The sequence below is a fragment of the Perca flavescens genome, chromosome 9 (assembly GCF_004354835.1).
Source record: "Perca flavescens isolate YP-PL-M2 chromosome 9, PFLA_1.0, whole genome shotgun sequence".
Classification (NCBI taxonomy): Eukaryota; Metazoa; Chordata; class Actinopteri; order Perciformes; family Percidae; genus Perca; species Perca flavescens.
The window spans coordinates 1,951,884-2,023,972 of record NC_041339.1 but is presented as its reverse complement, the minus strand read 5'-3'; the positions used below and the strand labels follow the sequence as shown (position 1 = coordinate 2,023,972).

The 72,089-nt window shown below is 40.4% G+C and overlaps 3 protein-coding genes across 10 annotated transcripts; 2 read left to right on the top strand and 1 right to left on the bottom strand.

Moving 5' to 3' along the window:
* Positions 1-2,031: 2,031 nt before the first annotated feature.
* rai2 (retinoic acid induced 2) lies at positions 2,032-11,726 on the top strand. 2 transcript variants are annotated; one of them, XM_028587795.1, is made up of 3 exons: positions 2,032-2,192; positions 5,338-5,412; positions 9,129-11,726. In XM_028587795.1, exon 3 carries the CDS (start codon positions 9,195-9,197, stop codon positions 10,836-10,838), a length of 1,644 nt encoding a protein of 547 aa, XP_028443596.1. In that variant the 5' UTR covers positions 2,032-2,192; positions 5,338-5,412; positions 9,129-9,194; the 3' UTR covers positions 10,839-11,726. The 2 variants fall into 2 exon arrangements, with proteins under 2 accessions (XP_028443596.1, XP_028443597.1); XM_028587796.1 differs by lacking the exon at positions 5,338-5,412.
* A 1,771-nt stretch (positions 11,727-13,497) lies between these two features.
* LOC114561303 (sex comb on midleg-like protein 2) lies at positions 13,498-25,464 on the bottom strand. 4 transcript variants are annotated; one of them, XM_028587242.1, is made up of 16 exons: positions 25,356-25,464; positions 24,350-24,396; positions 23,689-23,758; positions 22,992-23,066; positions 22,382-22,452; positions 21,862-22,096; positions 21,161-21,249; positions 20,032-20,275; positions 17,179-17,444; positions 16,986-17,079; positions 16,680-16,883; positions 16,319-16,480; positions 16,052-16,180; positions 15,504-15,719; positions 15,250-15,413; positions 13,498-15,162 (listed from the first exon to the last, which is right to left on the bottom strand). In XM_028587242.1, exons 3-16 carry the CDS (start codon positions 23,708-23,710, stop codon positions 15,037-15,039), a joined length of 2,097 nt encoding a protein of 698 aa, XP_028443043.1. In that variant the 5' UTR covers positions 23,711-23,758; positions 24,350-24,396; positions 25,356-25,464; the 3' UTR covers positions 13,498-15,036. The 4 variants fall into 4 exon arrangements, with proteins under 4 accessions (XP_028443043.1, XP_028443042.1, XP_028443044.1 ...); XM_028587241.1 differs by lacking the exon at positions 24,350-24,396; XM_028587243.1 differs by lacking the exon at positions 24,350-24,396 and having other exon boundaries at positions 15,250-15,410.
* A 5,199-nt stretch (positions 25,465-30,663) lies between these two features.
* Positions 30,664-71,358, top strand: LOC114561314 (cyclin-dependent kinase-like 5). Of its 4 annotated transcripts, none has more exons than XM_028587261.1 (19): positions 30,664-30,766; positions 33,966-34,180; positions 36,944-36,978; positions 55,413-55,458; positions 55,614-55,750; positions 55,856-55,976; positions 57,743-57,802; positions 59,836-59,926; positions 60,046-60,235; positions 61,870-61,950; positions 63,002-63,168; positions 65,511-66,555; positions 66,993-67,094; positions 67,512-67,617; positions 68,028-68,151; positions 68,380-68,485; positions 68,703-68,825; positions 70,614-70,775; positions 70,865-71,358. In XM_028587261.1, the coding sequence occupies exons 2-19, from the start codon at positions 34,117-34,119 to the stop codon at positions 71,222-71,224; spliced, it is 3,120 nt and encodes a 1,039-aa protein (XP_028443062.1). In that variant the 5' UTR covers positions 30,664-30,766; positions 33,966-34,116; the 3' UTR covers positions 71,225-71,358. The 4 variants fall into 4 exon arrangements, with proteins under 4 accessions (XP_028443062.1, XP_028443065.1, XP_028443063.1 ...); XM_028587262.1 differs by lacking the exon at positions 30,664-30,766 and adding an exon at positions 30,780-30,872; XM_028587263.1 differs by lacking the exon at positions 30,664-30,766 and adding an exon at positions 32,183-32,269.
* Positions 71,359-72,089: the final 731 nt, after the last annotated feature.

Here is a 72,089-nt window from a genome sequence, read left to right as displayed (position 1 = left end):
TTTATCATCGTCTGATTATGATGAACATGAACAAATGCGAGTAAAGATCTTTAAAAGAGCACACAACTTATCAGCGCTTACTCACTGCAGATGTTAGGGACTGTATGAAAATTGTTAGATGGGTGGGAGAGTGGGAGTCAGAAAAAAGTAGGGAGGGAGGGTCTAATGTTTTGGAGAAGAGCAGGAGAGAGTTGCTGTTTTTTTAACTCACATAATACCCCCATGTCATAAATGTGTTTTACCATTTGCAAATGAAGCAAATCTTCAAATTGTGTCTTTCCATTGACTTTGTATGTAGTCGCTCCACCTCTAGAATTTGCCTCTCATTTTGTGTGAACACACATTACCACAGCCAAACAAGTATCTAATGTCCGTATCGAGAAACACATCACACGTGGAGCTAATTAGTGATAACTGATCAAACCCTATCTCAAAAAGTAATTTCTCACTTGCCTAAAAGTCATTCCTTTATGCAGCATCATAACAGGAAGCATAACTGCTCTGAAGCTAAATGTTTTCACATAAACTTAGTTTAGGATATAATCCATGTTCAGTATCAAATTCATGTTTGTATTATTTGGAATATGGGGTGTGGTGACTTTTTTATAAGTCAAGGGGAGGGTCCAAAAAATAGTGATAATGCTGGGGAGGGTTTTCTTTTTTTATAAAATAAAATAGGAGATTCAGCCCCCGTCTCCCACCCCAGTAATTGTCATGCTTTCCCTAAATGCAAAAGACCTGCAGAGGAATCCATTATGGATGTAGGTGCCTGCTGTGCCCAATCCATGTGAAGGAACTAGCGGGTATCATTTAGGATCATTCAGCCTCCGTTTTTGGATTTGTTATGTCTAGTGACACATTGGAACAGCACGTGTAGCATAAATGTGCCAGAAACAGTCTGGAGCTGTAAACAACATCCCAGCATACCAATATATTATGTAGCTGAGAGCAACTGGAGGTGGAAAACTGTCTGATTTTCATGGTTCTACCTCTGGTTAAGAAGTGGTGGTACAGCACAGTCAGCCCTGATCTGCTGTATTTCTACATGTGAGTAATACTGACTGTAGACAGGGTGGGGGGAGGAACACTGAGGAGGTAACCACACCAAAGTCCCCACCAGGCCACCAGGGTATATTGTGAGGCTCATTATAGTGCATTAAACAGCTTCCCCGCGGAACAATGAGAGGCCCCGGGGCCCCGAGGCAGAGCCCGAGGCTGGCAGGGACCGATATGGAGACCCAGGGGATTCTGCTCACCCGGGCCTGTCACTACCACACTTTCATCCACAGCTGCCAAACTCCATTCTCCTTTCCCTGTGTCATCAGCCACTCACCAGGCTAACACTGCCTAAAGTACTGTTTAAAATGAAAGAATGAAACACTGTGTGAAAGCCTCTCTGGCCCTCAGATAAATATATACCATTCCTGTATTGCTTCTAAATTGTACCTTCAGGAGATTTTTCATGACCCTACATTTTTTTTTTTTTTTTATCTCTGTAGATTTATAGAACCTTGCCTTTAGACAAATCAATTTTCACTTTCCTAAGTTTGAAATGCCCCAAATAATCCAATCATGTACAAGGAAAAATAGAAAGATTGAAGAAAGTCTGAAAAAAAATGCTTTATTTCCTGCTTTCCTTTCCTGTTAATAATCTCACAATTTACACTAGACTTAACTGGCGACCCCTTGTGGATTTAATTACCGGGAAGTGTACCAATTAAATATTGTCTCTGTCACCTATAAGTACCATACTTTCTTTCAGGGAAATGCCTGGAATTGTCTGTGGAAAAAGCAGACCTGTAAAATAAAGCGACAGCTGATTTATTTTTAGACTGACGTGACATGAGCACTATTTCTTCTCGGCAACTTAATGGATATGCATTTTCTACGTTCGAGTTTGTTTATATATTTTAACCCTTTGTAACCTACATAGCCTACTGTCCATATTGTTAATATTCTGTATCTACTTTTTTCTTTTTTTGTGTCCCTGTCATCTGTGTGGAGAGGAGGAGGAGGAGGGAGGACCCGCTGACTGTGCTGCGTGCGCAGCTTCAGTCTGGAGTCGAGACCGCAATGAAGAGATAAATAGAAGCCTTATCGTTTGATTTGGGAGTATTAGGGCTTCCATTCATTGCTAATTGAGAGAGGGCAGCTGACTTGGAAAGCTGCTAATGCGTCCGTCTGCTCGGGAGGTGAGTGAACGTTGGTGTTCGGTAGCGAAACTGGAATATTGTGGAAGAATGACATTAAAGGACGGGAGATGAGACAGGGTGAGCCGAGGCTTTTCTCGGTCCTGCGTCGCGTACACACGCTGAAACATGAACTGGTTTTAACATTAGCATGTGGGGAGCGATGGGAACGGTTCAGCTAGCGGCACGGTGTCGTAGCCTTTTAAAACCTTTTTTTTATTATTATTATTATTTCAAATTTAGAGGTAATTTGCGCAGCTAGTTTGTCAACATGAACTCGTTTTTAAATACACGCCAGTTGAACGGGAACTTTAGAAATAACGTTATTATATATATATATATGTATATATGTGTGTGTGTGTGTGTGTGTGTGTGTGTGTGTGTGTGTGTGTGTGTGTGTGTGTGTGTGTGTGTGTGTGTGTGTGTGTGTGTGTGTGTGTGTGTGTGTTCTAATGGCAGCGGAGCGTCACGCGCCCCCAGCCCTTCACGTTCTAGCCGTGTGATGTGCGGAGACGTGCGCATACATGGCGCACAGCCTCCCTGCTTTTCATGGCGAACCGTCGGCTTGCTGGGGGACCACACACATCAGTAACCGGGCTCCTAGTCCGGAGATGTGTCCGGGAGCACGGTACCGCGGCCCGTAGGGATAGAACAGATATAAGGACCATCTCCTCAGATGAACCCGGCGGTGTTCCACCAGCCTCGGCTTCTGTAGCCTGTGTGTCTGCTTATATTGGTGTCCCAATGTGCAATGACTGAACTAATGTAGAAATTACGAATTTAAGCAATGGTATGAATACCCCTAAGCTTCTGCAGAAGCTATCAGATGTAACTCAACGATGGGCTTATTTACATAGCAGGAAGACATAACACGCATTTTAATTTCTAATGTTTCTAATCTAATTTATAATTTATAATGTTCAGCAGAGGGAAATTGTGGACTTTTCTCTGAACATTTACTCTCAGTGTGTCTTGTCCAGCCACCTATTTGCTAATGAGTGCATTCTAGTTCATATACATAACAATACTAAACACCCAGTGGTGTAAGCCCTTACTATGAATGTATTTTAATATGGTTTTATGGTTGAATATTCTCACCTTTACCCCATTTGAACAGGATTTCATGATGACTATTCCAATTGTATTCATTAGAAGTGTTGAATTATTCATCAGATGTGAGTATTACTGTGGCGTTTAGGAGATCAGCTGGAGGACAACTGGCTGAATAAAAGGGTATGTGCCTGCGTGTGGTAGCAGCCTGCATCAGTCTGAGGATGTGAAGCTCACCACGAGGCTCCATGTGTCTCTCTAATGAGATGTAATTGGCTAGCGGAGCGGAGGGGTGTTGAGGGCGATGACCTTTAGATCAGCCATGCTCCATCCATCCCATGGTGCTTTGTTCCCTCTGCTCTGAACTCCAAATCCAACCCAGAACGAGGACTCTTGCACGAGCAGAGAAACCGAGTAGTTCTTGTAATGTATCGTGGACTGCAGTGCAGTTTAATGCAATTGAAGAGTTAAGGCGTTGCTGTTTTCTCCCTGCTATTGACTTACTATGGCGTACATTCCATCAATGAGGCAAGGAAGGAGAAAAAAAGCAAATGTGGAAATCATTATGGGACAGGGGAGGGGTTTCATTTGGCTCTCTGTTAGGTCTCTTCTTGCCTATTTACTCAATTAGCTGTTAGTGGCTATAGTGAACACAAAGCTCTCACAGATGACGTGGGAGTTGTAAACAGCATCAGATGTGTTGCTGGTCCCATCAGTCTTTAAAAAACAACATTGCAGGTTTGTCTGTGTTGCAGGTTTCATACAGTGGCTCATATTGAATGAAAACTGCATTACACTGGTGCTTTTTTTCACAAGCTGATCTACAAACTGCATCGTATGGAAATGGAAAACTGACTCTGTTAAGATGGATTTAGGAAGATTAATACATCTAACCTTTAGGCTATGTATGGAAACAAGGTTGTGTTTAATTCTCTGACAAATCTCCGACTCTATATTCTGAATTTGTGCCTGAGTGCAGCTTAACACTGGCCTCACAGGCCCATTTAAAAGGTGTTTGATTTAGCTTGAGGCGATGGCAGCAGTTTATATTTGACCACAAGGATGTGGGTGATTGAAGTGGACTTTAACTGAGGAGGTACAGTGCAGAGGGACAGAAGTACACATGTCGATTTAGCTGACTTGTGGCACATGAGCAAGAACCAAAGAGTTGTTTGCGTATGCAACATCTTCCTCTGACCTCCCCTGTCTGTGATAACACCGAGACAAAGCAAAGTCACAGAGTCAGATAATGTAACCGAGTGGGTGGGGGGGGGGGGGTAGCAAAGATGAACGTGGTCTCTGTGTACTTTGGCTCGCTGTAGACTTTGCTGGTTAAACTTCCTTCTTGTGCTGCTGCTCGTCTGCAGAGTTTGACATTGTGCTCACATGACTCCAGAGAGGAGAGCTTGGAGCAGTGAGCTGTGTGAACTGCTGCGGGATGGGGTGGGGGGGCCTACAACATGTCACCCTGGTGGTGATTACTGATTAGCATCAGGTCACCTGATCTGCAGGCTCAAAGTGACACTCACCAACACTATTTTTATTTCTTCTCATAAAACAGAAAGCTGCATTATTATTATTATTATATTTCACCCTGACTGCTACGTTCAGAGTGATAATTAGATTCAGTATTATTATTCACACTTTGTGCACAATCTGTCTATGTGACAGTAGCGGCGTTTTAAATAAGAAAGACTTCTTTCGGGCGCCTGGGTAGCTCACCTGGTAGAGCGCGCCCATATACAGAGGCTCAGTCCTTGATGCAGTTCTGACCTGCGGCCCTTCGCTGCATGTCATTCCCCCTCTCTCTCTCTCTCTCTCCTTTCATGTCTAAGCTGTCCTATCCAATAAAGGCCTAAAATGCCACAACATTTTTTTTAAAAGAAAGACTTCTTTCATATTGGTCAGCGCGGCTTCATCGTGACCACATGATTCATGTTATCAAGCAGGAAATGTCTCAAACTTCCTGGAAGGCAAGCATAAAAACTGCTGGGAAAATAGAAACAATCCTAATTTCCTATTCACGTTCTTAACTAAGAGCATCAGATGTAACCTAATATTCCATATGTGTTCTTCTTGTTTTCTGTACATCTTGTAGAAAGAGGAAGGAGTGAGATACTGAGGAAACTGAGAGGAGAATCTACTGGAAACGTCTTGCTCATGCATGCAGGCAGTAAGTCTGTTTGGCGCGGGGTTTAAGGTTTCTCCCTCAAGAAAATGTTAGGCTTTTCAATAAATGTATACAAATGAATTCAATTTCACATCATTTTGGACCATTATTATTGCCATATAAAACGATGAGAAATTAGAGAAGATAATCAATTATTATTACTCAAAAAGCTTAAAGACAAAACTTGCTAAAGAAGTCCACTGGAGACCAACTACAGCCATTAGATCTGAGAAAGGCATGTAGTTAGTTTTGATGCTCACACTGATTTTACGTTCATTTTGGGCTGCAACTAACGATTTCTTTCGTTGTCGATTAATCTGTTGATTATTTTCTCGATTAATTGATTAGTTGTTTGGTCTTTAAAATCTAAAAAGCCCAAGATGACGTCCTCAAATGTCTCAAAGATATTCAGTTTACACAGAGGAGAGAAGAAACTAGATCAAAATCAATCAATCAATCAATCAACATGTATTTATATAGCACTTTACAGCAAACAGCAGCTATCCAAAGTAACAACAGCAAACATAAAATAACATACAGTGAAATCAGAAAAAGAATACATGAAAGCAGAAAAACGTTACAACGCTACTATGTATTAAAAGCCATACTAAATAAATAAGTTTTAAGATTAGATTTCAAACGAGCTACGTGTGTTGTAGTGCGGATGTCAGGAGGGAACTTGTTCCAAAGTCTCGGTGCTGCAACTGCAAAAGCGCAAACCCCTTAAATTCACATTTAAGAAGCTGGAATCTGAGAATTTTTACTTTTTATAAAAAATGACTCAAATCGATTAATCGACTATCAAAATAGTTGGCAATTAATTTAATAGTTGACAACTAATCGATTAATCTCTGCAGCTCTACATTCATTCAGCTTAGGTGGTGCCCAAAACAGCTCAGGTGCTGTACCTAAGCCTTCTAATGGTAGAGGAAAGCCTGCGTGTCTGTGAGATGAATGTTTGCTTGGATCCTTGTGTCAACAATTTGTCCAAATCCTTTTTGTCTGGCCTGTGATCCCATGACTTGCAGAATGTGTCTTCCCTATGAGGACAAAGCAGCATGTGTGCTACACAAGTCTATCTATACATGCATATAGACAACCATGCCCCACTGACCCTTAAAGAGACCCTGATGCCTTCCTCTTTGAACCCTTACGTGCTCACCATCACCAACTCTGGACTGTGTTGGGAACAAACACAGGAGCCTGAAGCTATACATGCACAAAAGCTTTTATTGGGTTCTTAAAGGGGGTGTTTAAGCGTGTGTCTGTATTCCCGAGGTGCACACACTTCCCAGACTTATCCCATGTGTGAAACAGCAACAAGGTTATCGGCCGACCGTCTGGCTGCAGAATCCTCCGTGTAATCCATCAGAGCCATATTACAAAGTCTCATCTATGCTTCAGAACAATATACAGTACAACCAGCCCGGGGGGGAAGAGCGCTCCTCCCCCTAGCTGCTCAGTGAAGGCAACCCAACACCACATGAAGGCCGTTGAGGAGGAAAAAAGTGTCACGCTTTTGCTAGAAAATTGGAAGTGCATGTGTGCATTTAATTGAGTTTTTCATTTAAAAGGCACGGGATACTTTGTTGTTGCATTTTTTAGGTTGTTTAAAGCGTTCCCCTCCCCAAGACCTGAACATGTTGGTGCTCCCATCACCATCAGTATGAATAATTGACCTGGCTGACATCGGATGCATCGTATCTCCAGGCACCCAGGGGAGGTTTGATTGCTACAGATGGATGAGGGTTGACAGCCAGTGCAGGCGGGACATGTGTTGTGTGTGGAAGTGTCATGTAGTAGAGGAAAGGCAACACACAGTGGGCTTACATAAGCATGAGAACAACTGGGACGCTGTCCAGCGGTGATAGATAGATACATAGATACAATGATGGATGGATCAATTATTAACTGGGTAATTTTCCCCCAGTAAAACCTTTTCTGTGTAGATATAGTATCTTGGGGATGGTGGGGGGCTGCATATGGCTGATTACCCGAGGCTTCACCTCTTCAACTGGAGACCTAAACTAAGAGAGACGAGTGGAGGAGGTGGAGGGGAAGAATGGAAAGATGGGCAAATGAAAAAATGTGAAGCCCTTTACAGTATGTCTGTAATCAGGTAAACACAAGCAGCATAATGGAGTAAGGAATGTGTGTGCAAGGTCCACATATTATATAGTTCAAAATGTCCGTCACGTATTCCCAGAGCCTAAGGTGACGTCTTGAAATGACTCGGAGAGAGAAAGCTACTCAGTGGGACAAAGAAAAGCAGCGAGTGTCTCGTCTGAGAAGCTTGAAACAGAAAATGTGTGGCATTTTTGCCTGACAACTTGCTTAGATAAATGCTAAGGGGAAATTCAAGGTCCCGGTAGCTTAAAGACCTCACACACAACATACATCATAAACAGGATGATAAAATAACAAATCCACATGAATAATATGGACAATAAAAAAAAAAAAACTAAATAAAAAATCCACATGAATGTACCAAGAGATGTATAAGCATGAGAGGCTTGCAGTGACAGGGCAGGTAAGGTGCTCTATGAGAGGGGGGGTGTCATGGTGGTAGTGCAAATAAGTCAACGATAAAATCAACAATATTAGGCGTACGCAGTTCTGAGGCAATGCAAGTTTATTTCTGTAGCACCTGAACGAGACAATTCAAAGTGCTTCACATAAGACAAGCAAACTGTCATTATCTCCTGTTAGACTAGTCTCTGTTTACATTTGAACGTGTGATTACAGTTACGGGGATCGGGCTCTGACTGGAACATACAACAGACAGCCTCAGTCATGTTCCCAATCTTAATTTCCTGTGTTCTACTCCAATGGCTCCTACTCGCTTCCTTGGGATGATTCATGATGATAATTGTTTGTGGGATGGGTTGCCCAATTATCTTCTCAGCCTGTACACACTGGTGTATAATCTCTGATGTCGCTCTGGTGGAGCTTTTTCAAGCCTGAGAAGATGACCTCGATGATGTCATAGTCATGTCATCAGGGTTGTCTCAGATTAGGTTTGGAGATTACACATTTTATTTAGCAGAAAGTCTGTTACAAACAGGAGGTGTGGAATTTGTGCAGGTGTTTTTGAGGCAGAGAGGGTTGCATTATGGGAAATGTAGGAAGCAGTGTTTTATTTTTTTTTATTTTTATTTTTTTATTGGAATCTCACAGCACTTCCATCCATCATTTTCCAATTTTGGATGGAATAAAATAAAATAAACCAATAGATAAGTAATTGAAAAAACAGGAATAAAATATGAAAATAAAAAATAAATTTAGCGAATGAATAAGTAAACAGCAACTACTACTAAGAAAATAAAAACTAGATGAATTAATAAATGAAGGAGTGTTTTTTGGAGCTAAACAAAAAGACTAAAATTCAGGATATCTCAGTCTTTGCTGCTTCAAAGTGCAATAATGAACCACCAGAGAGCCCTTTTTGTATTTTATCTCAATCTAAATGTTATGGAATATGTTGCTGTGATAATTAAAACTCATAAAAGCCATTTATAATGCTAAAAATAAAAGAACATACCTAACAGTAGTCCTTTGTGAGCTCTAATAGACACAACATAGAGCTAGTGTCCTTCAAATAGCATTGCTCGGAGGACAAATTCCAGAGAATTCTACGGCACTGTGTACACTTCTGGGTTATTATTACAAATGTCTGAAACTACTGCGCATCATTAAACATTGTGTTTCATGTGTTTCAGGGCATAATGGATGAGACCTGTCACTAGCACTTGATGAAGATTCCGATTGACTCCTGAAACTGAACCATGGAGGGTAGCGATGATGTGTCTGTAACCGGGACACAGTCCCAGACGGACGTGTGCAGCGCTGACGTGGGAGGAGGAGAAATCCCCAGTAAAGTGGAGGATGGAGGAAACCCGCTCAGTCCTGCTGAGTCCTGCGGCGGCGGCGGCGGCAGTGCGACAGGACTGAGCAAAGGCGGGCTCTCTAACCGGATGGAGCCTCCTGCGCCACCAGTTGTGAGCCCCACTGCTGAATCTCCGGGAGGCGTGGCGCTTAAAGTCGCCACGACCGTGCTGCACCCGGTGTGCCTGGGAGACAGCCCGCTGATGCTGCCCATTCACCTCCAGATGGCCGGAGCAGCCGGAGCGCAGCTCGGCCAAATGGGGGCAGCACCGTACTTGATAACAAGCCAGAGCCCTGTTTCACTTCCCCTGGTCCTGGATCAGCAGGTCCTCCAGCACATGGGCCCCTCTGTGATTCCTCAGAGCACTAACTGCCCTCAGCTGCCGCTCCAGAACAACGTCCTGTGTCCCAATCTGTTTGGTTTGCCTCCAGCGGTGGACCAGAAGTCAGCAGGACAGACGCAGGATGCTAACCTTCTCTCTCTCCTGCAGAATCCAGCTTTTGCTGCCATCCTGCAGGATCTCTTCCCGTCCCAGGCCGGTTCATCAACCTGTCAGTCACCGGGCTCCACCTTCCTCCCGCTTCCTCCCCTCACAGCTCCCTACAGCTCCCCTCTGGCCCCGTTAGTCCCTCCTGCCACACTTCTGGTCCCCTACCCTGTCATCATCCCCCTGCCGGTTCCTCTGCCCGTCCCTCTTCCCATCCCCATCCCTGTCCCTCAGGCTGAGGACTCAAAGGGGAACATGCCAAAACCGGTTTGCACTGTGAGTAAAAGCACTCAAACGTCTCCAAAAGATACTACCTCTCCTTCGTTGTCTTCACGCAGATGCATGCCATCGTTCCAGCCGCAAAATGTGTCTCCGTCCTCGCTCCCTGTAGATGAGGGACAGGCTCTGGACCTTTCTGTCAGAGCGTGTCCAGTTGAACTAAAACAGGAGTACCCCAGCCCTCAGCAGGACAGCGTGCTCGACTTGTCAGTGCCCGCTGTGAGGAAAAAGTGCGTTCAGTCCGACAGGGAAGCAGCGTTGCGTTCTGGCCAAGACGCTAGTGGCACGTCTTTGTCTCTGGGTGTTGAATGCACTCCGAGTTTAGATTCCAAACTCCTGGGCAGTCTGGCCTCGCTGGAGTTCAGCCGGCAGCACAAGTGGGTGGTTGACAGCAGCGCCGGTGGGTCGAGTTCTCTGAGTCAGCAGGCGTCTCTGAGCGCAGCCGGCAACCTGGAGATAGTCAGCACCTCGCAGACGGCCAAAGTCATCGTCTCGGTGAAGGACGCCATCCCCGCCATCCTCTGCGGAAAGATCAAAGGCCTGTCGGGAGTCTCCACCAAGAACTTCTCCATCAAACGGGACGGCAGCCAGGGGCCGTCTCTGCAGCAGCTCTACGGCGTGCCGTCTGCGTCCCACGGCGAGCAGCACGACCCCAACAACCCGCATAAGAAGCTCCCTAAGAACAGAGCCATCAAACTGAAGAAGGTCAGCTCGCAGGAGATCCATTTCCTGCCCATGAAGAAGCAGCGACTTGCAGCGCTGCTCCCCAGGAAGTGAGAGCGCTCGGCCCAGGAGGATTAATACTTGGAGGGCTCTCTGGTAACCCCTCCACAGCGTGTAACATAACACACTTGTGGGGACATTTCTGTGATCAAACTCATACACTCCAAATGTTGCATAAGCTGAGGCTCATGAGTGTCTGACAGCGTGACACCGTAGTTACAGAAATGTGTTCCGTTGGGAGTTTTCAGACTTCTCTACAGTGTTATACTCCAGCAGGAACGTTTTTGCGTATGGCATCGTAATGGGCTCTCCGTGTGGCTTTGGAGATGGTCTTTATAAATCAGAGATATTGAGGGAACATTTTTTGACTTTATAATTACAGCAAAGACACATGGGTTCCAGTTTTCCATTTGGCATCATGGTTTGTTTCCATATGTAACTTTTATTGAAGTGCACTGAAGACCTAAAACCAATCCTGATAGTTGAGGTTCTCACTGATCAGAGCAGAGCAGTATGTACTGGCAGGACGTGGCCGAGACTGTTTAAACGTGTCCCATGGTCGGAAATTCCCATAGTCATCAGTCGCTCACTGAAGCGATGCATTCTCCGATAGGGGTTTAGCATGACAGGCTAATAATGACTTGGCAAGGCCAGAGCCACGATTTCATAAAAAAAAATAGCCTACATGTTGGCAACAGCCATCAGTCATGACTAAATACATTCTTATTTTGTTTAAGGGCAGGGGAGAAAAAGGGACGTCTTAATTGTCTTCACATTTAAATAGAACTTTGTACAGGCCTGTCCAAATATAAGGAAAGTATTTCTGGAAAAGAGCTATTTTAGTTGCTGGCTGAATTAGCCGTTTTTGATTAGCTGGCAGTGCTTCAAAATACAAGCCAACGCGGAGAAAACCCCTCACAGCAAGTGCATGAAACACTAGAGCCCCCCACACACACACTGTTTCCATTAACAGACTAATGAAGAGAATCTACGTGGAAGTTTTAATATTATTCTCACCAGTTAAATCAACTTAGAATGTGGAGAGGAGATGAAGTTGAAGTGAACAGCCAGATTAAAGAAGAAATAATGAGATTTTTGGGATCAGTGAGAGAAAATACTGTATAATTATGAAGTGTGATATTAGTCTGTTGTTAGAATCAGTACTAGTGAGACCCCCCCCTCCGTCCCATTGTTATGATCAGAGTTGTGAATGTGAGAGTATTCTTGTGTGTCAGTTTATTTATCCTCACGTTACAGGGTTTCCCACGTATTCTACTGTGCTGCCCTTTTGTGATTATAGCATTTATGGAATCTGTGAATTATAGCAGCCATATGCAGACTGTCTGGATGAACAAAGGAGGGATGGAAAATACCTAGAAGCTCTACTTTTGACCTGTTCTTTATTTATATTGATGTACTTTAGTAATCCCTGATCATCTTACTTTAACTCATGTCTGCAGTCCTTTCAACAGAGTGCTCTTTGGTTTAGTAGTTTGAACTGATCACTCTGGTTGTACAGGATTTCACGCTAATTTATTCTTTGTACAACTTTTATTTATAGTCTGTATATATGCTGGATGGTCAGTTAGGACACAGTGTGACTGGATATAAAAAATAAACCTGCTTCCTTTGTACCTGTCAGTCTCTTGACAGGTACAGTTGCTTCTTATTTGCATTCAGATCAGTGAAGAAACCCAGTTAAATGTTTGCTTACTGTACAGTATGTGTGCTTTTTATATGGAAGTGAACTAAAATCTCTGAGGTCTGACTTTGTGTCTCTGCCTTTTTTTTCTTGACGACAGTCCATTTTATTTATCTCAATATGTTTTTTTATGAAAATCCTCCACAGGCTGCTGAAAGGTAAACGGCTTCGCTCCCTCGTGTAAGCAAATGCTCTGCAGTTTAGGAGACTAAAATAGTCTTGAGTGCCATGTTAAAGTGATTTATAATAAATTCAGTGTGCACGCGCACACACACACACAAACTGCATGGACTGTGAATGACGTAACCATGGTAACAAGACAGGTTTTAGCATAAAGTGTACTGATGTGGAAATGACTTGCATGCAGTTGAGAGTTTAAGATTTAAAAGCCTTTACTGTAGATACAGTCTGAGAACAAAAGTCCTCCTTGGTACAATGTACTGTATGTTTTGTGCAGTTGTCCCAACAGTTGTTGGATTTTAGATGTACTTCCTTGTTCCAGAATCATTTTTTAGTCCCCAACATGTTTTCACATTGATTTTTCATATATATATATATATATATATATATATATATATATATATATATATATATATATATATATATATATATATATATATATATATATATATATATATATATATATATATATATATATATATATATATATATATATATATATATATATACATATATATATATATATATATATATATATATATATATATATATATATATATATATATGTGTGTGTATATATATATATATATATATATATATATATATATATATATATATATATATATATATATATATATATATATATGTGTGTGTGTATATATATATATATCTCTCTCTATCTATATATCTATCTATCTATCTATCTATCTATCTATCCCATGTCCACACAAGCAGGCCTTGCTTATTTCTGACGCTTGAGAGGTAACATTTCAAAACAAATGTCACAGAAACTGTGAAAATGCATCCCGTCATTAACAAGACACACACCTGTTGTTTTTGGTAGATTTATAAAAAGGAAATACACAACATCATAAACACATATTGTTTATCTGGTGTGACATAATGGACAAGTGACTTTTTTGCAACACATTTTTCAAGTAGTTTGAAGAAGATAAGAGAAGGAACTCAACAGCACTTCGATCCTGTGTTGAGTATCATATGGCACAAGTCTTTTCAAATCGAGGAAGGAAATAACAGCAGAATTCTGTTAAGTATATTATAAACAGTATGCTACAAAAGCTTGTACTAACAAAGACCACATAAACCTGAGAAATGTCATAGGTAAAGCAAGGCAGAGTCTATTACAGGGAGTATTTGAACTAAAAGCGTTAAGTATTAAAAAGCAGAATGGAATCCACTGTGAAATATTCACCACGTCCCCATCCCCTTCATCTTCACATTTCTAACCTATGTATATGATTTTCTTAAAATATTACGTTTCTACAAAATGTACATTCTGTCGCTGATATTCATGGTTAAACCCATAAAACTGTACACATCTGTTTTCATTGCTAACAGTGATTGTAACGGTCAAAAGTGACAACACTGAGGCCGTAGGCGGACCGACAGGCTTACATGATTTATGACTGATAAAAAATATTACATCAAAACTAAACCAAAAAAAAAGCCCTTCGAAATGTCTTAACAATCTGTCAATTGACGTTAATAAACCCATAACCCTAAGCCCTAAGTTGGCTCAGAGCTTGGGACACAAACGGTTGGACTTTGATAAGAACTGCATTGAGACCAGTGAGAGGCGACGTAGGGCTCGCTAAGACACAATAATACATCATGCCACAGAGCAGGAGATCCTGCACGACACTAGTGGAAAAGGTGAGGTTCGATCAAAACTGTCAGAATATGACACGATCCCTACATGATACCGACAATGCTCAAGCAAATGAAAACGGCCGTCTAGCATTGTGTGAATGAAATGGAATGCATTGATATTAGCATCCTTTGAGCAGGCGGATGTGAAGAGTGAGAACGGCTATACAACAGCACAGAGTGCTTTCAAATTCTCTTCAAGAGCATGGGGAAGAACATCTGATGGATTTATTTTTTGTATTTTTTCCGTATACCAACCCTTCCTTATTAAGTGGAAATTCATCAAGAATAAAAACATTATATAAGAAGAAACATTCTCCATCTTTGGGGATCCAAAACCAGGATCAAAAGATTTCATCTCCGTAAAAAAAATGTGTCCTCGTGTGCTCATGTGCTATGCAAATGTAAACACTACAGGGATTATTTTCCTTTGGGATTTCATTAAAAGTCAAATAGCCGTCTGTTAGACTTGAACAGCTTTTCGTTCACTGATGAGGGGATGAGGTAACGTGTCAGCAATGCACGGCACACTTTCTCCACTCTGGAAGTTGGGATGAAGTGTAACATCTATTCAGTCCCCTGAGGTGGAGTCGAGAGTGACATGTCGCCCCCTGCGTGCCCCATGAGTCAGTGTCCAAACGCCGGCTCCTTCAGGGCTTATTGCTCATGGGCCTGGCCGGGACAGGGCTGCCCCGGCTCCTCTTACAGTTTGCCTTGTTTCAGCCTTTCTATGTGATGGCATAACTTCAGCGCAGGCCCCAGTTTCAGACCCATGTACTTCATGATCATGTCGCTCCGTAGCAGCATCAGAGCTTTTCCATCAATCTCCTGAGGAAACAAAGGAATGGGACTCAATTTATTGTATATCCTTTTTAGCTTAAGACGAAGAGCAGCATCATGGAACTGTTAACTTACATGTTTTCTGAATAGTTCAGCATGTGGGGCTAACGCTGTGGGGTCAGCACCCCTCACAAACTGCATCACCTCTTCAATGGACCAGGAGGAGGGGTTTTTGCTGGGCAGCGGCACACTCTCCTGCTCAGACACCAGCGCCTCAGGGCCTGTGGTGGAGCTGGCTGCTACCAAAGCAGAACACACACACTGAGCGAGGGAGGCAGAAGAAAGCACGTGTACACATGCACTGTTACTTCCACAGATTCTTACGGTACCTTCGACCCGTCTGAGAGGCTGTGCGGAGCTGAGCTCTGCGGGGTTGGAGGAGTGGCGGCGCATGGCTGTGCCCAGGTGGTACAGGCTGCTGGCCTGAGCGTGGTACTCTGAGGAGCTGCGCACTGTTTGGGGCCGAGGGGTCATGGAGTTGGAGGCTGAGTCCATATAGCGCTGCTCCTTTATTAGGTTGTTCTCTTCATGGGGCAGGGTCTCTGCTGGAGAGAGAAAAACACAACGGACATTCAAATGTCATTCTGTCAAAGCTTCTAGAATACACTTTCATCCGCCTTTGAGACAACGGTCAAATATATACACAGTACATGTGATGTGACAGTGCTCATGAACAGAACTTTGATTTATAAACAGCATTCAAGTCAAGCAATACAAATACAATGTTATGATGGGATTTAGTGGTGTTTTGTGCTGCTTTGCTTTCATGTGTAGGAAACATACATATGGTGTAATCGATATGGTCATGAAGGTCTACTAGGTAACAATTTCAGTTAGTATAAAGAGTATTGCAAGTATTAAACATCTGCAGCTGTACCTTCTGAAGGGTGAGCTTCGGTACGTAAATGTTTAGGTGACAGAGGGGCTGCATACGTTGGGGAGACTCCAGAGAGACTCCGTTTAGTCCCCCGAGCCAGAGATGGAGCGTCCAACGCCTCTTCTTTCACTGAAACACAGCAACGATGGACTGTATAACCAATGACAATGTTACCTCCTAGTTTTTGTCTCAGGGTTAGTTTACTAGAACATGCGACAGAGGCTTTTCCCTGATGGAGCACTGGTGTTTCCTGAACGCAGGGTTTACCTGACTTGGTCCTGTCATAAGCAGCGTAGTGGCTGAACGGCTGGCTGCTGAACAGGTTGTCACATTGCAGGTGACGACACATAGTCTCCAAGAACCGCAGCACAAAGGAAGCACTGGAGGCTGATGGGAGTTTGACCATGCTAACTCCACCATCTGTTCTCACTGTGAAGGACAACATGTTTATTGGTCTATCTGTCGCACAAAAAAAGGCTTGGCTACTTGTCCAGCCATCTAATAAACTCATTATTCTTCTTCTTCTTCTTCCAATAACACAACTTATATGATAACTGGTATCATCTGTGTGTGCGCGTGTGCGTATGTGTGTGCGTGTGTGCGTGTGTGTGTGTGTGTGTGTGTCTACCTCGGACAATCTCTCCTACTCCTGAATGAGTTTGCAGAGCACTGAGCAGGACTTTAGGCTGGTATGCGCAGTCTATACACGACTGGACCACCTGCTGGAGCACAGCGTTCACTGGCCCCGGGCCAAAGTGGTCTGGCAGATGCTGCATCTGCTTCCTGTCCAGGTGGGGACCACAGTTTCCGTGCTTATTCACATACACACACACTGGAACCACACAAGAAACACAGGGAGCAAATAAGATATTCTAATGATAGCTTTAATTGAGTAATAGCTAATTATAGGAAGCAGACGATCATTAATCCTTACCTGTCGAAACCACAGAGTTGAGGCTGGGGGGGCTTTCTTGTGGAACCTGGATGCTGGGCATCTGTGCTGGGCTTTGGAGAAGCTTGGGCTTCCGCTGAAAAAGACACATTCATTTGCAGATGCAATTTAACATGAGAAATGTTCTTAAATGTTTAAATATCTCAGAGTTTGGCTTTGTTCAGCAGGGGCTGACCTTGCTTCCAGGCTTGGGGCCTCTCTTCTTATGGGGCCTGGGTACGAGCTGTGTGTTCTCAGGTACAGTTCCGTTTTGGGCAGCGGCTGCTTCAGCCACGGCTTTGAGTAGAGCGATGGTCTCACTCTTGGGCCGACGGCCTCTTACCCCCTTCCGGACAGGCAAAGGGGGCAGAGGGTTGGGGAGTCTGTAGGGGGACTGCATGGAACGCCTGCTGGGCTTGGAGGGTGACGCCGGGAGGATCTGCAGGTTCTTTGGCAGGGTAACTGCAATAACAGCATCAAACAACACAATTGGTATGGAGGGAGTTGATGTAAAAAATACTGAGCTACCACACTAGAAGCTCCTAAAAATCTAAGAAACTAAATCTCTTCATGGAACCAATGGATTCTGCTGTAGCTATAGACGGCAAATTGAGAGGCCACATGAGTAGAAACTCGTTCTACATTGCTCACGGAAACTTGGTAGAGAGAAATACAAGTAAATGAACATGATTCCTTAAATATGCAAAACCTGAATATGACAGGTTTGAGTATACTTCCAAGGATCTTTAATGGCCCCTATACAAAAACATACACACATACACATACATGGATATAAAAAGAGAAAGAAACGTAGTCTTTGCACATCATTAACGATGGCCGGTTGGCTCCGTTTAGACTATGAAGGCATGTCCAAAAGAAGAACGGTTTGCAACTTGCCCCATCACTGTCTCCCCTGGCTAATTAGAGAGACAAACTGCGTGTCATTAACTCTATAAATAACTTCATCAGTAGTATCAAAGCCATATTACAACACTATCTTATTAACAGCAAGGCCTATTGCACAGGCTATTACACAGACAAGTTGGAAGCCTCTAAATAATAATGTCCCTAATTTGAAGAAAATGACGACAACAACAGCAGCAACACAATGCATTTTTCTGGTAGCTAATTAACGTATTCTGGAAACCTATTCTGAACATTGTAGAAACTCACAGGTGGGCCAGTGAAAAATGAATGAGCATTATAATGTTACCCATTCATGCATATAATATAATACATACATATAATTCCAAAGATAAAGGTCATAGACATCTGCAGCAAAGAAATAGTAAAACTAAATATAATCATACACAATAACACCTAACTCTTGGATGCAGAGAATCCAGGCACATAGTCTATGACGTCTCTAACCATCAAAAGGAGGTATCACCATCTTTATTATTGTAAATGTGTGTATTGTGAATGCTGGTTCTCTCTACAAATAACAAAAATGCCTAACGCCAAGACCAGAGACAGAGTAAATGTGTAACTCACATCGTGCTGAAAGGGAAAACCGATTGGTAAACATTTGCATCAACACCTACCCACATAAAGCAACCCCTATTTACTCAGCAAGTAAACATTTTTTTGCTTTCTGTATGTACTGAAGATTCCACGCACAGAAAGCCAAATAATTCATCTTCCTCCAAAATGTAAAACAAAGCCCACGCGGCCAGTAGAGTCGGAGACGACAGACTGATCAGTATTATATGGCGGGGGAGTAGAGATACAGGGGTGGTAGGGAAAGAGAGTGGGTGTGCTTTTCATAATCCCTCCCAACCATACATGATCAGGTTAAAGTACATTTAAACAGCAACAGCTGGGGCGCCTGGTTAGCTCACCTGGTAGAGTGGGCGAACATAGATAGAGATTTACTCCTTGACGCAGCAGCCACAGGTTCAACTCTGACCTGCGGCCCTTTGCTCCATGTCATTCCACACCTCGCTTTCCCTGTCTGTGTCTTATATAATTGAATGCCTAAAATACCAAAAAATCTTAAAAAATAAAAATAAAAAAAGCAACAGATATTTTTCATGTGTTTTGTAGTTGATAATCTAATCTTCTCCATTCAGAGACTTTTACACAAACGCAGTTGAGCAAAAGTCAGAGACTGGACTGAGCCGCTTTTATGCAAACATATTTTTTCTATGTAAACAGGTACGATGTGAAGAACATAAATCCTCCTCCTTCATCCTTCCCCTCCAACTTGTTACTCTCTGTAGTGTAGCGTCTGCAGAGTTTCACATGCAATACACACTATGTCTCTCAGGACTGTTGGCTCAGTGCTAATGGCTCTCCTGTTTTGATGTAGACCCAGTTTATCAAGAGGACCTTGTTTAAACCACCACGTTAAACTTGTTACTAAGCAACCAAACTTTCTTTAAAATTCAGCCACTGTCGGGACTCCGGAGCATTGTAGAGAAGTTTTACTTAACCAGGAAAATAAAAATGTTTAAAGATTAAAGACAGAACGTCTTTAATCTTAGAGCTCTACTGACTTTTCCTCATTTGAAGACAATTGTTTATTTTCCATTCAGTATATTTTATAAAGTTTACTGAGAGTTTAGTGAAAACGTGAAGATGCCTTCACTTGAACAACCACTGACCAACAACACCAACCCAGCTGCAGAACCATAACAAACCCTTTTACAAACTCTGAAACCACAACTATAACAGCATTCATTCATTCAAACTGCATTCAGACCTCCTCTGGGATATGTGTTAATATGGTGTAATTAGATCATACATACTGTAGATCAAGAGGCACAATTCATGCTTTCTTTTACTGCGCGTCCAGCACCTGCTAAAGATTAGACTGTGTACATTTTACTCTGCCAGACTAAGCATTAAAACCAGATGATTAACGATAACGGTGTTTATATTATTCTAGCTGTGGGCGCAGTTTCCCAACTGTGTATGTGTGTGTGTGTACGTGTGTGTGTTAACCGCTACTAAATGCATATGAAGGAAACATTGATTACAAACAACATCTGCCTCATTTCTCATTGTATGCGCAGACTTGTGCTGCCACCTGGAGGGAGACACTTACCACTGTTGCCTGGCGGCTGGAGGCTGTGCTTTGTGAGGGAGCACCAGCCCATAGGGAAGATGTCCCGGGAGTCATACTTGCACCAGTAATCAAAGGCACCCCGCCACCCATCGAACATGATAAAGACCTCATCGCCCTTCACTTCCCCAATGGTGGCAGGGCAGATGAGGTATGGGTTCTTCTTGTCCACGGCCTCCAGCTTCATGCCAGACTTGAAGTTGTTCTGGGAGGGCCTCAGAGGTTCCTGTAAATGAGTGCAATATCCTCGTTACAACTACTTTCAAATGTCAATACGATGCCGCCATATTGTTTATATAACAGATCTTTTCTTTTCTATTTTATTTTATCTTTATTGAGGCCAACAGGTTTTTCTTTTTTTTTTACATATTTTCTCTTTTGTTATATGATTTACAGGTTCCTGGTACAAAGAATAAGAAAGAAAAAAGATTTTCCATCTGTGTCCATAGTCATCCTCATATCGATATCAGTTTTCTTCCCAGGCCCAAAGTTTTTTTTTTTTTTTTTGTATATCAACAGTAGGATCAGTTAGAACTAGAGGATGGATACCAGAGGCCGGGCTTGGACAGATTTAGAAATGATGTTCGGGTTTGGGTTGGGCTCGGTCACATCAGCGCGATAAGGCAATGAACATTTTAAATTTAAAACAGCTTAATTAGGCCTATGTAGGTGCGCGCCTGTGTTAACGTGCGCTTGTTGCTCCGTGTGCGCTGATGCGCTCATCTGTTGACATTTCCGAATGCCTTCCTACAGTTGCTTAAGAAAAGCTTTCCACACAAACGAAATGTGTCATTAGTGTAAAAAAATTGATTTTAACTGTGTCGTGCTCGGGTCGCGCTCTGATATAAATATCTTAATGTCAGTCGGGCTCGAGTCGGGTTCGGTTACTGCTCTGTCAGACGCGGGCCAGGGTCGGACAGAAAAACGCGTCCCAAACTGCACTCTAGTTACAACATAGGGGGAGTTTCACTACACTTTTCTGAAAGAAAAGAAAGAAAGAAAAAAGACATGAAAGTGATTGGCCTCATTTGTTCCACAGGCCCTCCAGCAGGCTGTGCTAGGTATTTGTGTATAACAGATGTCTTCAAAAGCTTTTTGAAGCAACACTAACCTTTTTAAAGGCGAGTGCTGGCGCCATTTCGGCTCCATTTAAGGTTCTCAACAGAAACATGGGCCATGAGGAGGCATTCATCCGAAATCCTTGGGGAGAAAATGTAATAACATTAAAACAAAAGTGAGATAAGCTAATTCAGAACACAAAAATCCAAAGTTATTGTTATTGTGTGCTTTTGTGGGTAACTTCCAATGTTGCTATCTTTTTATTTCCTTGACCCAGTGACCACTATTTTGTCATTTTTCTGATTTGTATTAACTAAACCAAAGTCAAATGGAGGGAATTTAAACTTTGGGACATATTTTTGTGTACATCTATTTAACACACATCTATGTCTGCCACTTTATTATCTTGCCCTTCTAATCATTCAAGCTGTATTACAACAATATAAACCAAACATTCCTCCCAACCTTCTGTTACTTTCAGGTTCTTTCAAAGAATACAAGTAAATATGATAATAATGATAATTAATGCTGGTCGGGAAACTTTCGCAACATTTTCTACAGCATGGTCCAACAACTATTTTCAGTTCAATTTTATCAGTCTACCATTTCTTCTTTCCGTATTGCACACGTTTTATAACTGGCAGTTTAGCAGACAAATGCAAAGATACCAAGATTAAGATCTTTCCTTTATTGTCTTGAAATGATTCTAATTGATAACAATGTGCTTCCATCCCATCTCCCCTGATTACTTACCCAGCGGTGGCTGCAGCATGTCTCCATTCTTCTCACAGGTGCCAATAGGCTGGATATCCGAGGAGTCTACCAGTCTCCAGAAGTCATTGCTGTTGTCACTTCCGTCCAGACGGAGACGCAGACGAACCCCAGTTAAACCCATCACGGTTGCGATACAAACTGAGGTGGAATTGCGCGGGTCATGGGCTTCAATCTTCATTCCCACCTTGAAGTCGTTGGAGGGCGGGACTCTAGCCTGCACATTTTAGAATAATATAAGTATCATAAGGGATACTGATGCTGTAAGCAATGCTCAAATACACAGCACACAAATCATAATTTAATCAGCCCATTGCTCCAGCCAGGTTTAGACCAACAGGGGTCCTAATCAGGGTGAGGAAACGTGTTCAGTTTAAGTTCAACTTCTGCAAATTCTTACCCAGTTCATTAAAATGTACTTACATTTAAGTCTAACACTAGGTCTATTCATGTGACTGGCCCCTGGTAAATATTAAACACCTTAAAAATCAGGAGGACATACCTGACGAAAACAGCCTGGTGGAGCAGGTAAAGAAGACGTTTCTTTTAGATATTCTTCCCAGCTGAAAGCATCTAAACAAAAATTACAAAAAAGTAAATGTTTTTACTGCAACAATAGCTGTTAAATGCAAACTATTAAATATTTTGCTTATAAAAAGGTTACACATAATCTAGCAAATGCTTGAGCAGAATGTCACAATATCATTCGCTAACTGAAACCTAAATTTTAAAGACTACGAAGTATGGTGAGCCAAAGTCTAGTTCCTTTCCAAGCCCTTTTGTGGCCCACTATCCTTAACTAGGCAATAGATTCTCTCATAGCTTAGAATCCGCACAGAAAATCTCACTATCGTGTTTGATCTTTTCAGAAAGACCGAAAATCTATGACAAAGTCTGTTGTTGTGCCAATGCTAGCAGTATGTAGAGTCTACCAATGTCATGTCATTTAAAAAGTTCATCAGTGAATAACCACTATAGGGCTCTTCTGATAATGCAAACGCTTAATGTAGCTCTTCTTGTGTTCAACCAAAGTAATCTAAGGGAATAAAAATAAAAAATAAATCACAAATAAAAGGCAAACACCATCACAAAATACCAAATAAAAAGTTCACCTTTAGTTGTTGCAGGGCTTGTACCTGACAGTGGAACCATTCTTCCTGGTTTCTCTTTTTTAACATCTTTCTGATCTAAAATGATAAAGATGAAAAACAAATATATTTTATAAAATGTATGCAAATACAAAAGTTGTTTTAACAAACCTTAAAATACAGCTTTAATGGATTTATCTGTGCAATTTCCTCTTCACAAACATATTGTCATGTCTGGCAGGTCAAGCCCCTATTTCTAACTTTGTCCAACAACTGTTTCACACATTATAATTACCTTGTAATAACTTTTCTCATGTGCATACTTTAACACGACTCAGAAATAATATTCTGAAAACTGATAATAAATAATGATTTCTAAAGTAAATTAGTGTCAAAACTTGAATAAAATATTGAAATTCTATGCACCCAATTTATGAAATACTGTACTAAAGCCTTGAGAAAGTCATTTCAGTCTATGGCACAAAAATATCACATTAACAACTCTGAAATGCTTTCAGTAACCCGCAATCATGACACAAATGAAGCTATCACACTATAAATCCCCTACAGTCCAACTGTATACCCACTTAGGTATTTTTCATTTATTGCACTTGATTAAAGTGCTCCTCAAGAAAAAAAAAAAAAAAAAAAAAAAAAAAAAAAAAAATTCAACTTCATGATCACAGTCTTTATCAAGCATAGTAAAATGATGTCGCCTTGCCTTTTAGCTGAGTTTTTCCCATGGTGACTGATGGTGACCAGGTCTGCTTCTATGCCGGTGTAGTTGTGTTCTAAAAAATACCAAAGGTGAAAATATTTCAAATGAAATGCAACACACACAAAATAGTTCCAAAGAGATACATTAGTTAATTCATATAAGGAACAGTCAAAATTACAATGTGAATCAATTACAATACAAAATACAAGGGCTTTTAATGCATATTATTTTTGGGGAATTGAGTAGAAATGAGTAATGTTTGTATATGAATAGGTCTATAGGTTGTTAACATACAGTACATACATACCTATAGGTAGTTTAACATGCAGATAATAGCTGGTTGCTTTTTAAAATAGTCCATGTACCATTTTCGTAACCTTATGATGTCAATACTAGGGCCGTAACTACTGATTTTTTTCATTATCAATTCATCTCATAGAGAGCTTTAGATGAGGTCTTAAAGTTGCTTGTTAAACTGACCAAAACCCAACAAAAGTGATACTGAATGAATCTATCTACGATTTAAAGCAAAAACAGAAGTAGCACTGAAAATAACCTGCTGCAGGGAACCGCAGAGAAAATGAGTGATATGGTCCTGCTGTTAGCAAGGGGAAAGCAGACTCTTTTTCGTAAAATAAAATGTATCAGAACTTCTTTCATGCACCTTAGTGTGGTATTCCAGTTATGGACACCCCCACCGAGCCAGGAAGCCTGTAACAGGGTGGGTTTTTCAGGTTTAACACTAACGACAGGCCTGGGGTGTACTGAGACACTGAATTTAACTTTGTGTAGGGAATGTGTATCAGCATTTCCAAATTTCAGTGAAATACTTATGTTATCTACGAACTTCATGACCCCTAAAGACACAAGCTAGTTCATTAGTGTTACTGAGTTAGTTACGTTAGGCAGGTAAATAAAAAACTACATGTTGAGGTGAAAAATGAAGAAAACAGGACTGCGTGTCTTCAAAGTCAACTGACCGATAACAGTAAACAAAAACACTGCCTAACTCATTAAAATTAACGGTGAAATGAACGACTTTGGACTACTATGAAGCTACGGTTGCCTTGAGCCAAATTAACGTTAACATTATATCTATGGATTTTGTTATTACCTGACGTTACAATATCGAGCTAACTTAACAGTAGACAATTATTTGCACACCTTCCCATGTTTTTCTCACCTAAGTTACTCTAGCTAGGTAACGTTAACCCTACCTATCTACATTAACTGTAGGCTGGCTGGATATATCAACTCAGCCTTCAAATGTTAACTTAGCTAGCTGATAACAGCTAGCTAAATGCCGAGATAGGTAACGTTAGCGTTATAACGCTAATTTACTTTACATAATAACACTTAAAACAGCTAATCATTTTAAATATTGCATCTTTGCTCTCGGGCGCCGTGTATATGATGTGTAACAGTAATGTATAGCTACTGTTCTAGGTAATATGTCTGGGCCCAATGTTGACAACTGGGACTGCTGGATTTGCTAGCTACCACTGCTGGCTAATAACTATCTAGGTTGGGCTAACCGTAGCGTCAACGTTAACCCTCTGAGAGCAGTTTCTTCCATATTATCAAGGAAAATTACACATAACCAGGGTCGTGTAGCTTTATCTGACACTCTCTCGAAACTCTATATAGTTAAGTATGAAGAAAAAACTTACAAGTGTCGTGTTTTTTTTCGAGTGAAGATCCTCACACTTCTCTGTAATCGCCAGCTGCCATTTTTTTCACAAATGTAGTGTATGCTTACACGCATGTAATTTATGCCAAAGATAGTATTGAACGACGAGCACAGACAAGCAAAAACAGCGACATGGGCTCAGTGTGCATAGCTGTAGGCCAATTGATTCTCATGATACTCATTCTTACAGCCAATCGGACAAAGGCTTACTTGTTTTAACCAATCAGCGTCTGTACTTGTACTCAGTCTGTAATTTTGGATTCCAGAAAGTTATACTAGTAATTCATCTTCACTTTCTCTCTTCTCTAAAAGGTATTTCCGATGCGTCCCATTCCTTGGCTCAAAACTGAAAAATGATGTTAATATAGCCACTAAAACTCTGACCACGCAGCCTGTTGTCAAGGCAAAGGCTGCTAATTCAAATAAGTAATGTGAAGGAGAAAATGAAATTAAATAAGTAAACAAATTGTATAGAACAGAATAAAAATGTTTACAAGAGAAGATCGCATAATTATCGACATTTCAATTAGTCTATAAAATAGAATAATACAACACAGATAATGTGGGTATTAAATACCAAAACTTATTTTAATATTTTATGAATTAGGGTTTAGGGATAATAGGGTTATGAATTAGCCCCCCCGCCCTCCCCCAAACAAAAAAAAAACAATCTAAATTAAAACACAGTGAATTTCTATAAAGGTTTGTGACATTAGCTATACCAGGAAAGGGGATTACAGCTCTCAGTTAATTAAAATAACGAGAGTACGTCATCACATTAGCCCAATAGCATAACATATGACTCATAGTAAACTCGGCTTTTCCCCGCCTCCAAATTTATTATATCACACTAGTCTCCAGTCCCATATTCAGGCGGGTTCAGCACTCGTGGAAACTCCCCAAGTAGCCGACAGCACTATGCGTTTAATAGAAGTGAATAAGAAAACCCGGCACTATGCATTGTGTTTTATTATTATTATTATTAATAATGATTGTGAATATGTTATGTAGCTCTCTTTTATGGTTTTAGTCAGACTTCATTCAAATACTTTGTATGGCAGTGGTGAATAGTCTATATTTATTCAAGTAGCTACTTATTGCGAATTTAAGGTACTTTGATACTTTAAATACATTTAGCTTATTATAATTCCTTGCTTTTAATTAACATTTTGAGTGCAGTACTTTTATTTGAAATGGAGATTTTTTTTATATTATTGTATTGATATTTTTGACTTAAAGGTCCTATCACGTGTTCTTTGGAGGCTTTTATATATACCTTAGTGGTCCCCTAATACTGTATCTGAAGTCTCTTTTATATATACCTTAGTGGTCCCCTAATACTGTATCTGAAGTCTCTTTTATATAGACCTTAGTGGTCCCCTAATACTGTATCTGAAGTCTCTTTTATATAGACCTTAGTGGTCCCCTAATACTGTATCTGAAGTCTCTTTTATATAGACCTTAGTGGTCCCCTAATACTGTATCTGAAGTCTCTTTTATATAGACCTTAGTGGTCCCCTAAGTCTCTTTCCCCAAATTCAGCCTTGGTGCAGAATTCCAGCCACTAGAGCCAGTCCCACAATGAGCTTTCCTTAGGATGTGCCATTTCTGTGTCTGTAGCTATTGAGGAGGTGAGAGGGGGGGAAAGGTGGAGGGTGGGGGTGTGGCCTTGACCAACTGCCACTTTGCTCGTTTGAAAGCCATGATGTCTCTCTCTCATGGGTGTGCCAAATTCTCTGGGTGGGCAAAGCAGAGAAAGGGGAGGTTACCTTGCTCCTTATGACCTCATAAGGAGAAGATTCCAGATCGGCCCATCTGAGCTTTCATTTTCTCAAAGGCAGAGCAAGATACCCAGGGCTCGGTTCAACCGCTTAGGCGTGATACTGGGTTGCTCGGTTTACACCTATCACCATTTCTAGCCACTGGGGGACCATAGGCAGGCTGGGGGAACGCATATTAATGTTAAAAAACCTCATAAAGTGAAATTTTCATGCCATGGGACCTTTAAGTAAAGGATGTGAATACTTCCTCCACCGTGCCGAGGTTGGAGTTGTTCATCAGTGCACTGTGCATTCCTTCATTTATTCTCCAGTAGGTTACAGGAAGCCAGCTGTTGTAGCTGCCTCACACAATGGTATATACATTTATTTAGGAATTGATTTAAAAAAAATCATATTTCAGAATTTAGGCTGAGTGATATAGAAATGAATGATATGGAATACATTAATTAGCTGAGCAGACAATTTGGCATTCAAGTTATGTTTTGGATATACACAAAGCTGTTGAAAAATGTAGATTTCTTTTTTTATAAACATTTATTTATTGAATTTTTAGTTTACAAAAATACATGTTGATACATTTAACAAAGCATATAACAGTCAAACTATAAAAGAATCCACTCCCCCCACCCCAAAGGAAAAATAAATAGTGGGTAAAAAAAAACTGGGTAACGACATTATATAATCATACACAGCTTAGCATCACATGGTTAAGGAGGTATCGACAGTTAGGGACATATCGCCTTCACGTTTCCAGAGTTTCCTCAACTTCACAGTTCTCCAAGAATGCAAGAAAGGGATTCCAGATCTCTTTGAATTTGGCTGATTTCTTTTTCATTGTGTATGTTAACTTTTCAAGGATAAGGCATGCTGATAGTTCTTTTAGCCAGTGACCAACAGAAGGGCTTTTGACATCTTTCCAACAGAGAGAAATCAAGCGTCTAGCTTGTAGTAAACATAAGTCTGTAATTTTCCTCTCTTTGCTGTTTAACATACAGTCCTTTGGATACAAATTAAGAATGCAAAGTGCAGGATTGTCGGGCACTGGATTTAAGGTCATCTTAGAAATACATTTTATAACTTCATTCCATAACTTTCGTATCTCAGGGCAGTCCTAACCTGACTCCGCCAGATGGATTGCTTCGCATTTGCTCGGCATATCCATCTGGGAACTTTCCGTTAGAGAACTTTTGGGAAGGGGCAGAAATACTGGTTAGCTGATTGGATGAACCATCTGTTTATCACCTATGTTGGTGATAGATGGGCCAAATCAACCAATCAGATCCACGAAGCGTATGAAAATACAACCACAAGCCCGCCCCTGCTGCTGCAGGCAAAGCATAGCTCGTTAGCTCAGCATGCAAGCAACATGTCGGTAAAGGATATTTGCCGTTTGTGTAACGAGAATTTAGGAATAAAAGGCACCATTTCAAGTTCCCGGACCATATTCCAAAAGAAGGATCCAAGAGAAAAAAAGCATTAGCGAGCGGCTAACAGAATTAGGGCTACCACTGTCTGAAAATACTGGTTAGTTGATTGGATAAACCATCTGTCTATCACCACCTAACCCACCTCAAAACCAACGCTGATTGGCCCGGTCGTTTGGCTAACGGCTCCAAATTTTCTCTGCCTCAAGATGCCAGACTGATCTGGGAGAGGAAAACTGGAGCTCGCAAGATCAGGACGCTCTCACGAGGCTAGGGCAGTCCCACAGACAATGAAATAAGGTGCCCTTTTCGACATTACATTTAACACAGATATCAGGAATATTTGGATTCATCTTATTCAGTCTTTCCGGAGTAACAGAAGTTCTCATAATCCAATTATATTGAATCAGTTTGAGATGGGTATTTATTGTTAGGAGTTGTGCTCTAGAGCACACCTCTCTCCAGTCATCCTCTGAGATATCTGTTTGGAAGTCATTTATCCATTGAGTTTTCTTATGCTCAGTAGTCTTTATGGTTTTTCACCAGAATGTTATAGAGTAAGGATATCTGACCCTTGTCAGTACAATTATTCACTGCTAGGTTTTTTAACATGGACAAGGGGGGTTGTATATAGGAATGTGTCTGTGCATAAAGAAAAAAAATATATTTCTATTTCTAATATACAAACCATGGGACCATTATTGTATTCATGCATGAGATAGCAACTTAGTTGAGAACAAAAACCTTGAATTAACCAAGCTTCTTTTACTGGCTTTCTTATGATGGATGTCCTGCATGCAGGGTGAGGTATGATGGAAGTATCACCTGTTTCAGGTGTTTCTCATGTGGAAATTGATCAAAATCCTCACCATTGCTTTGGAATAAGACTATAACATCTTCCCAGAGAGTATTTACTCTACCCCATGCTGACACACTAATGAATGTTTGAACGGCAACGACTTCTCTGGGATACTTTATCTCATTCATTATCATTGTGTGAAGACATATCATTAAGGTAATGGCTCTATGATGATTGTGATCAGAGTTATTATTGTGTTAATAATATTATGATTGCTAAAAAGTGCGATGTTACATTTAGCAACACATGCCTGTATATATAAGCAATCAAGAGACACTTAATTCAATACAGAAATAAGCTTCAGTACCATTATGGGGGTCAACTACACATCACAGACTATTTAGATAAACAAGGTTTTAGGATGATCCTGTGGGTGGCAGCATGGTTTCATGTTTCTTGTGTAACAAGCTGTATAGATCCTACAGATTTGTCAACAGCTCAGATTAGTTAGGGTCATGGATAAAGACACACACACACACACACACACACACACACACACACACACACACACACACACACACACACACACACTATCAGCAGTTTTCTTTTTGCTTTGTACTCCTCAAAATGTATCCAACGTGTGGTATAGGCTATAGCTTTTCATTTTTCTATCAATGTTGATTGGGAAAACATATGCTCACTATTCCCCAGAAAACATATACTATAATCCCAGCCCTTTTGGCATTTAATTCGCTGAATTTTGGTGTAATTTGTATGCCTAAAAGAAGACAGGAAGAAGAAACAGAAAACACTTTATAGCCTATTTATGCACGTTTTCCTCAGAGAGAGTGCAAATCGCAATGTTTGCCCTAAAGAAGAGTAAGAAAATGACATAAAACCATAAACTCCTCACCCATAAACCTAAAGGCAGTGGTGAGGTGTACAACTTTTACATTTTTGCGATCTGTTTATGAATTGTGTTGCTTTACATCGTCCTTATAATGCTATATGTACTGTTATGTCATTTACATAGATTATGTTATCAGAGTTAAGCAGAGTGTGATCTTGTCAATTATGTAATTGTGAAAATTAGAACAATAATATCCCACCTCATACGAAACACCCTCAGACCGCAACACAGTTTTCTCCCCCTTGTTGCCGTTTTGTTCTCTGATTGGTCCAAATGAAGGGGGCGTTGGAATAAACAAGTGTTTAAACCGTTTTCATTGGTCGTTGTCACGCCACTCAAACTGTTGCCTGGTGATTTGCTTGCAGCTTGTCAACCGCACGATCTAGTTACTGTAGCCGCCTGCTGCAATGAAAATATCTCCGTTGGTGGGTGGATATATGGGCCCAATTCCATCATTTTTTCCCAAACAGTGACTGAGTGAGTAGTTTATTTGATCTTATATAGATACGAATTGTAAGCTTCAAGTATAAAGGTATTATCTTCAGTGCAAGCTCACGAGAAAGGCATCGTTACCAAGCTTGAGGTTTGTTTTGCAGCTAATTTGCGGTTTTATATGTTTTGTGAATCAGGCAGAGCACCAAAGGCAAAACAACCTAACGTTACCGTTAGCTTATTTATCACCAAACTAAGCAGGGGACGGGCTAGACAGCTGTCAGTGTGACAGAATTAGTACTAAGTTGGCTTGAGTGGAGCCAAATGTTTGACTTGTTGGATTTATTGCTGTTCTGCATTAAAAATGTTGGAGCTACATTTATTCTGTGGGCAGTCTTAGCTAACACACACACACACACACACACACACACACACACACACACACACACACACACACACACACACACACACACACACACTCACACACTTGGACGTACAGTGCAGCCGAGCCAGAGTCCCTGTTAAAAACAATCATTTGACAGCCACATTTTACCTTGCTATGTGTGTTTGCTCCTGCTGTTAAGGATGTGAGAGATTTGTAACGAAAAGCAACAGGACAAGCTTATGACAGATATTTACATATACAGGAATTATTAATAATGCAACAATTTACCATAAATGTAAATGTTTGCTGTTCTAATTGTGTGTACTTCCGAAAAATGTGTTGTCCAATTACCTCAAATAGCAGTGATGTTGTAAGCTGGATGCCTTGTTTTTTCTTTGCAAAATGAGTAACCCCTATGTTTAATTTGAATAATGATAAACTCAAATCAGGCATAGATAATAGTATGATAATAATAGTTATAATAGTGCATTGATCATATGAGGAGGTTTAAAGGTTCTGTATTCTGAATTCCACAGACTCAGTCCTTTACCACGCATGAGTCATTCGGTTGATGGAGACAAAATATACGATCCACAGCAATGCCCAGTGCATTCCTGATCATATTAGTCCTCTAGGTCTGGGCCTGGAGAGTCGTTGGCTAAAATCTGCTCTGGAAAACAATAGGCTGCATGCCACTGCGTGTAGGTTGTGAAATGAGGAGAAGGACAAAGCACAGTCATTTAAAACGACCGCAGGCATTTTCTCTGTAGCCATTATAGTGTTTATGTTTAGTCTTTTTTCTTCCTCCTTTAAGTTTACCTACAGTTTCTATCGGTTTACTTGTGCTGGTGTTCAGCTGACTAAGATAAGGGAGTAATAGACCACACAGCGGCGTTTAGTCTTCTGGGAGACAGAGTTTATTTTGGTGCTGGGGTTTTGCATACTGATGAGCAGCTCCTGTGCCCACAGCGCCGTAGGAGACTGGCAGTGTGAGTAGGCTAAGCAAGTCCTTGAGCTTTCCAGCAAGGAGAAGATGAATTGGAGAAAGTGGTATCTAGAGTCTTATCTGATTTAATAAGAGTAAAGAGCGTGTGGATACCAGAGGAGATGCTTTGATCACATTAGGAGATTGTGTGGTACTGATTCAACCCTCCGAAAAAAAGGTAGGAATACAGCGAGGAACTTTGGAGCATTAATTAATGGTATATTTTTCCATTATTTTTATAAGGTATAGCAAATGATGTATGTATAAGGCATGAAATATGACACCTTACTATTTACTTAATTTATATCAAAGGGGCACTCCACTGATTTTACAAATAAAGTTCAGTTTACTCATCAGTCAGTGAGAGTACTCAGCCTGTGAAAACAGTTGTATAATGTCTTCTGTGACTGACAAGATAACCCTGATGACATCATTGGGGTTATCTCGGGGTTATCATGAGTTTGGCTTGAGACTTCAAATATTTTACATAAAACCTGTGTTATATAGACCCAATAATAACTTCCAGGTAGAAAACTCCTGCTTCAGCTCTGAGAAAATTAGGAACAACTGGATATACTCTCATCTCATTCATCTAAAATGCATGTTTGATGCTTTCATACGTCAACTCTAAACGTAAGGTTGGAGACCTAATTTACCTGTTGGACCACAGACTAAAGAAAATGACATCACCTGAACTAGCTGTTGCTGTTCTTGACACTAGATTTGGTTTATCAAAGACGCAAGCAAAGCAACACAGGACAGACAAAAACCCACAGCAGAAACATAAAGTAGGTCAGACCACCATGTTATATATCTTTAAATGTTACAATTTCAGCTGAAAAGGACAACACAAGTAAACAAGTTTGTCAATTTCACATTTCTCCGCAACTCAAATCACCTTCCAGTTGTCTACACGGCGATTGGGTCTAGCTATACTCGGTGGAATGAAGTTTGACAGATGAGGACATTTAACAGGCAGGGGAGGTGTGATTAAAGATGCTTTCGAATTTTATTCTGGGATCCAGTGTTTTTGAAGCATGACCCATACCAGGTACTTAAAGTCAGGATATTTCAGCCTCTTGCAAGTCGCCAAGTAAATGGAAGTGCAATACTGAATCACTGGAGTGCCCCTTTAACTCAAGGAGGTTGAGCTGAGTGTCAGTTTTGTGTCATTGAAGTACAACTGGTCTCCTCCACAAAACAAGCTTGAAAAAGTCCCTTTCTGGAGATTTTTTGTAGCCTGGTTGACACCAGACCCTTCTCAGTTGTAACTGAGAGGGGGTCTGGGGAAGGCTCATTCACAGCCCATTTCCAAAGGGGCGTCACCAACAGACGTTGCTCAGATGCCTCTGGGCGCAATTGGATAGTCCTTCAACCAATCAGACCAACGATCTGGGTGACGTAGCAGCGACGGCGGCATCAACGGGTTGCTGCGCTTCGGTGGCCGCCATATTGAATGTAAACAAAAAGCTGCTCGCCGTCGCTAAGCTATCGTCATCGTGTAAAGCCCGCCTCAACAGTTGTGATTGGTGTAAAGCCCGCCTCAACGGTTGTGATTGGTGCCTCGATTTGGAAAAATTGGAAACGGGCTTGAATGGGCTCTTGGCCAGACTGACTTGCAGTGCAGATCTCAAATTTGCCGGAAGTTCGTCAGGGTTTTCCCAGGCTAGATTTTTTGAGGAATGTTTTCGAAATGTATAAACAATCACTTTGACATATTTTGAATTAATTTCACAACAAATTTCACATCTGGTTTTGGCAGTTAACCGATGCACTTGTAAAGGTAGCTAAGGAATATGTGTAAAGAAACAGTATGTATAGTATAGCGTATAATACTATGTGTGTAATTTGGTATGTTTTTGTGCATGTAATAGCAAGCCACTGAAGGAGGCATGTGGCGGATATTATGGCTCACAGCCGGCATACGCCCCTCGGGAGCCAACAGCTGGCCGCCTCATGCCATCCTGTAGCCGGACCTCCTCTGCCTGAGCTCCACGCACCTCGCGCAACATACATTTTGACTTCATGAAGATCCCTGACACCGGTGATGTAATGAATAAATTTGAAGTCCTTGGGATTGTGGGTGAAGGTAAGAGTTCTCATTCTGATGCCACTGGAAAATGTAACAAGGTGAAATATAAAAGCATATCCTGTCAATTTTTATTCTGCAAAAGTGAGTACTGGTCCAGTCCAGTCTTCAGCCACAGCTTTTATTTTTTTGTGATTAACAATTTTTATTTTTTTAACCACATACAAAACATACAATTCACAACATATGACACAGTACAATGTTCAAGACCATTCAACAAAATAGTAATAAAATAGACAATAAACCAAATAAACATACTGTATGTATAAATGAAAACACCATAGCCCAGCACAAAGCTTCTAAGGAGCCCTCCAGAGAGCTCAGGTACTTTCTCCATTTTCTAGTCTAGACATCCAATCTGGCAAACCATTGATATGATATTTTTTCCAACGTCGCCACCCTAGCCATATCTCACAAGCCCACTCCTGGATAGACGGCAGCCCTTCCTTCCTCCATCCTCTTAAAAGAATCTGTCTGGCTATCATTAAACTAGTCTGGACCCAGCTTCTTATGTGTTTATCCATCCTGCTTAGGATGGACCCATCTCCCAGAACCAATAATCTTGGGCTGAATGGAACCTGGGTCCCTGCACATAGCTTATCATGTATCCTGGTATCCAAAATTCCTGGACCTTATCACAGGACCGTAGGACATGATGTAATTGACCGTCCTCTGTCTTACATTTCCAACCAATTCTAAACCATCTGGAGGGAGTCCAATAAATGCGATGCATAATCTTGAACTGAATGAGACGCACCCTCGCATCCCGTGACATAGTTTTAACAGCCACAGCTTTTCATGTGAGGTGGTACACTTACACATTTGTCAGTAGGGCTTTTCAGTGAGCAATTATTTTTTATTCAATTTGCCTGCAGAACAAAGCTGTTAAAAGCCCGATCTGTTGTTCATGATTGTACAATTCTATTAGGTCAAGGACAATTATACAACTCAATAAGGTTGAGGACAATTTTTTTTTAGGAAGAATTTTAACATGGAAACATTGAAGCTGAATTGAAGTTACTGTGACCTGAATTCATACTGAACTGAAGAGGTCTATTGTGGGATTCTCTTTTATTGTTGTAAATATCAATGACACAGGGTGATTTCATAGTTCAATTCCCCCCCAAAAAAATGCTTCTCATGACTTTTATTTTTCCTCAAGCCACTTGGTTGATATAAAGTGGTAGAGGCCCTGAGATAACGCCACCCAGTTGTCCCAGTTTTTACTCCCCTACTCTCGCATCCTAGAAGTTTTATAATGTGTGTATAATGTGACGCTAGAAGACACAGGGACACTTTGAGCTGGATTTTGAAGGCTGACTGCCTGTCCAAAGATGAATCTGTCTGGAATATAGTCCGCACTTTCAGTGCCACATTAAACTGTAAAGTTGTAGAAGTTTTTGCATCCAGTTCTACTTACTGCCATTGCACTCACAGCTCAGTGCGCTCCACTTGATCCAGCATCATAGATTTGTCCTCACTGATCTTGAGGTCAGTCAATTTTGTTAATCATTTAGGAATGAGTGCAGCATGTAGGCTCACACCAGTAATTGAAATACACAGAATCTGCAATTATATCCAGTTGCTTATCTACAGGGGGAAACCAATGGGATGAATAATTATGGTGGTTTTGCTCTTTGTAGCACATAATCTACAAATTATATTATTTTTGTTTCATGTTATGTCATCATCTTGTAATATATTTGTCTCAAAGGATAGTTTTGAAAACAATTCCTTTTCTGGTCAGCATAAGCTGACGAATAGCATATATATTTAAGGCTGTCCAGTTTGCTTGTTGTTTGTCTTCAGGTTTCCTTTTTCTGTTAAGTTAGCTCATGAATGGAATGTTTTTCAGCAGCCAGTTCTCTATTTTCCTATGATATAGACTCCCTGAACTAGGAAGCATTTTTAAACAGTCCATGCTGTTTTCTCTCAATTTTAGTCTTTTAGGTATCAACTATGTTAGAAAGAATGTAAGTCTATTAGAGCAGTCTCCTAAAGAGAGTAGATGACTTCTTGTAGCACTGATGTGCTTGTAAAAGAGCACGGAGCAGTTCGTCATAAGCCTGCTCTGTCCAAGAATTCCTCATGAACCCTCAGGGAGTGTGTGTGTGTGTGTGTGTGTGTGTGTGTGTGTGTGTGTGTGTGTGTGTGTGTGTGTGTGTGTGTGTGTGTGTGTGTGTGTGTGTGTGTGTGTGTGTGTGTGTGTGTGTGTGTGTGTGTGTGTGTGTGTGTGTGTGTGTGTGTGTGTGTGTGTGTGTGTGTGTGTGTGTGTGTGTGTGTGTGTGTGTGTGTGTGCGCCAGGGTCGATAACATCAGAACTACAGTAGCTTGCCAACACTTGTGTCCTACTTTCTGAGCCACCTGTCTTTTTTATAGTGGGGGATGTTTTCATTCCAATTTCAAATTCATGTGAACATATGAGAACCATTATCAAAAAAAAAAATAGGATTTCAAATGATTTTCACTTTGTAGTGATATGCTGTAATAAAAAGGTTCTGTAGGCTCTAGACTTGTTAGCACTTGTTAGCATTGTTGGCCAACTCAAACTTTCTAAATCGAGCTAGTGTTTGTTTATTAATGACTTTACGTCATGCTGGAATTGTTAATCACAAATCAACATTTTAATTTGTTTTTATTATCTCATGTGGGTCTGCTTGAAAGGCAAAAGTATTGTTTGGAATAGATGAATACTTTGAATATTCATGAAAAGACGAGCTGTGGTGGAATCTCAGTTAAACATGCGGTTTGCATTTTTTTTAGGTGCCTATGGTGTTGTTTTGAAGTGCCGACACAAGGTAAGATCTTACAGATTTCCATATAATCATCATGTTACTTATTGGTCCAGTCATCAATTGTTTTTCAAAACCTTTGTCTTGTTATATTATGTATTTCATGTAATACATGTTCCACATGAAAACAGTGTTATACCAGAAAGTCAACAAAGGTTTTACAATGATAAGTCTGGTGATGTTCTATGTTTTTCTTATTCAGATAGCTTGAAAAGACCAAAACTCACAATGTGTATGTAGCCTGAAATAGCTTTTTTTTCTCTTTGCCCCAGCCCTCAATCTTTTTAAAACACATCGGTGAGCCACACCATCACACTTGGTGAGATGTTTTTTTCATTAACAAAACATAGGCATGAGTCAACCCCACATACACCGTCTCGTTGCAGTGAATACTTACTAGAGCACCAAATATGTATTAATCCACAGCTGAAAATAGTCCCCAACAAAAGCCCTATTTACTCCTATTTGAGTAACATTTGGTAAAAACTACAATGCCGAGATGTTTATGTAGCCTTTTAGTTAATGAAAGTATGTATTCACGACCCATTTTGGAAGATTTACATCTTCAGTTGGAACCAGTGAGAACCAGAAACAGGCTGGGGAAGTCTGAGTCAGGCAAAGCCATTGTTGGTTTTGGTCTTTTATGGGATTTGTTGACAATAACAAATATATAGACTATCACCAGCCTTATCCTTTAAGGATAACAGTGGCAGTGTCCTGTGTGTTTATTTCAAAAAGGCTTGTTGACATTAGGTTTATGCCTCTTGAAGGTAATGAAAGGTCTGCAGAAGGCCAGAGAATAATACAACCTTGTGTTTTTTTTAAAGGAAGTTTGTCGGAAGCTAGTGGTCTTCATGGACCTGGTCACATCACTTTAGTTTATTGGTCTTGTGTAGAATTACTGTGATGCCTTAAGTGGCTCCCATGGATTGCTGGATAATTAGCTATGGTCCTTTTGTCTCTGCTCGGCTTCATCAGTGAGAAAGATCTGCTTTAGCACATTTGTCAACTTAAATTCTTCCACTACTCTGCCACTTCATTTGTTTTCATTCATGTAAAAGGGACTCAGAATGGTTGTCCTGAAGCTGTTCATTTTTTAGCAAAAGAAACAGGAAACCAAAACAACAACAACAAACAGCAGGATTGTGAAAAGTTGACAACCCGCATTGCAGTAATAGCCCTGTCGTCTCAGTCCATTTAAAGAAGAGGCTGTGCCAGGAAATGATAGCAATCTAGCACGAATAAGAGAGACAAACTAACTCCTACTGACAGAGATTTGCTGAAAAAAAGAAAACACTTCCAGAGCCTTCCTCATCAAGATCCTTGATGTTTTTCTTGTTCTGCAATTGCAGCGCATCTGCCTTCATTGCAGTGTTTATTACAGCAATGACCTTACTCAGTGTATCCATTAGCCAGGTTTCTAATCTAACAGTAGTGTCTCTGTGTGTGCTTATGTGTTGTTGATGCGTTCTAATGTGTGTCTATGAACTTTTACCTGTATATACTGTGTATGATACTTGTGTTATGTTTTTCTCATGCCATCAACCTGCCAGTTGTCAGAATCTGGAATAGTGGTTGTGTCATTTTACTTGTCTATGCCTATGTATTTCTTGTTTTATGTGTATGTGTTGTTTTAAGCCATCAACCTGCTAGGGACTGCAGATGAAAACTAGCTTGTATGGCTAAATCTGGCACATTTACATTTTGGACTCTGTACTCATGTTGATTAAAGTGCGTTGTCCCTTTTTAAAATAAAGAAATCTGTGGCTGGGTTAGCTCAGTTGGTAGAGCAGGCACACATATATATATATAGAGGTGTATACCTCGATGCTGAAGGTCCAGGGTCCAGTCCGACCTGAGACAATTTCCTGCATGTCATCCCCCTCTCTCTCCCCTTTCATATATATCTGTTCTTTCCATTAAAAAAGAAATCTAAAAATAAAGAAATCTAAATCTAATTAGAACACGTTTGCTCAAGTATGAGAACTGTAAAAGACAACCGCATCAGTCCTGATGTTGAGCCAGCACTCAGAAGTGAGGAAAAAGGAGAAAGGCCTTGCTGTAAGACCGGAATCACAGCCTATAATTACTGGGCTTTATAATTCAAATTGATCCCAGGCATAGGCAGCTGCAAATGCCAATGTGTTGGTTTTATACAACAAAACTCGCACCAATAGACCTCACTCAGGTCTGCACAACAGACGCAACAGTTGCCTTGTCTGTAACACTCTCTTTATTTGTGCGAAAATACATCATCATCATCACCATAATCGCAAATATTTATCACACTTGTGTCTGAACAGATAGCATTGGTCAGAACAGATAGCATTAAAGCCAGACTGATATGTCAGCTGTTCTGGTTTACATTGGAGGATAAAATAATTGATAATGGCTGATATTAATCTGTTTTCAACACATTTGGATTTTGGAATCAGACTCAATAATCCTGTTTTGACTTAAGGCTCTGGTTTGAATACAGTTTTATTACAGAATGAACCCAGTAGTCTTTACATTTCCATAGTGTAACAACCTTTAGTATCAAAAGAGCCATTTTTGAGCCATTAAAATATCTGTCTGGAGCCGCAATTGTTTTTGGTCTTATATTATAACACAGCAGCACAGTCTATGAAGTCTAAATGAGCATATCCACATTACTAATAGATCTAAATGAGCATTCATTAATATGGTTTGATATTAGTCGTTTGACCATTTGATCAATTTGTAAAAAGTACATTTGCTCTTTTCTGTTTTCTGCAGCAGTTCTGAAATTGTTCTCTCATCCCCAGCCGGATAGTTTTCAGCAAATGCAGTGTATTTGTTGTTGAAATTTCTTTCAATATCACTTTTTTTTTGTAAATGTAATTCATAGCTAGTCTATGAAAGCTCAAGACTGCTGTTGAGGTTCAGCAAAGTTTACAGGAGAAGGCGCCGGGCCGTAGCCTACAAAGGCTATGACGCACATTTAAGTTGACTGAAATGTTATGTAGTCAAAATGGAGAATGTACAAATAACTTCAGGCTTACAACAGTATATATTAAATAAAATAAAAACTAAGATGTTTAAAAATAACCGTTATTCATTTTCATATAACTTTCGGTGAAAGCCACAGGGAGCCACTGGAGAGGAGCTAAAGAGTTGCATGCGGCTCCAGAGCCACAGGTTGCTTACCCCTGCCACTGTGTGCATAGGACTAAAAGAAAGAATGGTCAATTAGGTTGTAGTGGCTTTGTTTGTCGATCAGTTGGCTGGATTCTTTACGATATCAGTTGATGTAAGCATCTTCATATGCAGTTGAGCAGTATTTGGGCACACTGTAAACATACACGGAGGCAATACAACTTTAAAAGGTGATAATATGTGAATGTTTTTTTAGCTTGTTTTCACAAAATCCACAAAAAATATCACCCAATTTTGCAGTTCATCATTTAGTCTTATGAACCCTGTTTTCAGTGAGTGCTCTGATAAAACCACTGTGCGCTCTGTCAAGCTCTAAACAGCAGCTAGCTGGTGAACAACGTGCATCATTTAACAGCTGAAGAGCCAGATATTTTTAGGATTTACATGAAAGTGCATGAAACATGGCGTGTAACGGGTCAACGATAACCTTTCTTGATCTCAGAAGATTGGTGGTTGACTAGAAGTCTGACATTGGGCTTTCTGTGGGCCTCGGGTGTGTTGGAAATTCCATAATATATGCAGGTTGTTTTTAACTTTATTTTGAAGTTTTAGGGTAAAGCACATACACTTTAAAGAAACCGAAAAGAACAGTCAGGTCACTGAGGGTAATAAAGTACAACAAAAATGAAAAAAAACACCAACTCAATATCGAGAGTTAAACCATTAAGGTTTACTTTTACATTATTCCTGAAAGAGTAAGGTGACCAACCAAGATTGCCCCTGCAGGACAGCACAAAACAGATAAAATCTGAAATAATTCCCGTCCATCCAGTCCACATAGAAAACCAAGCTGATTCATTCTTTATGGCAAGTATCCGGGGAACATGCCTGGAAGTCCAGTGTAAACCCAAACAGACCAGTCACAGATGAAAACGGGGGAATGGAGCTCCCAATACAACATACTGTATCCATTCTATGTGATAATGCTAGTAAACCACATTTAGTCATATACCGTGCCTCGTATATGCTGTTTTGAAAGAATAGCTGTTGGGAACTACATTGCTTGACGTGTGAAAGCACAGGCTGAATTAAATGAGTTTTCTGGCTGCAGATCAATATGGACCAGTGCCATCTGGAAAATATTGTATTTTTAGTGTGAATGAACAGACATGTTTTTTCAAGGGCTAACTCGCAGATCTATACTGCATAATGATGTGTGCATACACACACTGACGTGGGCACACAGACAAACACACACACAGACACTTACAAAGCAGAATAATACGTACGCTTTCCAAGGGTTTGATGGTGCTGTGAATATGGGCAGGGAAGTGCACTGGCCAGAGAAAATGGCTGTATTTGTGTAACAACTGCCGCTGAGTCGCAGCTGCTTGTGCTTACACAGCATACTTATTTCACCAGTGAACCGCCCCTCAAATTTGGTTTATACAGTGCATGTATTTAACAGGAATAATTAGATCCGAGAAAGATCTGGGGACAAATATAGAAAGGTTGGAAATATACGTATGCATTCATCAATTTCCACATACTAATCTGTATCTATTTAAGAGGCTGCTGGATGTGCCTACCCCCACATATGCTTCACAACATCTGAACATAGATTTAAGAGTCAGCTGGGCTTAGTGGGACATACGGATCAAGGTTTTTGATGACATTATTTGGAGATTTTAGGTGTAATCTGTTCATACTTGGATGTGAATAAGGCTTTCTTGCCAATGACATCATAATGACACTGGCATGGCAATGCATTTATATGAGGATTGCATGTTGAAAAGAAATCTATTTGAGATCTCTTTATGGCAGGTCGTTTTTAAGGAGCGAGTTTAAGGATCCCATATTATGCTCATTTTAAGGTTCATACTTGTATTTTGGGTTTCTACCATAACATGTTTGCATGCTTTAATGTTCAAAAAACACATCTGAATATACCTGTATTCCCCCTCTGTCTGAAATGCTCCCTTCAGGGCCTGTCTCTTTAAGCCCCTCTCCCCAAAAAAGGAAATTGAGCGTTTTGATAAAGTATTTATATAGCACCTTGACCTGCTTTATCAAAAAAGACATGGAAATCTCACGTTTTGCAATAGGAGACCTTTGGTAAGTGTCCAAATACAGACTAAATGAATGTAATCAAGAAGCTGATGTTGCAGCCCTGCGTTAAAATCCAGTTATTGTTGTTACCTGGTTAAGGGACACAGATTTTGTGATTTGCCAGCTAACTAATGTTTGCCAGCTCTGTGTTACTCAGTCTTGTGACTGTAAAGTAAATTTTGCCAGGGCTTTTTGATAAAGAGAGCACCCAGACTAAAACTCCAACATGCTACAATGACAAAGAGCGTTGAACACACTGGGACACAGAGAAGCTTTTGTCTTGTAGTTCTGGCTCATCTTTTATTAATTTCCTGTCCACGTAAATGGATCACCAAAAGAACATGTTTGGGTTGTCTAATTATTTTTTTCTACCCACTCTGTAATGGGAATAACGTGTTTTATTGTAGTGTGATGAGAGAAAATTAGGGTTAAATGAAATGCTGCAGCTACGTATGCACCTTTTGCCAGCTGAGCCACATGGATGCTCCAGGTCTTTTTCTCTTGTCTGTTGGGGCTTGATAAAACCCTATGAATTACTAATTTATTGTTAACTAATTACTGTAAGAGGCTTTTGAGACTTATCTTCCTCATACTCATGGAGCCTCAGTGAGGATATTGGTAAAGTCAATATGCAACTGTTTTTAAAATATAAAGTTCAAGCTAAAACAGAGCTCACAAAATTCAAAATCAAACTTTTAGCCATGCTAGGGGAGCGACTCTAGGCATGGCAATGTTGGTCTGTTGATCGGTCCATCACTTTAATCCGGACTGAAATAGCTCAACAACTGTCGGATGGACTGCCATGAAATTTGGTACACACATTCATGTCCCTCTTAGGATGAGATGTATACACTTTGCTCATGCCCTGACTGTCCATACAGCGCCAGCGTCAGGTCAAAATTTGTGTTTGTCCAATACTTTGGTCTTTCACTGATGATTTGCACAAACATTATACCTTTAAACATCAGCATGCTTGCATTGCCGCTAGTGTAGTTTCAGTCTTAGTCTTGTTGACTGTTATGGTATTAATTTGTGACTGTCTTTGGTAGACTGAAAAAAAGAGAATGTGATCACTCCTGAGGAACTGTAAAAGTGAGATTTTTGTAACTGCTAGCACTATTGTTGTATAATTAAAAATATCTTTACTTTATGAACTCTACCTGTAATTCGTTATCAATATAATTGCTCAAAATAGCTTTTTTTTATTTCAGTGGAATCTTACAGAGCACTCTTTCTTTGGTCACTAATAGTGCTGGTGTTTTTCATTCAGAAAATTCTAAATCATCTATGTCGCTGTTATGCTGTAAGCTGTAGGCGACGTGGTGCTAGCGTTTCCTTTGTGAAGTCATTGTGTTGACGAAACTGGGAATATCAGCACTGAGAGTGGTGCTTGCTCCAGTTTGCTCTCGAGTTCATTGACGTGTTAAAAGGCATGTTTACTCATGGTAGATGACAGAGCAAGCTAACCTACAGTACATATGGCTAACCAGCGAAAAGTTTGTACACTAAAACTGGAAATGTCTGCACAGGTTCTTCACATGTTATAGTAATAGAGCAAATTGAAAGGAAACAGAGTATTATGACATTAAAGAGTATTGTATATACACTTTGTCTGAGCAGGAGTTTGTGTTTTATGAGACTGGGCTGATTTGTGTCACAGAGCTAAACTTAGCTGAACCTTGATGATATGATATCTTATCATCTTGCCTCTTTGCTTTACACAGCAGCAAAATTCTACTGAAATGATACGTAGAATTCATTGAAATAGTAATTTAAAAAAAAAAAAATGGAAGTGGTAAATTTAAATTTCCTTGAACGTGTGGCACACTGTCACTAGTTTAACCAGTAGACTAGTGTTCTAAATCCTCCCACCACACTCTGGGACCTGTGGATTTACAAATGAAATACTTTGTTCCTAAATTGAAACTTTCCTCTGAAGTAAGTCAAATACAAAGGCTTCTCTCTAGCAGCTAATCTAAATCCTGGATAAATCATGCACATGGCCATCGGCAGTTGTTTAGCCTGCGGCAGTATGGGAAATGTGAGTGAGAGGGTAAACATAGCTGTGGTGGGTATTTATTTAAGCGTGGAACACCTCTTAGGAATGCTCACTACACACAGCGTCACCCTCAAAGTGCTTATCATCCCATGAACTGGTTTCCCCAGCCACTCTGACTCCAGAGTGGTAAAACATTGACAGCATCAGGGCTCCGTCTCCTCAGTCGTGCTTTTAAATGATTGAGTTTGGAAGATTTGAAGTATTTAATGAATATGTTTTCATCAATCGTAAGAGATTTATAAAATTAAGCTTCTTTATGAAAAGCCCTGGCCCTGGCTGCGGAGGTGGTCTGGCTACATAATGATTGGATATCAGCCAGAGTCAGACAAGTATAAGTGAAATTGGTCTACAAGTGTAAGTAGTTTGCATCATTGAAAAAGTATATGCCCACACAGAAGAAAAGTAACAGATTGATATGTCTCCAGGATAACATGAAAGGACAATTTTTGCCCTTCTAATCACAAATAAAATCAGTGTATCATATTAGTATGTGATGACTGCTACATGAAGATATATTGGAAGGAGATTGTAGAGCAGGTGTGTATGATCTTCTATGTCAAAAAATCAGAAAAGATGGCTCTTTTTTATATCAAAAGAAAAAAGTACTGACTGTACACTAACTACCATATTGACTCAAATACAAGACAGGTTTTTTTCCCCCTATAAATCTGCAAAAGTGAGGTTGTCCTATATTCAGGATGTAGACTTTTGGGATCCTCTCATATTCAGGTCAATGTGGTACTACCATTGCCTTTGGTAAACATATAACATATAAGATATATGCACATAAAATATATGTATACGCCATGTGTGTTTTTGTTGACAGTATACAGGCTTGTTACCTCCTTACCTCATCGCATGCTTGGCATACTGCACATGTAAAATTAGACCCTGTGATCACTGTGCTGACAGAATGCAGATGAGAATGCATAGAAACAGCATGGCTGTGAGCATGTTTATTATCCAGATAACATATCCTTACACATATTGCATTTCATAAGAGCTTACATTTGCGTTTCCATAATTTTCACAAAAGAATTTCAATATGCAAAATGCTGCATTAATTTCAATTTGTTGGCTCAAAGTCTCAAGATCATATGGATTATTGCATCATGTATCATGCCTGTTGCACTTTCTTATATCTAGATTAAAATAGCAACAAGAGAAAGGCTTGCAGCCCACAGTACACCGAAGTATTTGAAATAATGTCGAGTTAGGATTCCCTGTGATATTTTGCAGCAAATCCTACATATTGTACAAAGCAAAATTCTCATTATGAATTTGTGTTTTTACTCTAACTACAACGACTAATATGAAGGGACTGCTCTGAAAATCAGAGCATGTGATTTAAGGTTCAGCACTTCCTATGTGCTTAGCATTTTGTCTTTAAAGCTAATAATTAAGCGAATTAGGAGTTTTGTACATTGAACAGCTGTCTGTTTAAAAACTGAGGCAATGCAATCGTACGCATTTACTGTAATACAACGTACAAGTTCAGCTGATTGGAACAGGAAGAGAAAGACTGCTGACTGCCAAATGTTCTAAGAACAGAAGCTAATGTGATGTAGGCATGAAACTCTAAGAGAAAGACGTCAGCTTGAGTTGGTGTAGATAAAAATACGTCTCGACAGGGATGCCCATGCATTAGTCGACATGCAAAAAGAAACAGACAGCTAAGTAAACAAGCAAATCAATTTCCCTCATATAATAAGTCAGTGCTTGCATTAACTGCAACTTTGCGGAGAATATTTCATCCCGGTTTTAAACTTGTTAAACAAGCAATTTGGTGCGTGGAGCTCAACGAACACAGCAAGTGTTCTCCTGAGCAGCAGAAAGCAGCATGTGATCACGTGAGTCATCCTGTTATTAGTGAGTGAGTAAGAACATACGTGGCACATGCCAAGAGGAGTCGACATGCTTGCTTCTTACGGTGAAGGCTTTCTGGCAGCTCCAGTATGGCATGGGGTTGAATTTTCCTGGCATGGTTTTGGTTATAAAACCCCCGGGGGCTAAAGACAGATGCCAACACAGAGCCATTCTCAGTCAACATGTTCAGCAGTGGAGCAGTATGTACAATCCAGTCAGTGGTATTTTTCTGGAATGATATGAAAACCATATACGTATAATGCCCTGTTTACCCACCAAACACCATCCTACTGGTGTTTTACAATATTTTTATAACAAGATCAACAGGCACTAATGTTGTATTGCTATCAGCCCTAGGCACATGATTTATGTGCCAGCTAGCATGGTACTCCGGGTGCTTCTGCTACTAATTAATACGATGAATAGTGCACACATATAAAATTTTAATTACATTTGTACTTCTGTGGGGTGACTATCTATCTAGCTGCTCTCTGTCTTGTATTGAGAGTATGTTCATCACCAAAATAACTCTCTGACTTTGAACTGTCAAATAACGGTTAAACAAAATCCATTGAAAGGGTCTTTTAATAGTTAATCCACATTTAATAATGCTTAATAGCAACAGAAAACTGTCTATTTTTTGGTCCATTTCTGCCTTTGCCTCTTCCGGTTGCTAATGCTAGCTGTAGGAAACACAAGTCAAGTCTTGGTGTCACTACCCAATGTGAGTCGAGTGCAGATGTGAGTTGCGCATGGTCCGATTTAAACGGTTTACGGCATAACGCCAAGGGATCTATCTATCTATGATTGTTTGATTGCTAACGTTAGGTCAAAACGGCATTCAAGTGCTTGATTGCTAACTTGTAGCCAGCAGTGAAGGAACTTTGTTATGTAGCTCCATTTTTATTGTCTTGACATTACAGAAGTCTGTCGTTAGCAGGTTCTTGTAGGCTGCTTCAGCCTCTAGCGAGGATCACAAACAAACATAGTAGTAGTTTTCTCACAAAGAATAACCTGGCAAACGTTATATCTGTATAACTTGAACAAGCCTCACGAGTCGCCCTTTGCGAAGCTCCAACACCTGCTCCAAGCGTGTCGCAAAGTGACGCATGCGCAACTCACATCTGCACTGGACTCACATCGGGTAGTGACACTATTTATAATAAATTAATATAATAATGTCTGAACACTTTACAGCTAGAGTAGGTCTAGACCACCCCCCCAAGCAAAAAGTTTTAGTTTTTTTAGTTTTTCTCTGTGGATTTAGCGTTTTGATACTTTCACAGTATTTATATAGCACCTTGACCTGCTTTATAATAGAAGAAGTTATGGAAGTTATATCTCACAAAAAAGTGAGATCCCATGTTGCATTGCTTTTGTCTGTGACTTGGAGTTTAATGAAGATACAATGCAATGATCCAAAAGGGAGTAATTAGTGTATTAACCAGATCTATTAAGCCCATCACAGTTTTAGGAGCTGCCATATAGCATCAAGTGAGTCACCACCGCTCTGCAGTCATCTGTTGTTTGTCCTATCTTGATCAGAAATGTTCCTTTTTTTCATTTAGCTTATCTTTTATTTCAGCTTTGCTTCAGCGTCATATTTAAGGTTGCGTAACCGATGGCGCTTTCCCCACAGATAATAGAATAGAAAGAATGCAGTCGGCTTAAATGTTATTCCTCCTAAATAAGCTGAGTGGCTGTCAGTAACGTCTAGATTTATGTAGTGAAGAAAAGAAAAAAAAGTCTATCCGCCCCCTTTGAAGGGAACAGTTATTTTTGCACCCAGTGAACAGAAACTGGGACAGCAGAGGAAAAAAGGACTTTCACATCTAGCATTAAATGGGTCACCTTGAGTGGAGCACTTGTCTATGTGGTCCTATCAAGAGCCAGAGAGAGAGATGTAGAGGGGACACACGTTTCCTGTCTGAATGTTAAAGTCGTCACTGTCCCCTGGTAGACGAAGGCTATTTCAAGTCTAATTTTGAAGCATTATGGAACACTGACTGTCAGGCCCGCCCCCCTGTTGATTTACCCTTGGTCACATCCTGGATGTGGCCTTTTTTCTGAAGTTCTTTGGCTCCTACTTTTACCATACATGTCATGTACCATAGTGTGAACCAGCCCACTTTATAATAATAATTTTCACTGAATGGTTTGCTAGCTCGAAGTTTGTTGATATTTCCCGAAACCAACTGAGTTCTGCAAGGCGAGGGACATCCGGCAGAAGATCCGGCGGCGACGGATATTCTGGCCATTATCCGCCCAATGAGTTGTCTTCGACTACAATGCAGCTTGTGAGGGGAAAGGGAAGCAATATAAAGCAGGGTGTTTTGGTAAAAGTACATTTTTTTTTGGTAAGAGAGTTTAAAGTGAATCAATAAAATCAGGTACACAAACTACGAAGAAGAAAAAAAGATCCTGTGCTGCTTTAAATAAGGAAACCCATTTAACTGAAAGAGGATGCCTCTACCCGATGTGAGTCGAGTGCAGATGTGATTCGTGCATTCTCAGATTTAAACGGTTTATGGCATAATGTGTCATACTGAAATTTGTGAAATCCATAAAATAATAAACTTTTCTCATTACAAACAATAACAGAAGATGGAAATCATTTCAAAAACATTTGGGCTATCTATGATTGTTTGATTGCTAACATTAGCTCAAAACGCCATTCAAGTGACAGCCTTTGTTGTGTTTGATTGCTAACTTGTAGCCAGCAGTGAAGGAACTTTGTTATGTAGCTCCATTTTTATTGTACTGACATTACAGAAGTCTCTCGTTAGCAGGTTCTTGTAGGCTACTTATCACAAAGTGACACATGCGCAACTCACATCTGCACTCGACTCACATCGGGCAGTGACAAGGACACTCTAAAAGAAGAGCTAAATCACTAAACTACAGAAACAAAACCTCACTAATTAGTAGGGTTGGGCATCGAGAACCGATTCCTACTTAGAATCGTTTCAAAAATTACAATTCCATCGGAATCGTTTCTTTATTGGAATCGTTTGGAGGATTTGGTTTCAAATCTGATCATGGGTTCCAAATTTAACATGCGCAAGTTTTGGTTTCAATAGCGGCCAGGAGCTTGTTGTGTTGCAGCCATGGAGCACAGTAAGCGGTGCTCTAGTCTGGCTTTATTTTACATTGAAAAAGCCCCGTCAAACTGCAACCCACCTTTGAATCAAAATAAAACTTTCCTCGTATTTGTGAAATAAGCATGTGACCCGTTTCAACTCCACCCCTCAAAGAATCGGAATCGAGAATTGATAACCGGAATCGAAAGGAGGAATCGGAATTGGAATCAGAATCGTTAAAATCTAAACGATGCCCAACTCTACTAATTAGACCAACTTTTAAACCAACACGGCAGCTGTCACACCACTTTGAGCTTTCATCATCCCAGAGATCCACCAGGCTGTTATTAACATGTTTCACAGACAAGCAGTTTGTGTTTAAACTCCCCTTTTGGACAGTGTGAATAGAGACATGACATGGGATCTTGGCATTATTAATTTGATCATGTTATGCTCTGTGCAGAAGCAAGTCTTTGACACCAAACGTACGCCCTAATGCTGGGTTCGGTGTTGTAGTTAGCTGCAGAAATTTGGCAGCATGCACATCAGACCGGATGAAACATGAGAGCGTGATGCACGACGGAATGTTACACAGCGCGGGTATGACTGCATCCTCCACTGACTAATTGTGCTCTGGAAAGCACATGAGATTATGAAATGAATGAATAACTTAGTAATTAATGATGGTCTTTTATCATCTTCAGTGGGTGATATTTACGTGGTTCTAAAAGTGATGTATCAGTGTCTCCACTGTGAATTATGAGAAATCTTACAGTATAAGATTTAATCACAGCCTAATCGACGTCACAGCAGATGATGTGAGCAGTGCAGCAACAGATTGCTGCCGGATAACAGTTTAAATGAGTTGGACTAGTTTGCAGCACTTACTAATTATTTTTTCACTTAATTACATGTAATAGACCACATTAGATTTTACTATATGGTCTGCATCATTCTTTTTATATCAGTTTTACTGACGCATTCTTTTGGCTGATAATACTAACTTCTGTACCCTCATGTTCCTGTAATTCAAATTAATGAAAATACACACACACACACACACACACTGGTCCAACAGAGGAGCACCTTCTCTAAGAGGCTCCGGCAGCTTCGGTGTCACACTGACCGCTACAAGAAATCATTCCTACCACAGGCAATACAACTTTTTAAAGTGATGGTTCGGAGTAATTTCACCCTATGGTCCTTTGCACCATGACCTCGAGCCAAACACCCCCCCAGAAGCTTTTTTCACCTGAGTCTAACATTGGGAGAGTTAGCGTAGAGCAGCGTTATCAGCTGAATAGCTTAGCGCAGGGGCTAATGGACCCACGTTTGTATCTGGTAAATGACCCCACTAATAATGCCCGAAATGATACCAAAGGTCTACACTAGTACATATAGGTTATGTACTCATAAAAAAATGGATTGAAAAGTTTGTAAGTACACCAGACGTTTATGAACACTTGCTTGCTCTCTTCTGCTCTCTGCTGTTGCTGCTGCTACCTGCAGTTAGACGAGGGCTTAGGGCCGTCTACAAATTACTACACCGAAAAGAGATACAACAAAAATATTTATTAATTTAATGATTAAATAAGGTAATGTCTCCAAACTTATCTCAGTTATTACTTGTCTCGTGCTAGTTATACTACAGCACTTACTTTAAAAAAAAAAGTTAAATTTAAAAATATTTTGGTTGCATCTCTTTTTGGTGTTGTAATTTGTAGACGTCCCTAAGCACTCGTCTTACTGCCGGCAGCAGCAACAACAGCAGAGAGCAGAAGAGAGCAGGCAAGTGTTATTTACATAAACTTCTGGTGTACTTACAAACTTTCCAATCCATCGTTTTATGAGTGCATAACCTATATGTACTACAGTAGACGTTTGGTATTATTTCGGGCATTATTAGTGGGGTAATTTACGAGATACAAACGTGGGTCCATTAGCCCCTGCGCTAAGCTATTCAGCTGATAACGCTACTCTACGCTAACTCTCCCAATGTTAGACTCAGGTGAAAAAAGCTTCTGGGGGGGTGTTTGGCTCGAGGTCATGGTGCAAAGGACCCTAGAGTGAAATTACTCCGATCCATCACTTTAATACTTGCACTTGCACTTGCACAAATATAGGTTTTCCCTACATCTTTATAAAAACTATTTAAGTAGTTGTACATTTTTATTCCCAATTTATATATACTTTTGTACATTCTTTCCTTTGTATTTTTTTCATCTTTATTTTTTATTTTTTTGGGCTATTTGGGCCTTTATTTGACAGGACAGCTAGATGAGAAAGGGGAAAGAGAGGGGGGAAGACATGCAGGAAATTGTCACAGGTCAGATTGGAACCCTGCGTCAAGGCATAAACTGCCAAGTATATGTGCACCTGCTCTACCCACCGAGCCAACCCTGCCACTTCATCTTTATTTTTTGAATATTTGTTCTTGTATTCTATCCTATTTTTTATTTATTATCTCTTGTATATTCTGTATGTGTGCGGTGTGTCTGATATTTTTCTGCTGTAGCACTGAAATTTCCCAATTTGGGATCAATAAAATAAATCAATAAAAATCTAATCTATCTATCTATTTGACCCAAGTGCTTAATCTGTGCTATTTTAGGTCTTGGGAGAGGGACAGCGTGTTTGTAGTAAATAATAATTTACCCAGCTTGGTTTCTCTCCCACACAATTGAGCCTCAGAGTCCATCGCCACATGGGAATTCCTGAAGAGCTTTAAATAACTGTAACACAAAAAGGTTCAGAGCAGCTGGTGTACTTAACTAATCCCTCCAACATGTACGGTATAGCACACATAATAAACTGCCAAATGTAATTGACTGTGGCTGTTAAATGAGAGATTAGTGTGAACACAAGTGTGATACTAATGGTTTTACACGGTATATTTTCGGTGTCTTTAACCCTTCCTGTTGTTTGGACTTGAAGCAGAAATAACCTGAACTGACATAAATGATTGATGTAATGTGTTGTGGATTGGAGCAAATCATTCTAACAGGTTAACTTGGGTCTGTTGTGAAGTTATTAGTTGGGTAGTTTGGGGGGTTTGGAGATGTAAAAATGACAGGTTGTAGTTTTACGTGGAGTTATGTGCTGGAACTATATCTTTCTCAACAGGTGTAGACTCCAGGAAGTCACTGTGCTCAGCCATTAAAGTTGCAGCAAGTCGTGTGGCCGGGTTGGCTCAGTGGGTAGAGCAAGGGCACATGTACTGAGAGATTTATGCCTCAACATAGAGGTCCAGGGTTCAACACCGACCTGTGATGATTTCCTGCGTGTCTTCTCACCTAGCTGTCCTGTCAAAATTAAAGGCAGAAAAGCCCAAAAAAATAATCTTAAAAAAAATATAATAATTCCACCAAGTGAAAGCATTCCTTTCAGGAAATGATTTAACTTCATGCTGCATTCAAGTTATGGAGTATGGAAGTTACCGTAATGACTATCTTACTACTTTTTAATTCCATTCACACCAACGTCCAAGTAGTCATTACAAATGTAGATATTTTTCTAATATATATATATATATATATATATATATATATATATATATAGATAGATAGATAGATAGATAGATAGATAGATAGATAGATAGATAGATCATTCCCCTTTGGAGAGAGATTTGTCTCAATAATTGTGTGAACAGATTGACTATCTGTGTGTAAATGTGTAATCTGTAAATATAAAACACATTCCACAAATAGAAAAAGAAATTGTAAACTCACAAAACATTGTGCAGATATTAAACAGATCTGTAAATATAAAAAATACAAAAAAAGGGTTGTAAACCTTAAAAAAATAATTTGCAAATATAGAAGGGCTCTGCAAATGCATTTATGCATTACATAAATTCTCAAATAAATGAAAAGCATTTGTGAACATCTTCCTAACATTTACAACTTTCAAACGAACATTTGTGAATCCAGCTTTTATCTGTGAACCGAAAAGGCATTTGTAGATCTCAATTCTGCACATGTGGATCTGCATTTTACACACAGAGAATGAAAAGAACATAAACAAAATGTTTATGTTCAAAATGTATTACACACCTTTTTTTTTACCTGCACACGAACAGCTCTGCATCTAATACAACCGTAGCTGAATTCTAGATTTGCATTCAGTGTAAATTGCACTCGTTAACAGCAACTTTGATGACTGCCACCTTAAGGTGTAGTAGTAGTAGTTAGTAATAGTTTATACTATAAACTACACTTTTACTTTTTTTATTGAGATATTTATATGTCGTTGCAATCCTTGTTTGCGCTCACATGCAGATATGACAGGTATAATCCTTTGATTTGACACACATAATAATACTGTCAGGAGAAAGACAGTACCGTGAGTATTATATTTGCTTGGACTTACATATGTAAAGAGGTAGATGAACAGTACATACAGTTAAAGCCTACAATTCTTTAGACTTGGTTAGTTGAAATGAACTGTTGCTACTGGTCAGTTTGATTTCCTCTATTAGTGAACAACATTTAGACATATAACAGGTTATTTGATTTATACCCGGCAGCGCATCATCTCCCTTCACTCAGGCTACCTTGTAGGTGTGGGGGGGAAAAAATATGTTATACAAATAATGTCAGACTTTAGACTTTAAATTTAGAGAACAATTAGTTTTTAGAAAAATCTCATGATATATCATCTCTAGACGTTTGTTTTTGTTGAAGAAGGAAAAGAAAATCGCAATACTCAATACTATCGAATCGCAATACTTCTAGAATCACAATAAATGAAAAAAAGCAATACAAATCGAATCAGCACCCATGTATCGTGAAAGAATTATATCGGGATAAAGCATATGGTCCCTTCCCTACTACCTTTGCATGTGCACAGCAGCACAGTGATGCTCATGATCCTGCTGTGAATCATCTTATATTCTTCGTGCTGGGAGGAGGGCTCAATGTTCACTGTGATCCATGTTGGAGTGAGTGGTGTGATGTTGCCTTTGGCTTTCTGAGGGTGGAAGGAAACTGGAGCACAGATCTGAGCCATAGGCAGAAATACTAGGCCTAACTAGGACATGATGAGAAACAGGGCTTGTGGCTGAGGCATCTCTCATGGAGAACTTCATGAAGGGATGATGAGAAGTGTTTCAGCATAACAGTGACTTAGTGGTGATTAGTTCTGACTTTTATTTGTTTGCTCCATGTAGGCCTGTAACAATTATTACATAATTGTCTAATTGTCCTTTTTTTTTATAATCGCGGTTTCTTTGTTTAACCGCAATTAATTGCTAACATTAGCTAAGGTCTTAAAGGGTAACCGTTTTTTCAACCGTTGTTTTCCTGTGACTGATGGTAACAACAATCTTTGACATTGGTCCAGTATTAATCTCTGCAGTCGGCAGCGGAGAAACAAGCAATTGTCCAGCTTGTATTTACCTTCACAAAAGTGCTCATTTTGCTGCTGACAGACTCAGATTAATATTCTAAGTTGTCCTATATTAACTTACATTGTAGCTTGTTTCTTTGACTGCCGACTACACTACTGGACCAATGTCAAAGATTGTTGTTCCCATCAGTCACTTAGACACAAAAACATAGGAAAATAGGGTCCAGGTTGAAAAAAACGGTTAAGGCCTATGACTGGTAATTGTTGATTTTGTTTAGATATACCCCATTTTTTTTGTGATCAAATGTTTTTATTCAAGATATGCCAAATTTTAATAATATAAGTGATTATTGGTCGGACTATATATTTGATTATTATTTCAATTGTTAGTTGTTGGCACTTGACACGTTCATAGCAACAAAAATGACGAGGGGGGGATACAGTACAGAAAATATGTTTTATGATGATAAATAGGCGTGGTTTACTTCATAGGCTGTGTATTTGTATTATTACATTATCTGGGTCACATGACAGTGATATAACTAAAAGATGTATCCTGGGATTCATTCAAAACTTTACAATACTGTAATAAACGTAATACATAAATAAACCTTTTTCAATATGACTGAAAGAGACAATTATATTGTTAATCGCAATTATTTCAGAGACAGTTAATTATACAGCAAAATTTGGAATCGTTACAGCTCTAGCTCCATGCACTGTTGGTTACTTCATGTCACTTGCTCGTAAACAAGTGACAAAGATTGCTTTTTGCAGGATTTCTTTTTTTTATGACTTATATCTTCAGCGGCAACAAACAGGAGGATTGATTACTCACTAGTTGCTCTGTATTTTTATTGCAGGACACCAATGAAATTGTGGCCATTAAGAAATTCAAGGACAGTGAAGGTAAGTGGACAACAAGTCCTCATCAGAGAACAGAGAGTGATTCTGTGTGCCAAACAATTCATCATGTTTATTTCTGCTGGGATGCATCCCATCCTTATCACTACATGTCAGCTCTACGTGATCCTAGTTTTCCCTTCTGTTGTACGTCCATGCAGAAAATGAGGAAGTTAAAGAAACAACGCTACGGGAGCTTAAGATGCTCCGCACCCTCAAGCAGGAGAATATTGTTGAGTTGAAAGAGGCCTTCCGCAGAAGAGGAAAGCTATATCTCGTCTTTGAGTATGTGGAGAAGGTAAGCTTCTCCTACAGACCCTTGCTCTGTGATTTTTCTATTGTTAGGGTCACTTGTGTGTGGGGGTCATTTTGATTTATTTGGTTGTGTGTGTTTCACTTTTAGAACATGCTCGAGCTGCTTGAGGAGTTACCCAATGGTGTGCCGACTGACAAAGCGCGCAGCTACATCTACCAGTTAATCAGAGCAATTCACTGGTGCCATAAGCATGACATAGTTCATAGAGGTAAAAGCTCTCGTCTTTTATTGATTTTCATTGCACTCATAAGTAGTACATAACATTACCACTATTGTTATTCACCCCCCACCCCCGTCCCATCCACAACAAAGTTTCTCTCTTAACCCTTGTGTTGTCTCCCCGTCGACCATGCAACTTTGTTTTTCTGGGTTGAAATTTCTACATTTTGTTGTTCTTTTTCTACACTTTCCTCGACGTTTTTGTTGATTTTATAAAAAAATGTTGTCACACTTTGGCGTTTTTTTAATTATGTTTTTGTCGCTTTTTCCAATGTATTTTTTCCAAATTTTTTGTCACTTTTTTTGACAAGTTTTTTTGGGTCACTTTTTTCCTGCGTTTTTGTAGCTTTTTCCAACATTTGTCATTTTTTTCAACGTTCTTTTTTCATAGTTCTGATATAGAAAGTTTTTGTAAACAGGTCAAATTTGACCCAAGGACAACAGGAGGGTTAACATCTGTTCTACTATAAGAGCTATAAAAGAAAAAGAAAAAAAATAAGCAAATTATATGACAGTATCATATGTACATCAATGGTACCTTTAGCAAAGTTATGATATGCATAAATATGAAAAAATAAGAGTTGCACCTTTCAAGACATGCATGCCTCAGTCCTTTCCCCTTCTGGGGTTCACCACTTGTGTGAATTTTAGATATCCTGTCCCGCATTTTCCCTCTGTAGAATCTCCTCTGTATCTCCTTTTTTAAATAAATTGGTTAAATGGCATCCAGATTTTTTTTTTATACACCTCCAATTTGTTTTTTAATATATATGTTAATCTCTGGACATATTGCGCCATACATACATTGCACCATATTCTTGATCCAAGCACCAATTGTAGGTGCCTCCATTTTATTCCAGTTGAGAGCTATAGTCCATTTCTGCATTCCTGCAGTATAGCATAATCAATACATTTATATTCTTGAGGTTTCAGATTTAGATTATTTGGATACAAATTCATTTTAGGGTCAAGTGGAATGTTCACTGACAAGATGAACATAGTTTTTTTGATCATTACCCTCAGGAATGTTTTAATTTTGTCACACTCCCAGACACAGTGCATAAATGTTCCTTTAGCCTCATTGCATTTAAATCAAAGGTCTAAAAGCTCTATTTTTCTTACTGTTTTCTTTACTTTATTAGGACACATAATAAAATTACCGAAAGGGAGACAGTTTTAGTGAGGCAGAAAAGAGCCGTTTGTTTGATCCTGGTCCAGAGTGCAGTATTTACGGATGCACCATCACTGGGCACCATCTGTGCTTAAGTTTTTAAAGAAACAGCTTGAACCAATTCTGTACATCATTGTAGTGTCTCTCATGGAACAGTGGCTTAATATGTTTTCTGATGTTGTAACCATCCATTCAATTGTTCACTAAATGCGAGCTTTTTGGTGAATCAGTGGCAGCAGAGCAGGAAACCAGATGGCCCATGTGAGCTTTTGGCGCACTGAATGCAACAGAGCAGGCATCCAAATGGCCTGTGGTATACTCAGGCACACATCTGACAGTGTTATCCAGGATTTGATGTATAAGTTATGGTTTTTACAATCTGTGAATTTTCACCGATAGAATTAGATTCCTTGAGTTCTTTGTTTTGTTTGCTGCGTTTTAAAAAGACTGAGAATTGAATATTTTCAAGGAGACAGATGAACATGTGGTGACAGGAGTGATGATAGTGATGATGGAACGATAATGCCCCTCGCCAGCTTACTGTATGTGTTGCCTCACTCCCCATCTGTGTTCTTCCTTCTTAGACATAAAGCCAGAAAACCTTCTCATCAGCTCTGATGACGTCCTCAAGCTATGTGACTTCGGTGAGCACCTCTATCAAACACTCACGCTGTAAGAGCTGTAAGAAAGGTGGCCAAGCAGTCAAAGCTGTGATGTAAAAACAGTATTTTCAACAGAGACTATATTTGGCTGGAACCAGTGCTTCAGGAGGGCAGCAGGCCGGCTTTATCCGGTTATTCTAAAGCTTTGTGTACAGCCTTCTCTCCTGGTTCTCAGGCTGCTGCTGTGCATTCTTCCCTCATCTCGATTATTGAAACGTGTTGGAAAACAAGAGGCTAATCGTGTGTTGATTCAATCTGGTAGCGCCACAACAAAACGAGGGGAAACGGAAAACATTGCATAGCCAACATCATGAAGGCAATATGGAGTGAGACTGAAGACCTGCTGTTTGCTCTGTGTCAGCCAAAGGCATTGACAGAACAGACATAGGCCAAACACACTCTGCTGTGAAAGTTTACATCTTACTGCACATTTATTTTCACTGTAGGCTATGTTGTTTTGTACGAAAGGATTGCATCAATGTATTTGTGATTTTCTTCTCTTTCTGTTAAGCATTTATGAATACTGAAATGGCAAAGTGACAGAAAAAGTTTTCTGAGGTTTCGCTTTGCCTTTTCCCTCTGAGCAGATTTATCATTCATGTTACTACTAGGTTTTACTAGTGGTAGCATTTCTTTGGCATTTTGTAAAGGAAGAGTTTGAAATTTTGGGAAGTTTGCTTATTTGCTTTCTTGCTGAAAGTTACATAAGAAGAATGATACCACTCTCATGTCTGTATGCTAAATATGAAGCTACAGCGAGCCAGGAGATGGTTAGCTTAGCTAGCATATAGCAAATAATTAATGCAATGTCTAAAGTCAAGAAATACACCTACCAGCTAGCCTGACAAGCCATCACCATGTTGGGTCTGGGAACTCACCATTGGCTCAATCCGAGGGGCGGGATAAACGATTGTCTTTCAAATTCCCTCTGCATGTAATAGGATAGCGCTACAACCAATCAAAGCAACGAAAACCGTATCCGGTCGGCAAAACTCCGAACACATCTTCCTTTTTTAAGAATGACTTAAGTGCCGTTCTTTGTTCTTTTCTCAAAGAAAAGCTGAACTCCAAGTCTTCCAGAAGACCACTGTTCACCAGCAGCAGCAGCCATAAGCCCCGCCCACCAACTCTATACACGATGTGATTGGCCTGACCAGAGTTTGGTTTTTCAACGGAGAGTTGCTAGACCCCCCTGTCTGCAAATTAAATTTGCTGCCGCTAGGGTGTGTCTAGATTTCTAGGATACCTACCAGCACCTCTAAAGCTTAAAAAATGAACTCAAGATATAACATGTTAATTAATAAGCTTTAAATGTGCTTTTTTAACCTTTGTACAGAGCCAAGCTAGCTGTTTCCAGTTGTTTCCAGTCTTTATGCTAAGCTAAGCCAACCGCCTGCTGGCTCCAGCTTCATATTTAGCGTATAGACATACCGTTGAATATAATAAGCAGCCAGTTAGCTTAGCTTAACACAAAGACTGGAAATGGGGTAACAGCTAACTTGGCTCTGTTCAGGTTCAAATCTGTCATGTATGTTAGAGGTGCGGATAGATTATTTAGCTTTGGACAGAGCTAGGCTAGCTTTCTGTCAGCAAGCTAACTGGTCTCCTGGTATCGAGATTCTCAGTCATCTCTTGGCAATTAAAAAAGCAGAGAAGCCTGTCTCCCCAAAATTTGAACTACTTCTGTTGAACTGTTAGATTGTGACAGTTTTCTGTATTTGTAAATTTATAGTCATGCTTCAGGATTATGAAAATTAATTCAGATCTTAAAATCTTTATGCGTGTTAAACAATATCAAGCATTAACATAACTACTTTTTCCAGTACAATGTGTCACAAGAGAGCTCATCATCTCTCCTATATTAGTGGAGCTTTTCCCTAACTCAACTACTTTATAACTTCTCTGTATCATAATTAGCGTCCAGAGATATAAAATCCTTTTTAGGTGTATCAGCATGTAGCATATCATAAAGCTCCTCATTATACTATATTGCTTCCTCTGTCTTCTCTTGCCAGGCTTTGCACGTAATCTCTCTGAGGGGACTGATGCCAATTACACTGAGTATGTGGCCACTAGATGGTACCGCTCTCCAGAGCTCCTACTTGGGTAGGTCCGCTATTTTTCATAGCCTTGTCCAGGATCTGAGTCCTTACACTGACATACCCTTTTAGTAGCTATTCTTATGCTGACCTTCCATCACCAACCCCTGAAATCTGTGGTCCCAGGGCTCCTTACGGGAAAGCAGTGGACATGTGGTCAGTGGGCTGCATCTTAGGAGAGCTGAGTGACGGGCAGCCTCTGTTCCCGGGAGAGAGTGAGATCGACCAGCTCTTTACCATCCAGAAAGTGTTGGGACCCCTGCCACCAGAACAGATGAAGCTCTTCTATAACAATCCTCGCTTCCATGGGCTGCGGGTAATGCCAGGCTGCTCTTCACTCTCTTTACCCCCACCCTCACTATGGTTCACTCTGCCGACCCACCCCCTCCACGTAGCTCCTTTTCATCCATCGCTCTCAACTTGATCTTCTCTCTGGTTTGCTGTCCCTTTCTGCCTCAGTTTTTTCTTCTTCTTTCCTTATTTATTTTCTGTCTCTGCACTCTCTGCTTGTTTTTTTTTCTCTCCTGGCTGAGTTTGCTGTGCCGTGACTGATTGGATCACAATGACTCATCGTGTATCATGTATCCTGTATGCTTTGTGAAGGGAGGCCGTGATAAGTCTTCCGTGGCAGGCTGGTGGTACAACAGACCTGGGTCATCCTTTCCTTTCCCTCTCTGCCCACGCCTCAGGATATAATTATTAGTTTGCAAACTGCCCCTCTGTAAATACCTGACAGTGAATACCCACTAATGAGGACCCTGCTTGATAATGCTGCATTTTTTAAATTTGGGACATTTGTGGGTGTAAAAATTGGTTAATGGGTGTTAATTTGCTGGTATGGAGCATAAATTCCAGCTCTCAAATATGTGTAAGTTGTCTTTCTACTGTGAAATGCGCTCTCCAGTAAGACAGGCACATGTTGGACAGTGATGTTTGTTGACATCTAGCGCCTGCTATTGTTAGCAATCACTCAAAGAAAAGAAAAACTCTATTCTCCTCAGTATTCCTATGCCTGCTGTCATTTAAATGAGTAGAGAGCATCACCCTGCCAGCAAGCTTCACTGATCGATGGACATTCACTTATTTAGCCTCTCTCTGACAGTCAAATTATCTTAATAACAGCAGAGAAGACCAAGAGAAAGTAGAATGAAGAACCCATACAAACTGTTGTTATTAAAATAATAATGCATCAGACCAGCAAGAAACCGCACAACACTCTTGAGTGAACATAGGACATTTTGATGGTTCTTTTTTATCACGTTAGGCACCTACTTGCAGCTTGGAAATGTGTGATATAAAAAAGAACAGCTTCCGGACATTTTTTGGCAAACAGCAGAGTCACAATAGTCAGAATCAAAATGAAGGGTTGACAAGATTGAATGTGGAAGAAAGCACATGCAACAGGGCTCTTCTGAGTCAGCAAACAGTGGTTGCAAAATGTAACTTCAGGAGAAGCAGCATCTGCAGGGTAACATTTAAAGTGACAAAGTGGTTATAAAATATTTCACAAGAGCATCGTTATACTTACATGATGTTTCATGCTAATTTAGATAAGATTAGATACATTTTGTTATTTCCCAGAGGGGTAATTAGTTTGGTTGTGCATGCACAGTGACAAAAAAATAAAAGATACAAGTCAGACAGGTCTCTGCAGTCCATTAGACATGCATACTACCACAACAATAGGGACACTAACATGCAAAGTATGTGGGTCATATAGAGGCATCAGTGTTACATTGAGACCAGTTAAAAACTCCTTGTAGCTGCTTTAAGTTCACTTCAATGAAAACAAGCTGGTTACACATACTGTACTCCTCTACACACGAAGCACAGGGGGCTGATATTGCTGGTCTTTCTACAAAGTAGTGACTAGTCCATCATTTATCATTTGGGCATTTGTTGTGGCTAAATTCTTTTTGCTGTACTGATATCCACTGTTTCTTGTTTTAGTTCCCTGCTGTGAACCACCCCCAAACCTTGGAGCGCAGATACCTAGGAATCATCGGCGGAGCCCTGCTGGACCTGCTGAAGGTAGGGATCACAGTTGTGGCAAAGTTGCTCTACTGCATTGATGTTTTTATTTCTGCCTTTCATCAGTTTCAGTGTATTCCTACTCACATGCTATCGTTAAAATAGATTCTCTAAAAACCCACATTTTTCATCAACTACATATCTGATAATTGCATCATTATCACTGTGTTTACGTCGTGACTGCATGATGCCTCTTCACTCCATCAGCATCTCTCAGCTCATATCCTGGTTCCAGCACTGCTGATATTGCTGTGCCTGCACTGTAAACAGGGGCTCCATGTCAAGAATGTGGGCTGTGCTTGTGCTTTTGCGCTTTTCCCAGCAGATAATGACTCACTGCTAACATCATGTCATCTCAGGACTGACTTCAGCAAGGGCAAACATCTCTCTCATCACTTATCGGGCTTTCTTGAGCTGAGTTTAGATATTGATTTGATAAAATATGTTAATGCTAATTTCTAATGCAAAGCTGTATGACTTGCACAGAGTAATTGTCTGTCTTTTTAGTTCTGTTGTCCTGAGAAAGAGAGAAAAGTAACTGCCACTATAAATTGTAGTTACACAAACTCAGAGTTCATAAACTGTCCTCGGTTCACAGGTATTATTATGCCTCAACGCTGGCTGCAGCCGTGGCCGGAACCATATCACAATTTTTTTTTTATTTTAATAAAGTATTTGCTTCAAAGTCTTTACTACATATATTATGTGAGTCTGGACAGACATGGATGTAAACTGGAACTTGACTGGTTGGCAAGGGCATACAACCACAAGGCAGTAATTCTAGTTTTGAGTGCATTTATACAGGATTCAGCTTTCATTACTCTATGGAGACGGGTTATAAAACATATTTATTTGAGGAAGACAAAAGCAAATGTCACAAATCATATTTCCCATAATTGTTTGGCTTGTTTAAATGCGAGACACAATTAAAGCAGCCTGATTTTTATGATAATGGCGATGACTCATGGTAGCATCACCGTTTGTTTGTGAAGTGTGGATGCTCGGGGTGTCTCCAAGACTCACGGGCTCCCTCTGTGTGTTTGTGTATTAGAACCTGCTATTGCTGAACCCGACAGAACGCTTTCTCACAGAGCAGAGCCTGAACCACCACGCCTTCCAGACCCTGCGGCTGGTGGAGCGGCCTGGGCCACCCACACCTACACCTGTACGCTCCTCCAAGAGAAAACCTCACCATGGAGACAACACCACCCCCAGCAGGTCAGCAGTGAGCACTATGGCTAGTTTAAGCTTGTCAATGTCTCCATGTTGTTCAGATGGATAAGTTAAAGCGTTTTGTCTGATGCAAATGTGACCGGTTGTTTTCAGTCAACAAACCCCTAAGGACCATTATCTGCATTATCTATAGCAGTCATGACATTTTTGCAGAATGTATTGCCCTTTGTTAGATGATTCAGACTTTTTCTGTTTGGTTCGGTGTTATTCTGCCATAAAACAACCTATAAATAACACACAGACCCAATCCAATGTGAGACACACAGAAACACAAAATGAAACAAAGTAAAACAAACTATATGAGTTTAAATATCTTATTTACATAGTGGTCCTGGCCTGCCACATCCTGGTAACAACGACTGCTGTGTCCCTGCTACATTCATTACAGTAGATACAGTATTACTCATTATACAAATTGTAATTTTTTACTAAAATACATTCACCCATTCCTACTCTTTCCATTTCATTAAATAAAAGGTTTTACACCTGTTTTTTAAATTTCTAATTAGATCTCACGTCATCTGGCAGCTCCCACACATTGAAACAATTTAGATCCTAAAGAGCCATATCTATGAATTTTGACTACGCCTAGGATTACACCTATGCTGGTCTCTAGTGCACTCAAACACCTGTAAACAACCTGGTGCCTGACCACTTAGGCATTCATAAACATGACCTGCTGCTAGATACTGAATCCTGTAAGCAATGTAACCATTTCCTGTACTTAATTTGGTCCTTTTATTGTAATCAATGGTATAATGTACATTCTCATCTTACTTTGTACAATTTATAAGCGGTACTGTTGTTGCTTATAAAGACCATAGTAATATAAATGACATGCATAGTCAGTTGTGGATTGTGTCATTGCCAACATAACATTTTCTTGTTACTAACATAAAGAAAACTTTTTTTTCTTTTTTTTTTTTTTTTTTTTTTTTTTTTTAAAAATGTAGGGATGCACTAGACTTCTTGTACTCTATTGCAGGGGACATTAAGAAATATGGTTTGAGCAAGTTTATTATTTACTATTTGGGGCAAAAGAGTCTATTGTCCACTAGTCATGTACTTAATTTCAACGTTTCAAAGACACATTTTTAACTCACTAACAATGCAGAATCGTCACCATACAGAAAGAGCTCACAATCAACTATACATATAGTTTAGTAGAGAAGTAGTAGTAGTTGTAGTAGTGGTCCTAAGGTGTATCCCTGTGGAACACCACATGGGATTACTCCTGGATCTGATAAGTTGCCATTAATATGTACTAACTGAATATGAGTACCTATCACAACAAATAGCTTCCAATTAAATTAACAGAGTGTCTATTTGCACCCCCGGTACGAATAGCCTCGGCCACACAGCTGAGCTATTTACACCCTGTGCCGTAACAACAAAAAAACGTTGCGAACCGAAATCATGGCGGACGTTCATCTTCCATGACCGCAGAAACTGGCATATTAGGGAAGTTTTGTCTCTAAAGTTTATAACAATTGAATTTCTAGCAGAAAATGGATACTACAGTTGCGCTTTCTGTCTTCAGTTGAAGCATACAACCGTTAGTTTGTTAGTTAGTACCTATTTTTTTGTATACAGTATGGTTACCTAGCAACCGAGGCTTGAAGAAACCAAGTGGTAAACAATGCCTGAAAGAACTGCTAGGTGAGTGGTTAGTACGCTTTCCTTTGATGTGGGAGTTTGGAGTTTGATTCCCCTGTGTGGTGATCTTATTTTTTTAAATTTGGATTGGATAATTTGCATGCAATTGCGCAAGTCAGGACCATGAACGCTTAATTATTTTTTTTTTTTTTTTTGCAGGGTGGTAGGGGAAGACTCATGAATATGCCTGCTCTGGTTGGGTTTGTTAGGTTTAGGCAAGAGGAGTGGGATTGGTTATGGTTAGGGTAAGAATGTCAGGGCGATAATATTCCAAAAAGGTGTAATACATGAGTAGTATGGATAACTGTGTGTAAATATATGCCAAGGTACTGTAAATGCACAGGGGTGCAAATAGCATACATTGATATTTGTACCAGATGGGGTATTAATAGAACACATTGCTGTGTGCACCGGCGGGGTACTAATAGCATTCATTTCTAATTGCACCAGTGTACGAATAGCATACACTGCTAATTGTACCAGGGGTGCAAATAGCATACACTGCTAATTGTACCAGGGGTGCAAATGGCATACACTTCTAATTGCACCAGGGTACAAATAGCATACACTGCTAATTGTACCAGGGGTGCAAATAGCCTCACCCTTAAATTAAATGTAAAGTTTCATGAACAGTATGTTGATGTAGGTCCTTTCTCTCTGCTTTTGCTCAGGAGCCATGGGGGAAAGAGCTCAGGAAGTCACCGTTCCAGCAGCAGAGAGTGCTCTAGCTTGCCCCGGCACGAAGACACCCACCCCAGCAACGACGGCTTTCTCAACGGCAACATGCCTGCAGCGATCAACCTCAGTCCCACCCTGCATCCCAAGAACTACCAGCCGCAGATCTTCAACCACTCCGCATCGTGCAACGTGGACCTGGCCAGCAGCAACCTGCCTCATCTGCTCAGCCCTGGCGAAGTCAAGAGCAAGGGCGACTTTGACATGAACCTGGGGTCCAAGGTGTCCGATGGCCCCGGAGCCAAGTACCTCAAATCCAACTTCCGCTCACAACAGAACCGCCATTCTTTTGTTGAGGGGAAGACCAACACGCTTCAATCAGGGGAGAAACACAGTCGACACAGCTACATGGAGTCCCACAGCTCCACGCCCTCCTCCTCCAAGTTCGCCTACCTTAACTTGTCCAAAAGTTATGGCACACTTAGCGATGCCAAGTCAGTGGGGAACTTAAATGATGTGCATCTTTATGCCGATGAGCCTACATCTCGCTATTTTCCCACAAGCTGCCTCGACCTCACAGCCCCGAGCAGCCCAGCAGCCCGCCGAGCGGACAGACTGGGACCCGGCACTGCTGGCAGAGGAAGCATGCGCGCAGAAAGAGAGAGCAACACCCTGGACTCGTCCTGCAGGCGCTCCTCCACCCGCCACAAGGCTTCAGAGGAGGCCAAGTCGCCAGATGCCCTAGACCCTGGGGAAAGTGGCGTTGAAAGGAGCCATGGTCACTCTCTGTCCGCCCCACACGACCCTCTGCCTTACGGTCAGGGATACACCAGCCCTTTCTCCTCCCAGCAGCGGCCGCACCGCCACTCCATGTACGTACGGAGGGACCATCAGAGGACGCACGGGGCGGAGGAGGGCCTGGTGGTGGGGCAGGGCATGCCCACAAGAGCCAGCAGCCTCCAGCTCCTGTCTCCGCAGCTGCAGCACCGCACGCTGCCCCGCCACTCTGGGGGCACATCCAGAGAGGAGGACATGAGCAGGGTCAGTCATCAGCCCACATCCAACCTCTCCAACCTTAAGGAAAGCCTACATGATCTAATCCTATCAAATGCCTACACCAGGTTGTGTTGGATAACAATGCTTCTCAGTCTCAGTTTCTACAACAATGCAGCCAGGATTTATTCTGGTGGCATCTGAAAATATCATCATCTGTGTTTAGGTTTTTCTGCCAGATCTTGTTAGACAGTTTCCCAGGTTTGTAGGAATGGCAGGATAAACATAACTGCAGCTTCGTCCTATGGACATTGCAGGTGTTAAGAGTGTGCTTTTCTTGTTTTGATATACAGTGAATCGTGTTACCTGTATATTTATATATACTGTATATACACATATAGTATATATTGTGTGCGCAGTGTATTTGTATGTGTGCTGCTGCAACGCTGAGCTCACTTCATGCTTCATCATGTCTCCATTAACAGAGCGAACAGGCACCCACTGAGGTCACCCACGGCAGACCCCCAATAAGGGACTCCACAAGGGACAACACAGCATCTTTTCACACACAGCGGCAAAAAAGCGAGGTCCGACATTCTGCCTGCACCCACCATTCCCCACCCACATCCAGTCTTCTGAGAGTGCGATTGTGGGTGGATACTGCTGTCATGAACAGCTCTCTCTCTCTCTCTCTCTCTCTCTCTCTTTCTGTCTCTGCGCATCAGATGCCTCTTCATTTTCTGTGTGTGCTTTGCTTCCTTTTAATGTGACTACTTATGATTGCACAGTCAAGCTTGTCATCCAAGCCCATTTCAGTTTGATTCTGAATACATTTATAGCCTCTACAGATGTTGTTTTTTTATTCTAATGACCACTTGTAAATCAATACGCCTCCTCTTTTTTTCTGTTCTGTCAGGTAAATAAAAATATCAGCTCAGATAGAGAGGCATGCAAAGCGGTTGGCCTTTTGTTTTTATGTGACTGGATCTTCTGTTGTGACTCAGGTTGGCTTATACCATGACCAGCAAACAGAAGATGGGGGCTCTTCTAAAGAGAACCGCAACATCTACAGTGAATCCATGCCTAGGAGGGTGGGCAGCTTCTACAGAGGTTGGTTTAGTCAGTCTGGCCGTGTCTGTCTTTCACTACAATGTGGAGACCAAAATATCAATACAGATTTAAGCATCAGACACAGTGTCTTTTTCAATACTAACACAAAGGGACACCACCATATCAAATTCTACTCAGTGGTTTTGATGAACAGGAGTCGATGCTCTATTGTTGTCTATAATTTCACTTCTTAGCTGCAGATTACTAAAAAACACCACAGTCCTCCGCTACACTCACTGTCTTCTTTTATTCATGTCAACATGAAATGTTACATTTAGTGTTATTTTAATTTAAATATATACTGTGCATTATCTGCACAGTTTGCTTTGCAATAGTAGAGTAGTGCAAAAATAGAAACCGAATTTGTTTGTTTTACTTTGAATGAACTTTTTTTGTTGTTTGTTGAACAGTCCCTTCTCCCCGGCCAGACAACTCCTTCCACGATAGCAGGGGTCAGAGCCGGGGCTCTGGCCTGTCCGGAGACTGCAGCAATTTGACGAACCACTCCAAACGTCAGCCGGCATTTGACCCCTGGTAATGATCTCTTCTGACTACAACTACAACAGAACATAGTTTATTTTGTGTAAAAAATAATATCTCCTTGACAGCAACACAACTTTGTTCATGCTCTGGGAAACAATTTTATGGCGGATTAAATCTCACACTGGTCACAGAAAGGGCCAGTCTCATTTGGTTTTGAAACGATGGTGTTACATTTTTAGTTGGTACATCACGCTCAGTGGCCTTTTGTTTTATTTTCAGGACTGGACCAGATACTGTAGTACTGAACCCCTCTGAGCCATCCAAAGAAAAAGAGAAGCAGGGTTTCTTCAGAGCAATAAAGAAGAAAAAGAAAAAATCTCAAATGGTAACTTGTGCGTCGAGTACTTCTGCGGATGTAAGCCACATCTGGATGCACTATTCCATGCATTTGTTCTGCAATGTCAATACCTTGTTTGTGAAGCTGTCTGTCTACATACTGTAGCTCCTCCTCTGCTTTTCAAATGGTTAATGCTTTGGCATTATTACAGACATATATAAGCATTTGCATCATGTGCCACCAGTCATGTGCCTCTATATTACAGATGCAAGTCCCTGAGGGAAGGCCTCCTGTCATCAAGAAATGTCTTTTCCCCCTGTTTAGCCCAAAGAATAACATAAAGCATAGTTCCTCTGTGCGAGTCCTCCCTGTAGTGTCCTCTCCCATGGTACATGCTGTTTTACACTCTACTACTCACCTCATAACTCCATCTGACATCGCATGCATTAACAACAATAATCCAGACTGTTTCAGTGATTCAATTTAAGTTTATTTTCAGTGGTTTTCTTTGATCATTTTATGAGTTTATGGTGAAAATTAGATTATTAATAAGACTATTAGACTAATAAGGAGTCAAACCAGTCAGATCCATCTGTGTGGGCACAGTATCAGTACAACTCCTATCAGTAATTGAAAATTAGGCAATAAAGTGCCTGTTTTGAATGTTCACATTATTGATATTTGATAATTTCGTAAAAATGGATCTCAGTCTTGAAATTATCAATTTAATTAAACACAGGGCTGTTCACAAGTCTTTTTTCCCCCCATTTAAACGAATGGATCTGGCTGGTTGTTTTTGTGTTCAGTCCATGTGATTGTAATGAGTGGCCACTGATTTCAGACACAGCCCTAACAGCATGTCTCTGGTCATGAGCTTTGAGGAGTCTGTGAGCCTGGTTACACTCACGTGCAGTTGTGGAATGTAACTAAGTACATTTACTCAAGTACTGTAAGTCATTTACGAATTTGAAGTACTTGTACTTTACTTGAGTCTTTTCCTTTCATGCCACTTTCTACTTTTCCTTCACTACATTTCAGAAAGAAATATTGGACTTTGTACTCCACTACATTCATCTGACAGCTTTACTTACTAGTTACTTTACATGTTAAGATTTCACACAAAACACAAGTAGTTTATAAAATACAATGTTTTATTATAAATTAAACTACTCAACAATATACAGGCCTACAAGTCCAGCTGAAATGATTAGACCATTAAACACTTAGTTGATTGACAGAACTGTTTGGATCGTTTCCGGTTTCTAAAATGTGAGGTTTTTTACTTTTACTTTTTCCTGATGACCCTTTCACTTAAGTAAAATTTTCCATGCAGGACTTTTACTTGTAACAAAGTACTTACTTAGGTAAAGGATATGAATACATCTTCCACCACTGCTCACTGCTCACTTCTTACCAACATCACACAGGCGCATTTGATCAACTTCTCTGCTTCTCTCAAAGTGAATTTTAACCGGGCCATGACTTGATTATTATTATGCAGCATAGATCAGGAGGGAGGAGGAACCAAAATATGTGATAAATATAAAAGCGAGCACATTTTGACTTGTTAAACTGACTGCCAGTGGCAGTAATGGTTCAGCATGAAACAGGTGTTTAATACTCTTTCTTCCCCTCACATTTCTATTTATATGTGACAGTCTGTTCAGATGCTGACAGGGGGTTAGTGCTGATGACAGAGCACAAATACATGCAATCTGGCCAGAAGGAATCAGGCAGTCAGACACCGAGTTGGTGGAAAATAGTGTTTGCTGCATAAAGAGTAGATCATTTGAAAATACTAAGGCTTCAGGTATGGTGTGGTATGGTATACATGTAAATATCAACAATCATCCAAAAAACTCTCTCCTCCTCTGATCAGTGAACGCTTAGGGTTTCTGGCACCAGATGCATGTTTATTTTTATTTTTTTATGACTTCACTGCACTTGAGACCTAACAAGGCCTATTACCAAAAATAACTTCAGACTTATGTCCATGGTATGTTAACACATGTAAAGGATAACATGACACACACAAATATGTTTTTCTTTGCTCATTTTTAAGGTTTTAATAGCACATTCTGTGTGTCTCTTGTTGTCCTTTACATTGTGTGGACCCACCATGGTCAAATTGTTAGTTTAGCCGGATTAAATGATATTTACACCCAATGTGTCAAAGGTTCCAAGTGAAGGGGTGGATACAGTCATCCAGAAGTCCTCCAGGTCCTCCGGTCACCAGAGCAGCCGCCACAGGACCCGCGACAAGAGCAGAGACCGGGACCAAGACCGAGACAGGGATAAGGACTGGCCGCCTGAAAAACTCTCTGATTCACACTCTCCGGTAAGTCTCAAATAAAAAAATAAGTGTTTTCTTGTTTTGAAATGTTTTAAATATGTCGGTCATGTGAAATGTTCCATGTCCCTTTTCAGAGTCAGCCACTGAAGTCTCTGCGCAAACTCCTGCACCTTTCATCCTCATCCTCCAACCAGACTGCACAGTCTGATATGCGCTACCAGCCGCTGCCTAACCCAGCCTCTGCTCAAGGTGGTTTCACAGAAAGCCGTGGTCACTCAGGGGTCAGTACGCCCCAGCTGAAGAGCCGACAGACAGCCTACCCGCTGCCCGGACAGCTGGAATCTGGCTGGCACACATCAGCCCTGGGTCGCCAGGATGGAAACCCCTACCCGGAGCAAATGAGCATCAAGGGAGGCCAGAATGGCCACGGTTTCGGACGCCCCTCCAGGTCTCGTATGCCAAACCTCAACGACCTGAAAGAGACGGCTCTGTGATCTCCCATCACCCTACAGCGCCCAGATCCACATCAGACTCCTCCATTTCCCCTCTGTTGCTCCTACACGTCCTTTGCATAACAATTCACCTGCTGACTGCACACACACACACACACACACACACACACACACACACACACACGCACACACACACACACACAAACACGCACATACACATACACATACACACACACACACACACACACACACACACACACACACACACACACACACACACACACACACACACACACACACACACACACACCCACACCCACACACACACACACACACACACATGAACAAAAAAGATACCAAACCTTCAGTTTGAAACACAGCTTATCTCCATTTTTTTAAAGCTTCCATGTTTGATAGACTTTATATTATTACTTCTGTAATTCTGATTATAGTTTGTATTATAAAGTAAATATATTACAAATTAAAATATATATATATATATATATATATATATATATAAATGGATAGATGAAGTGTAGATTTTAAGTGTAAGTATTTTTGTTTCTATTCAATATAGAAATATAGTACATTTTACTGCGTAGTATTTCCTTAAGACTATTTAAGGCATTCTAAACAAATAAAGTTGTATCAGTTGTTACAATGGAGATTGGTAATGTCAGTAACTTTACAGTGTGTTCATCTCACCCAGGATTGTAACTCTTCTTCCAAGCCGTCTTGCTTTTGAATGTGTCTGTCATACTGGTTACAGATGCTCAAATGTGCAACTGCAAGTCAAAGCAGTCTTGACATTGAAAATATAGCTGCAATGCAGTTTTTCTGAGTTGACACTGACAATCTTTAAAGCTTAGATCTATTTGTTCTTTTATTAGGATATTTAGGTTTTTAT

Bases quoted from the DNA above. Each gene is read 5' to 3' on its own strand.
- rai2 (XM_028587796.1), top strand. From the start codon at position 9,195: ATGGAGGGTAGCGATGATGTGTCTGTAACCGGGACACAGTCCCAGACG.
- LOC114561303 (XM_028587242.1), bottom strand. From the start codon at position 23,710: ATGGGAAAAACTCAGCTAAAAG. The intron at 17,080-17,178 runs GTCAGCCCCTGC...TGTCTTTTTCAG, and splicing joins GCCCCAAGCCTGGAAGCAAG to CGGAAGCCCAAGCTTCTCCA. The intron at 16,884-16,985 runs GTAAGGATTAAT...GTGTGGTTCCAG, and splicing joins CAACTCTGTGGTTTCGACAG to TGTGTGTGTATGTGAATAAG.
- LOC114561314 (XM_028587261.1), top strand. From the start codon at position 34,117: ATGAAGATCCCTGACACCGGTGATGTAATGAATAAATTTGAAGTCCTT. The intron at 57,803-59,835 runs GTGAGCACCTCT...TTCTCTTGCCAG, and splicing joins CCTCAAGCTATGTGACTTCG to GCTTTGCACGTAATCTCTCT. The intron at 68,486-68,702 runs GTAACTTGTGCG...TCTATATTACAG, and splicing joins AAAAGAAAAAATCTCAAATG to ATGCAAGTCCCTGAGGGAAG.